At 37.8% G+C, this 72,089-nt stretch overlaps 1 protein-coding gene across 1 annotated transcript; it reads left to right on the top strand.

The window, feature by feature from the left end:
* The first annotated feature begins 18,810 nt into the window (after window positions 1-18,810).
* Window positions 18,811-52,155, top strand: CTTNBP2NL (CTTNBP2 N-terminal like). Its single transcript, XM_063297429.1, has 5 exons — window positions 18,811-18,948; window positions 27,634-27,741; window positions 45,727-45,957; window positions 47,290-47,397; window positions 48,002-52,155. The coding sequence occupies exons 2-5, from the start codon at window positions 27,643-27,645 to the stop codon at window positions 49,457-49,459; spliced, it is 1,896 nt and encodes a 631-aa protein (XP_063153499.1). The 5' UTR covers window positions 18,811-18,948; window positions 27,634-27,642; the 3' UTR covers window positions 49,460-52,155.
* Window positions 52,156-72,089: the final 19,934 nt, after the last annotated feature.

The raw sequence follows: 72,089 nt of genomic DNA, 5'->3' as shown, positions 1-72,089 counted from the left end.
CTTGCCACAATTTGTTATGGTCCACACAGTCAAAGGCTTTAGAATAGTCAATAAAACAGAAATAGATGTTTTTCTGAAACTCCCTGGCTTTTTCCATTATCCAGCAGATATTGGCAATTTGGTCCCTAGTTCCTCTACCTTTTCTAAACCCAGCTTGTACATCTGGCAATTCTTGCTCCATGAATTGCTGAAGTCTATTGCAGGATCTTGAGCATTACCTTACTGGCATGTGAAATGAGTGCCACTGTTCGATAGTTTGAACGTTCTTTAGTGTTTCCCTTTTTTTGATATGGGGATATAAATTGATTTTTTCCAATCTGATGGCCATTCTTGTGTTTTCCAAATTTGCTGGCATATAGCATGCATTACCTTGACAGCATCATCTTGCAAGATTTTGAACAGTTCAGCTGGGATGCCGTCATCTCCTGCTGCCTTGTTATTAGCAATGCTTCTTAAGGCCCATTCAACTTCACTCTTCAGGATGTCTGGCTCTAGCTCACTGACCGCACTGTCAAAGCTATCCCCAATATTGTTATCCTTTCTATACAGGTCTTCCGTATATTCTTGCCACCTTTTCTTGATCTCTTCTTCTTCTGTTAGGTCCTTGCCATCTTTGTTTTTGATCATACCCATTTTTGCCTGGAATTTTCCTCCGATGTTTCTAATTTTCTGGAAGAGGTCTCTTGTCCTTCCTATTCTATTGTCTTCTTCCACTTCCGCGCATTGCTTGTTTAAAAATAATTCCTTATCTCTTCTGGCTAACCTCTGGAATTTTGCCTTTAATTGGGCATATCTCCCCCTATCACTGTTGCCTTTTGCTTTCCTTCTTTCTTGGGCTACTTCTAGCATCTCGGTTCACAGCCATTTTGCCTTCTTGGTTTTCTCTTTCTTTGGGATGTATTTTGTTGCCCCCTCCTGAACAATGTTGTGAACTTCTGTCCATAGTTCTTCCGGGACCCTATCTACTCAGTTCAGTCCCTTAAATCGATTCTTCACCTCCACTGCATATTCCTTAGGAATATTAGTGAACTCATATCTAGCTGATCTGTGGGTCTTCCCTAATCTTTTGAGTCTGATCCTAAATTGTGCAATAAGAAGTTCGTGATCGGAACTACAGTCAGCTCCAGGTCTTGTTTTTACCGACTGTATAGATGTCTGCCACCTTTGGCTGCAAAGGATGTAGTCAATCTGATTTCGGTGTTGTCCATCTGGTGAAGTCCATATATAAAGCCATCTCTTAGGCTGTTGGAAGAGAGTGTTTGTTATGCAGAGTGAGTTGTCTTGGCAAAATTCTATCAGCCTATGTCCTGCTTCATTTTGTTCTCTCAGGCCATGCTTACCTGTAATTCCAGGTGTCATTTGACGGCCCACCTTAGCATTCCAGTCTCCCGTGATGAAAATAACATCTCTTGTAGGCATGTTGTCCAGTAGGTGCTGCAGATCCTCATAGAACTGCTCTACTTCAGCTTCTTCAGCATCTGTGGTTGGGGCATATATTTGGATCACTGTGATGTTAGATGGCTTGCCCTGAATTCAAATTGAGATCATTCTATCGTTTTTTGGATTGTATCCAAGTACTGCTTTAGCCACTTTGCTATTAATTATGAAGGCTACTCCATTTCTTCTGTGGTCCTCTTGTCCACAGTAGTAGATCTGGTGGTCATTTGATGTGATGTGGCCCATTCCAGTCCATTTCAGTTCACTGACGCCCAAAATGTCTATCTTGAATCTTGACATCTCATCAATAACCACATCCAATTTGCCCTGGCTCATAGATCTTACATTCCAGGTTCCAATGGTGTGTTGATCCTTAGAACATCGGATTCGCCGTTCACCACCAGCACCGTCAGCCGGTAGCTGTCCTTTCAGCTTTGAGCTAGCTGCGTCATCTCGTCTGGGGCTAGTTGAACTCATCCTCTGTTCCTCCCCAGTAGCATTTTGACCATCTTCCGACCTGGGGGTCTCATCTTCCCATGGTATACCGACATATCTCTGGTTGTACTGATCCTTTGAGTTTTCACGGCAAGAATACTGGGGTGGGTTGCCGTTACCTTCCCCAGGGATCGCGTTTAGTCTGACCTCTCTGTCATGACCTTCCCGCCTTGGGTGGCCCTTCACGGTTTAGCTCATGGCATCATTGAGGTGCTCAAGCTCCAGCACCACGACAAGGTAATGATCCCTTGCTGAAGAAATAGAAGTAATACTATAATCTTAACTTTAATTGGAAATGGATTCTTTTGTTTTAAAAGAAAAACAGGCACAAGAGTATCCGCAGTCTAGATAGGGATCCTATACCCATGGCCTACCAAACAACCACAATCACTGTTATTTGCCTAACAAAGAACTATTTACTACAAACAAGCCTGAAGGAAACATGTGGCAGCAAGGAAAGAGATCCAAACTGGGAGCAAATCAAAGCATCTTGTACTACTTTTTTTTCCCCTCATAAAAGCTAATATGTCCAGATTACCCATGCTTTTTGTGCAATTGTGCCTTCATCTTGTTAGAAAGAAATACAGGGAGGCTATAATCTGGATCAAGAACAAAGGACATTAGTTTCCTCTTCCCAAAACAGACTATTTTTTAATAGCCCACCATTATCTATATCAGTGTTTCTCAACCTTAGCAACTTTCAGAAGTGTGGACTTCAACTCCCAGAATTGAAGCACGCTGGCTGGGGATTCTAGGAGTTGAAGTCCCCACTTCTTAAAGTTGCTAAGGTTGAGAAGCACTGACCTATACATTGATAGGTAGTGGCTGCCAGTAATTAAAAGCAATTTAATTGCTCAGGATGTAGTGTTAGGGTTGATGACAAGGGCTGATAAATTAAAAAGGGGAGCAAAGAAGCTGCTTCAGTCTGGTGCCTTCCAGAACCCAGGCTTATCAGGATTATTATATGGATCTTTTATGTTTAAAGACAAACGACTATCATCTTTTAGGTGGCAATGCTTACGTTAAGATACACTACCATATTTCTTTTTGGATAAACATAATTAACCTTGATTTAGGATTTCCTTGACACACTCTCGGAATGAAAGAAAAGAGAAGTATTGTTGGGCACTTGCCACTAGTGTCCTTGTCTCTACTGGTGGCAACCTCAACATTTTACTCATTGAATATAAGGCCCTAAGGGAAATTTTGGGTTGAATGAACATTGAATCCTGCCAGGAATTGAGGACTTAGCACCTAGACTGATAGGCAAAGATTCTTCCTGGAGACTTTCCAAGTTCATGCAGGAAGGTCTAAAGCCACACCTTCATGAAGACAAGGATCCTGGAGGTGGAGCTAGCTTCTGGTCCAGTGCCTTTTTCCACACATCAATGGAGAATGCTTGAACAGAACTCCTGAAACTGGCATAACCATTCCAATTCCCTTCCCCTCTCCCAACTCCCTTACATTTTGGTACCATTTTATTACTCCTTTTTTCAACCTTGGGTACTGCTAGGAAGCAGCCATGGGAGAAATCTATTTCTTTCATCACTGCTTGTGACTTAGGTGGAAACATCATGTTGGTCTCTATGGAAAACAGAAGAGTCAAATAAATGAACTTTAGGTGTGAGCCATCAGATCTCTTACATTCAAAAAATGGGTATTTTATGAGTTCATTGCACTATACAAAGCTCAGCAAATTATGCAATCTTTCATATAAGCTCATGACTTCAGTGCCTGGAAAAATTGTCAGAGAAAGTACTTTTTATATAGTGCACAAAGCAACTAAGTTCTTTTGTTTTGTTTTGACTATTGAATGCGCTCTTTGTAATCATAATGATTTTAAGGTTGTCTAACTGAAAAAAGTAAGTTTATGTTTTCCCATTCTAATTCCCTTTCCATTCACACCTTTGCTGCTGAAGCAGACATCCAGGCAACCCTAGAGTGAGAGTGAATAGAATCCATTTAGCCTAATATACACAACAGGGTTTTTATTTCCATAGGCACAGATGGCACAGGTCTGTGATGCAGTACAAGGTTTTAGACACAGGGTGGAGATACATATTCACATAAACAATTCCACATTCTTTCTTCTACCTTTTTTTAACAAGGTCTGCAGCTTGTAGCTGTCCACAGACATGAGCAGAACTATCATAACAGCCAGATCAGTTCAAATCAATATTTGTATTGGCATTTCTTTGGAAGTAACTAATTATTTTGTTTAAACATGTGGGCACAGGTGGGGAATCTCCACTTAACCGTATATGTATATGTATATGTATCTTTATTAAGATTTCCAAGTACAGTTAAAATACAAAGTACAGAAAAGCTTGAATATAGAATTGAAAGAAAAAAGAAAAACTAAAAAGTGCAAGAATAGCAAGACAAATAGAAAGAAGGTGATTTCTGACCTTCAACAGAGATATAAATCCGTATTATAGTAGTTTAATCTCTTATTCTTAATTAAACCTTAATTAACATTATTTCTATAGAAAAATAACAATTTAATTGTCAAAACCCAAAATCAAAACTTCATTTTTTTCAGGGAATCTCCATTTAATCTTAAGAACAAAAGAATGTTCTCTTTTGTCATACATAATAATTTGTTGGAAAAGATCAGTACAAACCTTTGAAACACTCAACAACCTTGAGAATTATGCTTTCTTTCATCATTTGGTTCAAGAAATGATGCTCTCTGGGGCCATTCACATATACAGTACATATGTGGATTAAGGACAAGGCCCCATTTGTAACACATCCCATAAATGCTTGGTTCCATACTCCAGTAGAACTTGCTGGTCAGGATCCCTTCCAGGTGTCAGAAGGGACAGAAGCCAAATGCAATAAACATGATTCTATTCCAGCCAGTTTAAATATAGATATAGCTTTGCTGGATCAAAGAAACATTAAATTCCATATTTTTGTTCCAATGAGGACTAAATTGATGCTCCTGGAGGAAATCCACTGGAAGACAAGGAGGCAGTATGATCTTCCATATTGTTTGCCTCTAGCATCAGGATTTCAGATTCAATTTCATTATTTCATCCTGAACATACAATTTTCACGTCCATATACTGACCAATGCGGGGGAGGGGGGATCCAAATATATTCCCAACTAAACCAAACGTATCTGGAAACTTCCAGATTGGTGAAGGGTGATCTATGTACTTATCTATAAACTTCAACAGGAGTTTCCAAATCATGGGAAATAATATTTCCACTTTATTCTACATTGATCAGACTCTACCTCAAATATTATGTCCAGTTCTAGGCACCATACTTTATGGAGATAAAAGAAATGCTGGAAGAAATTGAGAGAAAGGCGACAAGGATCATCAAGGAATAGTAGCTATGCCCTATAAATAGAAAATGAAAGAACTGGAAAAATTCAGCCTTGAGAGGAAAAGACTCAGGGGATTCTCTAAATACCTGAAAAAATGTCACATAGAACATGCAAGATATGGATGTAAGTTACAGGCAGACAAGTTCCGCTTGAATGTTAAAAAGTACTTAATAGTAAGAATGTTTCCATGCTAGAACAAACTCTAGAGAAGTGGTTAGCTCTCCTTCAGAGGAGGAGGATGGTGATGATTAACATTTGTAGGCCACTGAAACAGCAGTTTGCATGATACATACGAAAGAAACAATATGCAATGAACAAAGGGATAGAAAAGGATATGTTCAGAATCTGGACAGTCATTTGCTTTAATTTATATTAATTAATTAATTAATTAATTAAATTGATATTTCTGCACTGAGCTGGTTATTGGGTTTGGTGGCCTAAATGGCTTGTTCCCAATCTATGATTCTATAAATTAATAACAGTGAACAAAAACTTATAACTAAGTAATTTGAAGCTGATTTTCTGCTGCTGCCCCTATTTCTGGGATGGCTTAATGAATAATTTAATATTTTATTAATGTTTGCTATCTGGAGCTCAGAACCCCATCTGAGTGTTCTCTCTGTCATACACATTCCCACAAACCCCACCACGGGTATGATAGATTTATACAATACTGGCTATCTTCAGAATCAGAGTTGAAGCATTACATTGGAACTATGAAGGTACTGCTTCCTCTCCTCAATCACATTTAGGGTTTACCAGGTGCACGTGGATAAATCAGTACTTCTGTATCTCTCAGCATTGTTGCATTTGAAGGGATCCATGCATGCTGCCTTGAGATTCATGGGAATAAAGGCAAATCAGTAAGATCATTAATTCATGCTTTTTGGCTGTTCTAATTATATACAACATCTTAAAAACTAGTTCATACTAGCTGGCATTCATTTTTAACAAAATAAGTTGAGATAAGAGCAAATTAGCAATGTCAAAAATAATTTTAGCCAGTACAGCTAAAAGACTTTGCAATTAAGAGGTAAAACAGCTTATTCATAAGAGTCGTCCACCTCCAGGTCTGGTTCCTACTTGACACCAGGAGGTGTGGCCATGGAGACACCCAAAAAATACATGAGTCACAGATTATTATCAATGGTTGGCTTGAGCAACATTAGACAAATGTATCTAGCAACAGGCAAACATTCAATAAGTACAGTAGAAGGAAGTTCAAAACTTCCCAACCACTTTTCAGTCTTTGGTGGGATGTTGAATGAGAAAAGAATCAGCTAAATCTTTACGTAATGAGCTTCTCTTACTGAAATCCTATTGGTGCAACCAGTGATAGGTTAGATACTTTTAGTGCTCTGGACTTCTGCTATAAATCTTACCTTTTTTGGGGGGGGGAGTAAAAGCCCTATTTGTAGTAAATAGCACTTTCAGCAAAAACAGCTTGTGGATGATTCAAAGGGGAAATGGTGATGGGAGTAAAGGATTAAATCCCTCCCTGTATGCTTCTATTTCAATTTGTGGCTTCCTCATTTAAAGAAAAAAGCTGAGTACACTTAAAAATGGGTGCTGAAAATAATATATGATACTGCCAGAAGAGTTCTCATAGGTCTCAGGGCACAAGGTTTGAATGCTTTGCATCATTCACTGTAGTTGCTGAAAAAGTATCAACTCCATGTCCTGCTTTAATCAGCCAAGACTATTTAGGAGTCCACTTATACAAAAAACAGTAAATGCAACCACATGCTCCAGCAATACTTACAGGAAAGCAGTCTTACCTGAGCAAAATTAGCCCAAAGCCAAACCAGCACACAAGTAGAATAGTCCAGAAACAATCTAGGGTTCATACGTCAGAGAAAGATAGTCAGCCAGTCTGGGGTCAAAGAGCCAAGGTTCAAGAAGTGCACAGGTATCATGGACATGAGAATAATTGTTCCTAACCAAGGAACCAGCCATGGATAGTTGCTCTCATGTACTGTAGAGCAGCATGTTTATGGCTCAGTTAAGATCATTGCCACTTTTGTTTCTCAAGGAGCCCAGCGGAGCATCTCTGCTCAGCCCTTCAGAGTTCTCAGTGCATCCTTGGACTGGGCTGTCATTCTGAATTGGTGTCCTGTTCAGACCATGCACCAAACCAGTTCTCAATAAAACTCTTTATTAAGAACTATTTGCAATCAATAAGTCCTTAGAATAAGAAGACTGGAGTAATCAAGATTAAGCAATGTAGCAAGGCCACTCTAGGTATTAACTAGAAAGAAGGCTGGAACCAATTGGAACACGAGTATTAGAGACAGCAGTTCTCGAACAGGAATCAGTCTGGAACAACACGACACCAGAAGGCTGGCTCAAGGGATCTGGAGGCAAGGCTACAATCAACAAACAGGAATACACTGAATCTCGAGCATGAAATTCAAACTCCAAACAAGGCTGGACTCAGCTGGAATCACCAGACTAGACTGGATCTCTGCAGAAGATGAACTGGAGCAAGGCTTGGAACTTGGTACTGGGCTGGACTCAGCTGGAAGCCCCAGACTTGACTGGATTCACTGGACAGGAGACCTGGAACAAGGCTTGGAACTCTGAATTTGACTTGACTTGGCTGGAAGCCCCAGACGGGACTGGATTTGCTGGGCAAGAGATTGGGAACAAGGCTTGGAACTCGGAATACTGCTTGACTTGGCTGGAAGCTCTGGACTAGTCTGGATTCGCTGGGTGGGAGGCTTGGAACGAGGCTGGGAATTCGAAACTCGGCTGGACTCGGCTGGAGGCACTCTGTGTGCCACGAACTCAGATCCTGAGCAAGGCAAATGCCAACCCCCGAAATTTGCAGGAGTTTGTGAAGAGCGGTTACATTAAGCTGCTGACGGTGGTGGAAAAAACCCTTGGCTCGGTTGCACTGCTGAGAGAAACGGGAGCTCTCAATGCTGGATGCTAGGCACTGACTGCTGGGCTCAGGTGATGCCAATTCCTCAAATGCAGTAGGTGCGAAGATCCCTCTCTCAGAAGGCAAGCTGGGTGCCTCTTCCTCTTCGAACTCAGACACCGCTTCTGAGGCTGGTAAGGAGTCTTCTTCTGACGCTGCAGGTCCTGAGGAGCGGTTGTCTCCAGCAGCACGCTGTCCACACTCCTGCCTTTTATCCTGTTCCTTGGTATGCTTGGAGTCTCCTGCAGCCAATCAGGCTGCCTTCTCCTTTGCACGCTTTTCAGCACATCTCTGGTACGTGCTGATTGGCGTATTCAAATCTCCCTCCAGATCTCGCCCAATCAGCATCGTGGAGTCTTCCCGCTCTGCTGGGTCATGCTGGAGTTTCGTTTCTCCAATCCAGCATGATAATTCCTCCTCTGATTCGGAAAGTGAAACCGAATCCGAGTCAGAGGCAGGCCTGGTCCTGACAATTGGGACCTTTGTCATCTGACTCATCCTATATCTGCTCTGGATTATTGCTAGTGGAGTCAGCCTCAGGTGGCTGTTTTCTTCCACAGATCCTGAGGGTGATATTCTGCCAATACAATCTCCTCCTCTTCAAAGTCCTCTGAGATAGATAGACAGAGATGATAGATAGAGATGATAGAGATAGAGATGATAGACAGCACATACACACATGCACACACACACATGCACACACACTAACTAAATAACTAACTCCAGCTTAAGGTTGGAAAGGGGAGGAAGGTGATGAAAAGAATCTCATTTGATTAGCAGGACAGGGAGACCACCACCCCCATCTCCTGGCACAAATATTACTTATGAGGCATTACATTCCATAGCTTTCTAACTGACATAATTGCTTCCAATGATTTTAGAGTTCTATTATATTTAGATCCTAATACTCTCCATCCTTTCTGTGTATTTTTTTTTTCCCTTTTTCTGTCATTATTTTAAAACCCAATAAAAATAAATAATAAAAAAACAAAGATTACTTATGAGCAAGAGGTGAAGGAAAGAAGACATGAGATGTTGTACAAGGAATTCCAGAGCAATGATTGGCAGCTGAGTCAAAGTGATGTGAAGAGCTACGTGGAGATCTGACCCAAGGGTGTACATTGAACATTTGAAGGTTCAAATGTTCTGGCTTTGCAGTTTCAAAACTGTTGCAGCTCTTTTTTTCCATAGCTGGGGTAGGAGATGATGGGATTTCTAATACTCTCAGGAATAGGCAGCCAAGGAGTTTCAGCTATTCCACAAACATTTCTTATCAGAGTGCTTTGGAGAAATGCTGCTCTGCTAGTTGCATCTTACTCTTCTGCTATAATTTGGAAGGAGAATGAGAGAGAGAGAGATGTTGCTGTTCTTTTTAAAAACTGCTTTGCTTTTTTTGTTTGTTTCAAAAATAAAAGCAAAATCTTCAGTCTGAGCTTGACTTCTGGTAACTTCATAGATATATCAGTTTGGTGTAGTGGTTAAGGTGCTGGCCCAGAAAGCAGGAGACTGAGTTCTAAGCCTTCCTTGGACATGAAAGCCATCTGGATGACTTTGGACCAGTCACTTTCTTTCAGCCCAACCCATTTCACAGGGTTTGAAGAAATATAACCTTTTTTATTTAGTAAGTTTCTTATATTCTTATATTCTCTTCTAAGAGACAGCATGTTAGCTTGTATACATAAAGAAGGATACTTCTGTGCTAATCTCATAGCTGCCTTCAACTTCCTTTTCATCAAATGACATTTGTTGTCAAACCAAGAAAATATATCTGTAGAAAAATTATTAGAGGATTTAGTTATTGGGTGTTTCCTCAACATTTAACAAAAATTTGTGAATGCGTTGTACACTGACTGCCAATCAACTGTGGGTGATAGAACTGTAAAAGCCCAGCTGATAGCATTCTCTGATTTGAGGCTACTCAGTATTGCCTTGGTGTCTACTCCAGACGTATTAGCTTTCTCTTCTGATTCACCTCTGAGTTAGATGTAACCCACCTGTCAGCCATGATATAAACTTACATCTGAATGGCCTAAGAATTTCACACTCATTGGCTGATGATAGCTTTCTCCTCTCAGATATGTAAAGACCACAAAGAAGAGATCAGCTTTATTTTTCAATAAATAAATAAGGTGTAACACACTACTTGAGTGGTCTGAGCAAAAGGTAAATGGGTATAAATACTTATTATCGCAAAATGTGGAGATCACTTTTAAAATCAGCAGTATTACTTTTAGTATCTCTTGATACCAATGAGGTGGATTATCAAAAAAATTGTCTGGGAATCTACCAGATCAGGCAAATTCATGAAGAGAGTAGACTAATTTAGCATTAAAATCACCAAGTTAAATAATTATGGCTTGGATATGTGAGGTATTTATCTCTTGCAACATCACTTCAAAACATATGCAATAATCAGAATTATAAGAAGAAGATAATTTGGTTGAACATAAACATTTACCAACACAAGCTCAAATTTTTGATATCTGAATTGCACAACCAATATATAAGACAAATTATTGTCATTATGTAATTGCTCACCCTGCCATTACAGTTCATCCTTAATAAGAATACATAAGACCCTCCTCCCCCTGATTTGCCTTTTACATCTTAATTTTTGGGCAAAGGAATACCAAAGTTGAAAACCTGGAAGTTGTACTGGGTCATCCTCCCCTCTAACCAGATTTCTTGTAAAGGTATTATCTCAAATCTGGAATGGAATCTCACCAAATCATTATGGACAGCTTCTTTCCAGCCTGCTATTGTATGTTTCAAGTTACAACTGCAACAGATAGATTGACATAATCAGTAGAATGGAACAATTGAGTGAAAGAAGGAGATTCAGCCAGTTTATTTCTGGTGTTGGAACAATTTTGTTAATACTTCCTGTAAGTTCACAGTTATGAAATTCCTGAGGGATCAGCAGCTACTGATACTGGCAATGAACTCAAACTGTCCCATTCATTTTCTAATTGCTGGACTTGAGGGGAAATAGGATCAGATTAAGGGTTGAGGTCAGGTAGCTGCCCCAACTCAGGGCTTCTGTAAAGGAGCTGACTTGCTATAATGAATGACAGGGTATGGGTGGAGCATCCACTGAAAAAGGATCAGGACCTATACAGGCAACAACTGATAAAAACAAATCTGTAGATAATTCAGGAATCAGTTGTAAAAAAATTATCAGCGATATTATCTTCCAAATAATAATGTGAGATTTGTTACATTACCCAACAGAATGTGCTTTTCTTTTATATTAATGCCTTCTTTTGAACTGGAATGCCTTTTTTATTTATTGGGGATTTTATCATTGGATAGTCTATATGTAATTATGATAATACGCACCTCTCAGACTAACCTTTTTTTAATTGCCAAGCAGTACATAATAAATAATCATTCCCAAAATAGTCTAACCTTGCCAGTAAGGTTCTTAATGGTTTAGATGCTTCTCCCCTATGAGATGTTGATGAAGGTGAAATAGACACAGGTATTGCCTGCCAGTTAGGAACTCAGAGGCAACTGAGTTGGAGCATCTCAGGATACACATTGTGACCTTGCAAGATTTCCTATGAGTTCAGTTGCCTTTGAGAATGCACCTACCCTAACCTACCCCACACACAATCTGTGTATTCATGACTGACTACAAATATTGTAAAATACCAATAAGCTTTCATTGACCTCCTTTCAAATGAAAGAAAAACTGGAGTAACTGCAGCACTCATGCATATCTTCACCATTTGAGGAACTGAGCTGCTTTAACAATATACTATTATGCACCCTCAGAGTTCCAAGTTTGGGCACAAATTGCATTAAAAAAACAGTTTGTGATAGAGATGCTACAATTTCCATCACAGAGCAGAAATTATTAATATACTGTACTGTTTAGCCCTTCTGTAGATTATTGCAGAAATACAGATTAACAGCTTCATAACCATGCACACTGAATCAGCTGAAAATTCTAGCTGATTTTTTTCTTTTTCTTTTCTTTTCATGAGCGCTATATACACTGGTGACATTGTCAAGTTCTTTTTTTTTTACTATTATTACTGCTCTGGAGTCAATTATGTAAAAATTGTCTGCTCATCAAATAACAACAAGGTTGTATTTTCCTGACATTTGAGAAGAAAGGTAGATCATTCAAACTACAATCTTGTTTGTCAGCTTGATGGCATATGTTACCGCAAATGCTTTTGAAACTGGCAGGCTTGAGAATTTCATTTAATAAAAAGAAACAGAGCTCATAACATGTACCTCAGTTCAGCACGTGCTACGAAATCAGCCACTATAATTGTCATGCTATTTACTCCTACCAATATACTTATACCAAGAGTAGAAATCCCCATCTAGAAATTAGAGGAATTTACCTCCAGTAAACATGCTGAAAATTGTGCTACATATACTGTATGACCGTCTGTGATTTAAGTGCCTCACTTCAGGCTTCCTGGACCTGAAGTAGAGCCCTTTGCATCTTGAACATGCTTCTTAAAGAATATATTCCACATTGTAGCATAATGGCAATCATACTGTACTTTTAAATATAAAGCTCATGTCTGATAATTCCAAATGCATGTCTTTTAACGTACGCTTTTTCAGGTAAGACAAGGTTACTGATTGCATGATTGAACTGAATGATTCCAAAAACCTGAATGCCCATGGTTTTCTAATCTCATCTATACAGCCGCATTTCAAGTCTATCATCAGAAAGATGTAATTGTAAAGAAGGATAATCCACTGAAAAGAGAGTTTGGCATCCAGGGAACATGCCCTATTAAATTATTAGTAAAATCATTTAAATGGTGAACAACATGCTCATTCTGTAGCAAGTTGCACTTTTTGGTTTAGTGGCTGTTCCAGTGAGTTAGTAAGGCACTTTGAAAGTAGCATTTATATCTCGCATAAAACTAGCAACACTTTAAACTTAATCCTTAAAGGAGAGCTTAATCAACCCAAAGTATTTGCATTGTCCCTATTAACGCCCCTCTCCAACACACACACAAACTTATCCAGTAGACTTTATAATCAGAATACCCCAATTGTATTAAGCCAAAAATGGTCATTTGGGGAATCAAATTCAAAGCTGTAAATTCAAGTTGGACTTGATTGGCCTGGGATGAATGTTTATCTTGAATGACATCCAGGCATCATTCCCCATTCTGCTAAAGAGAAATGCAGAAACTCAGATGTGTTTGCTTTTGTAGGAAAGGTAAAAAGTAGTATTTTAATAAATATATGAATACACACCTCTTGTTTCTAAAAAACAAACAAAAAACAAAGCTGCAACCAGCTTTTCTCAGCAGCAGACTTTTTATTATAGTTGCTTAGTGTTACTGATCCTGCTAACTTCCTTTATTTCTACTGGATTTTAATAGTGAAACTACTTGGGAAGCAGAACATTCTCCAAAGTGTAATACTGTTTTGGAGTGGTCTGTCTCTGTGACAGTTTTGATTTGAATGTAATCTCTCAATCTCCCCTCTCTCACTTCACACATTATCAATAAGAACAAAAAAAAAGGGGGGGAATACAATTATAACAAAAACACCACCAAGTGCTTCTCTCAAAACTTGGCACTGGGGAAAAAAATAACTTTGTTTATAATTTCTGTGCTGTAAAAAAACCTTCTGTATAACTCCTAGTGTACCTTATGGCCTGTGGTAATTATAGCCTAACATATTGAGCACACCAGATTGTGGATGGCTGCTGTAGAATATGGAAGAAGTTGTTTAACTTGTACAGTACATACTATCTATAGGATATCTACATGCAAAAATCACTCTCAACATCCACCTTTCTTCTATGGGAAAGAATATTGAGACCCCTGCTTCACATAACTGCATGTTCAGCTGTTCTTCCACTTTAAATTCTTCCAACCTCCCCCTTTTCCTATTTTCCTGCCTGCCACAAATACATCCTTTCTCTACATTCTCAGCTGCCCACAAAGCCTGCCCTCCACAAGTCCCTACTACCACCACATTTGGAGTGAATGAAATTTGGATATTTTCCCGTCACTCCCACTAATTTTCAACAGTCAAGTAACTTGAAGGTAACGTCATTCATTTACTCGGACATTAACATTTTAAGAAATAAGCCTTAAGCAGATCTCTCGTGGTTTATCACAAGATGATCGCTGTTGTCCTGGAGAAGTATCATTGTAAATGGAATACAGTATTGTTAATGAACAAGTGCTGTTCTAATAAACATGAAAATCTGACATGCATTGAAGTTTATACACCAAATGTTTGGGTTAGGAAATAAAGTAATCTTGTTTCGGTTAGGAAATGTGTTCTCCTAAGTTGTAAACAGCGTTTGGGTTGCCTAAAACTGCACTGAAGACAGAAAATTAATTGTGCCCATGTGCAAATAAAGACCCAAACATACTGCAGTATAAATTGTTCTGCACTGCATACTTATTTATCCTCATTAGTAAATATAATAAATGGGCTCATCTATATATTCAGCAGAATGAGGTGTAGAGTTCTGAAATGTGAGGAAGGTGGGACCTCTGCCTTATGGTGGAATCTTTTAGTGGCAAGTAATAGCTTTTGTGACCAAAGACAACCCTTTATTAATGGGGGTGGGGGGTGAGGGTAGGATGGAGAACCAAAATTTTCTGCCCTTTTTTCAATGTTTGCGGTTTGGAAAAAAAATATTTTTAACAACAGATGTATAAATCCTTTCAAAGGGTTAATGCAACTATTGATTCAGTGGGAGATGAGGGCACCAAATTACAGCAGCCCAATCCTGTGGGATTCCATGGACTATAAAAGAGACTAGTTCCATAACTGAAAGAAGTCATTGCCTCTTCATTAAGAGTGAATAGGATGGCTGCACTCAGTTCCAACAAGGCCTTTCATGCCACAGAAACAACATGATTTGTCTTATTAAGGGATTGAGGTGACACAATTTGCCTTGTTGAGATGCTTTGCATTTCTTCCTGGATCCAGAAGTTCATTGGATCCAGAAGTTCCAAAAACTGCAAGAGGTTTCTGTTTTGGTACTTATAGTAGCTAACTGTAATGCACAGAAGCTTTCTCCACCTACTGAACCTGCAGATGAGGCTCTGAAACACAGTAACACAATCACTTTCCTATCAGAAGTATGGTGTGTGACTATGTTTATATGCATTGCTTCACAAAGTAAATGTTCCCTTCGAAGCTTCACACAGTACAGTTGTTCATTCCAGTTTCACTTTAAAAATTAAGAAAAGATTAAGAAGGGAGAGTGGCATAGACTTTGAAGTTGCCTATCAATCTTTAGCACTTGGACAGCAGACAGAGTAGATACACAGATCATCTGCTGACAGTCCTCATATGGTGAAATGAATTTCAGTATAAATTGCACTAATATGTTTATTTACACAAACTGTATGCAAGGCTGTGTTATTTTTGTTCCTTTTATGGACATTGCATTTTCTATTTTGTGATAGTATTAAGAATATTTTATTTCTAAGTAAGTTTGTATAGGATTTCACTCTTCATTTGGATACAACTCAGTTCCATTTAGAAAACTGTAGTAGTTCTGTAGAAACACACACATTTTTTCAAACTTTGACATCTCCAGGTCAGATTGGGAAAAACTCATGTCATAAAATCTGAACAGTCACTGGCTGTCTGCATACAGTACTAATGAACAAAGAGTCTGACATAGAATAAGACAACTTCTTATGCATGATGACTATAAATGTTGGGTATATTTTAAGACTGAACTTTTTTGAAAAAAATCATGCACTATTCAGAGAATGTTATTTCTTCTGGACACATTTCTAATCCATGACTAAAATGCCTTGGAACTGTTTTTAGCTCAAACCCAAACCAGTATCTTTATAGAAATCAAGGTTCTCCAAACTTTATTAAGAACATAATACTTATATTCACTCCAATGACATATTTGCTTTTGAACTAGTTTTCATCATTTGAAAGAAATTAAGTCAAAGGGCCATAGAAGTAATACATTGCTAGCAATCATGAAGCCACATATTCATATGTAATAATTTTAAGAAAATGAAATATTGTTTCATTTCTATAATTTGATAGCAGTAGTGACTTCAGAATACAAAGTCATACTTCTACACATTCTGGAAGGTTTCTAATTTCAGACCCTCCACTTGCTGTGGGTGAAGGAGTAAGTGCTATCATAGCTAAATGCTAAACATCCAACCTTTCTCTCTCAGCCACATGGGTGGTAATATTGTTAACTGCATTCTGCTAACAAGTTTGTTTTCTCAAAAGCCTTAACAAGAATATAAATCAGATTACACAGCTTTGTACAGCCCATGGCCAGATATTACATTCTAAATACTGCTGACTAATCAAATATAAGTATTGGTCTTGCAGAATGCTATCTCCACCCACAATTCAATATTCAAGAGGGCAGGGGAATGATAAAATCATACAAGCAAGCCTGAAATAGGAACACTGTGTGCTGTCCAACAGGATACACCAGTCACACTGTTGTGCAAGGGCCTGGGTGTCACAAACTAGGAAGCTCCTGACAGCTCCAGGTGTGCCTGAAAAAGACCTCACTTCAACTATCCTCCTGCACTCTTAGCAAACCATATTGTTATAGATATCCACAGGATGAGGAAGCAGTGGCAAGTGACAAAACATCTCTGATAATGCAAAAACTGTGACTTATATCAGGTATCAGGACACAAATACTTAAAGGTGGAGTTTGTGTCATGATATCACTATGACATCACTGTGTTTTCGTTCTGATGCAATCACTGCAGACATGTATGCTTCTGGATCGCAAAGATATTTGAAACCTGTCACCCTGTTATATATGAGTAGATTCATACTCCATGCTAAGTTATGGTTTCTTTTAACCACAGCTTCTTGAATAAACACTATACATGGATTCTCTCTCTCTCTCTCTCTCTATATATATATATATGACTTTGGGCAGCTTACAATTAAAACAAATCTAAAAACAACAAAAAAGAACAGGGCAGCAATTTAAAAACGAAAGAAACAATATAAAAGCATATAAATATCATAAAATACATAAAACTCAGAGCCTAGGTAATTCCATTCATCAAAACAATCAATATAGCCACTGAACCCAGCTCCACCACATTCCTGGGTCCCCAGTCTGTTGGCAAAACCATGTCTTCAGGGCCCTGCAAAAAGCCTGGCCGGGTTGGGGCCAATCTGATCTCCTGGGGGATGAGGTTCTCAGAGCACATGCCACAGCAGAAAAGGCTCTCTTCCTGGGTCTCACCAGATGACACTCCCTGGCTGATGGGACTGCAACATGCTCCTTGTGCTGGACCTGAAGGGATGGGTAGATGTACTTGGGGAGAGGTGGTCCATCAAGTAACCCAGTCCCATGCCATAACAAGAGTTTACCTATAATAATAGTAATATTATGTATACATTATTTAAAATGTATTTATAATAATACTAAGCCATAAACCATGGTTTACAAGTGGCAATAGCTAGCTTTACAGAACATGCTAAGCAAAAGCAAAGAAGCCGCTTTATGATTTAATGGGAATGTATGAATATAGTCAACCCAGGTTCTGTCCAAAACACAGAAGTCCTGACAATCATCCATATGATCTGCACCCCACATAAATACATTTTTTCTAGCGTTGTTCAGTAAAAAGCAATGCCATTTCACCCAATAGCACAGATCTAACTTTAACAGGTATGAAACCCTCAAAAGATGATCTGGACTACAATTCATTCTATACAAGATTATGATTTACCATTTAAACCAGCTTGAAAAGGTATTCCATCTGTGCAACAGGTGTGCATAGATTCTACCTATGTCAAAGGGGAGCCCATAGGAGCAGATTCCCATTCATCATCGTGAATTAAAAGGAAACATACTGGCATAAGCACCATGGACAACTGGTGCTCTGGAGGTCACACTGGAAAGACACCATTGTTTGCTCCTGTGCTTTTATGCTTGCTTTCTGACAGTGAACCATCCCCACGAGTGCACACTGAAGAGGGGAGTACTCTAGTCTATAAAAGTACTGTTATCTTCTGCTAACATGTATTTTTAACGTCACTTCCAAATATTTTTTTCCTCAGCTACGAGCATCCTTTATAGGCTATGAAGTAGGTATACTGAAATACACACACACACACGCACACACACGAGAAAGAACTGATTTTTTTTAAAATCCACCTTTTAAACAACTTGCTCAAAAATATGCTGGAACCACTTTTATTAGGACACCCGCTCGACAAGCAGCCATCCCCCGAGAAGCCCAGAACTCTTTTAACAAAAGGGATAAAACTTGCAATACTCTGAAGTACGGCAACATCCCGCTTCATTAACCTATTTATGTCGACGGGCAAAATTTCAAAAACCACTAAAGCTAACGACCGTCCGAACGTCTGAAAACACTCTAAACCCGCTTCGCTTAATTTGCCAGCGCGAAAATCCTTCTCCGGAAGTGACGTCTCAATCAGAACTCCTCTCTATCTACTTCACCACCGCGAACAAAAGGGATTTTCAAGCCCGCTCGAGACCCACGTACACACCCACCGCAGCAACCACCGGCCTCGGCTTCTGATTGGCTAGAAGGAACGTCGATGGGCCTGGCTATTTTGTCGCCCCGGCCTATTCATGCGCCCATTGGCCAAGTGCCTGGGCTCAGATGGACGTCGGTTGGTGGTGGAGGACGTCAATCTTGGGCTGCTTGAGAAGGCTGGATGGAGAGTGGGGCCGAGCGGGGACGTTGGCGTTGGCTGCGAAGAAGGCGGTGGCAGCGAGGACGACGGCTACGGGCGTTCGGCTGAGCTCCTGGTAGGTCGGCGCGAGATCAGAGGTGATCTGGCGGCGCTTGGCCCGTTGCGGGGAATGGTGTGCGGAGGCATCCCCGCGCGTGTGCCGTTGGGAACCGGCAAGCGGGAGAGGCGGGAGCAACCAGGAGGCCCGCCGGGTGGCGACGTGGGGGGGCGTCTGCCTGTGGGACGTGGGGAAGGGACAGCCGATGTGCTCCAGACCGCGGGGCCATTGTCGCGGTGGCCGCCGTCGCGGCTCTGAGAGCTGGAGTTTCGTCAGGAAGGCTGGTGTGTCGCGGGTGGATGCGATGGGGCCCTGGGCGGGTGGAAAGAGCGTCAGGGATTTGTCGGAGGAGACGACTAAGGGGGTTCAAAGGAGGCTGGACCCGGGACCCGGGCGCGGGTTAAGGTTCGCGCACGCCGGCAAGTGAAATCGGTTCATGTAATTGGAAAAAATGGTTTGCACGCGCACCGCTGTCGTATAGATACGGGGCTACGAGATGTTAACGCTAGAATAAGCATCCGAGCCCTTAACGTCCCGGGAGGTAGATTGATATCCAGCTGTATAAGATGTAAAGTGGCCGTGTGAATCTAATACTTGGGAGATAAGGGCGAGGATTGAGTAGATTAATTTCTTAGGCTTGGCTGCTTTCACATTTCATTCTGGAACGTAAATAGGGAAATGCTGCCAAACCTGTTTACTCCTGGTACTCTCACTGTAAGACCTGGGGATGCTGCATTGCAAAATTCTTTGCCCTTCATGAGGAGGTATTATTCTGTGGCTGGGCAAGTTTTTAAGATGCCTCTTGAAATGGAGAAGTATATTTATTTATTAAGGGTAACGTATGATGGTATGGTAACAATGAAAAAGTGGAGGACGGATAGATAAAAGTGAAAAACAAGATGGATTAGAGGGATTCATAGGTAGGAGACAAGTATTATTTATACAACTATTGTTAGGTCTTGTTCTGGAAAACAGAATCTGGACCTAGGAGATACCTTTTTTTTAAATTGCATTTTTACTATTTTATGAGAGGACTGCTTTGGATTTCCATGCTCTTTGCACTGTATGACCAGTGTCTGTTCATGATTTGAGAAATGCTGTTGTTGTTTCTTTAATAGGCTTATGCTGTTATGCTGTTTTTATAGGATACTAAAACATATTTAATCCTTTGTGCAAATAGCCATGTACCATCATAGTGGTATGTAAATGGATGCATTATGTGTTTTCTTTAGAGAAAGAAATGTGTTTGCTTAAAAATATTCCTGTGGTTACAGTAAAGCAAATTTTCAGTCATATATTAAAAACAAAAATGCTATTTGCAGTCATTAAACCATTCTGATTAACTTTGTCAGTTTGTCATCACTGAGTCCAGTATTTTTGCATGTACTGATATATATCACCTTAGTAGTTGTTGAAAGTGTGCTGAGTAGCCAGAGAAGCACAGAAAATAAAAATCAGAAAATTAATGTGTTTTTTCTAAATGCCTGTAAATCAAGTTGTTACTGCAATAAAGTGGGCTTCCAGTGGGGAATGATGGACTGAATGGCTGTGCCCACGAGCTCAGCAGGCGGAGCTGACAAAGTGGCAATTTTTTGTGGGGGTTCAGGCAGGTTCTCCTGAAGCCCCAAAATATTCTCCAGATAAAGGAGAACACCTGGAATCACCCCATCTGTCCTCCAGACAGCTGCTTGCAGCCAGAAGATTGCAAACAGTGTTTGCGTTCGACTGGTAAGAGCTAGCCGGGAGATGGGGACATCATCACTTTCCAAGCTGCACTGTAGCCTTAAAGGGACACTAAGACCAGCCACCCCATTTCTAAATCACCAGTTTGTATTTTTTTTAAGTATATGTACCCCAAGAGAGGCTTTCTACAGCAAGGAGAAGCTGGCTGTCTTGGTGCTTATTGTTATTTTTGGGATTACTTTTTAATTCTTTTTTAAATTTTGGATTCCATTTTCCTTCCAAATATAAAGGAGGATTGAGAGTAAACAATTGTCTTCCTGTTATTATTTTTGTATTAAATGTGAAGATATTAGCATTTTCCTATGCATTGAATTGGCTGATTTGAACCTTCAGATTTCTGTTTTCACTTTCCCTTGGGAACTGTCTGCCTATCTCACTTTCACTTTGTGTAAACATACTTGGGAACTTTTCCATAGCTTTGTCTTTCACTGGTTAAGCTCCTAGGGGGCACCATAATCTACTGCCTGAAACATGGAGGGTTTCAAACAGATTCTTTCTGACTTCCAGGATTTTAAACAGATTTCTTCTGACTTCAGTCAAGCTTTTATGCAAGATATTCAGGACAATGTGGAAAATATGAGATCTAAAATGTGCCATCAGGTTGGGGATGTGGTGGATGAAACTGAGGAATTTAACAGCAGTAGAAATGTTCCTTTTAAGAGTGAAATTGGGATTTTTATTGAGATGCTGGATGAAGACTGGATAGTGGGGTTGGAGGAATATGAGGGAGAGAGTGATCTGCAAGCCACAAGTGAAATTGACTTTCTGGTGGAATGCCATGAAAAGAACCTGGAATCTTTGAGGGGGGCAGTTGGGCTCTTAGGTTCTTTTAAGAGAAAAGCTCTGTGCACATTGTGGGGATATGTAAGTGCTTTGGTTTATTTTGAAGTGGGCTAAGTGTTAAAGAATGTTTATCTGGTTTGCTGTAAGGATTCGATGGAAGTTACTTGCTTTTAAAGATTTGGATTTATTGCTTCGAACTGTCTGTTTTCTTTGGGTCAAGATTAAGATTATTAAAAATGCTGTATTAAAGAATGTTTATCTGGTTTGCTTTAAGAATTTGATTGATGTTATTTGCTTTTAAAGATTTGATTTTACTGTTTTGAATTGTTTTTGTTTTTTGGGTTTATTAAGATTAAGATTACTAATACTGTTGTATTATCAAGGATAATAGCAGACAACCTATGTGCTTTTTAGTTTGATTCTTATTATAGTAGATGGAAATGTACAGAATAGAGGTAGGAAGGGAATAATTAAATAGGTGTTATCTTTTGCAGGGGAGAAAGAAGTTTAGGAGGTTTATATGAATTTTTTTCTTTATTTTAATATAAGGGGGAGGAGTAACTGTACTGAGTGACTTTTATTATGTGCTAAAGTGGAATGATTTATAGAAATAATTTGGTGTTCTGATTTAATATACAGTAAGAGATTGATTATGGGAATTTTTGTATATCCTTGCTGTTAAAATAGGAAGCCAGATCTTTTTGTAAATCTGAAAAAAAAATTGCTCTTGTGTTTTCACACTTTTTTCGTTCTTTTTTCTTTCTTTGTTGTTGTTGTTTTGTAGTTTTTATTCTCTTGAAACTTAATAAAATTTATTAACAAAAATATGTTACTGCAATAAAGTATAATATATTGAATGTTTTTAATTTGAAGTAATAAAATTAAATGCTGGTAAGGAAGTGCAGTATTTGGCTAGATTACAAAATATATATTTTAAACATGTAGTCCATGTTCTAATAAAGTGTTTAATAGTGTTGATACAGTCTTGTATGTCTGAAATCCATCTCACCCAATAATTTATTTAATCGTACATTTTGTAAGAGGGGGGTTTCCTCTCTAGTGTCTGATCTTTAGCACTGGCAAATAATTTCTGAAATATTAAATGAACCGACGATTATTCACCTGCATTTATAGATATGTGCAGGGACTTCAAGTAGATATAGTGATTTATGCAAGACATATTTCATGGGAATCTTTAATTCAAGAATCTATTTAGTGAAACCTTAATAGAATAGTATGATTTTTAATATCTTAAGATCATCACTAAATAATAATGAATATTTGTCATTTCTTCATGCCTTTTCCAGTTTTTGTTGTTGTTTCCATGTGGCTTGCCTCACACTGGCTATGAAGGGGATTTCCAAAAGGAGCAACTTAGTTTATGTCAGATGGAGATTTAGTTACAGTTTTTCAGACATAATGTTAAAGGGTGTGTATGTACAATGTATATACAATTACTGTATATTCTTCTGTTTCTAGATGTTCTACCTAGCCTGTTAGAAACAAATCATATTTCCATAATAAAGAAAATTGAGTGAACACAAGATACCTTTTTCTATTACCAAAGGTATATTTCTATGTGGAGAATAAGGAGATTCTCCTTCCTCAAACACCAGTACAGATACCAAAGCAGATTCATATGCAACCCAAGAATATATGTTCAGAGTTGGATACTAAAAGCCCTTGAAAGGCAAGCTTGATTCTCAAAATAAAAGGTTTTGAATCTAAATTGAAATAATGTCTAGTTAGAATTCTTAATTCTTAATACAATATGAACCTTAAAAAAGGTCTCAAGGTTTCTGATTTGGAGGGATGGCTTATAGGAGGTGAAATTAATCTTCAGATTGAAAGGAATGATTAAACTAGCATTATTTATGACAATACATTATATAGGTTTATATACAGTTGGTATCCACTCATATGTAGTAAACTAGGGTGATAAGATTTTCCATAAAGATACTGTGTTAGCCATTAGATGGGAAGCAACTTACCAAAGCTTACTTCTGCTTATTAAAGCTTGAAAAAATTGTATCTTGTTGCTGCCATGAAATGCATGGAACTTCTGTGAAGAAGAAGGGTAAGTCAGCAACAAATAGCACAGATTTCTAAGGAATGTATATTAACTAGATGCTATTTGGAGATACAATAAAAAACAGAGTTTAATAGTTCATTCCACCAAATCACTGCAGTTTCATTCAATTTATGTGCATCTTTTTGGCACATAAAAAGCACTCATTAAAAATGAATCTCTAATTTCATTAATATCTGAAACTCAGGCTTGTATTTAATAACAGGTCCTATCCTGTACTAACATACTACTTCATGTGGTATTATGTTTAAATCTAACAAACAGTTCAGTATCCTTAGGTTCTTCTAATTCTTTTCTGTCCAGCTTCCATAGTTAATATAAACAGATAAAAATAAAATAATCAGAACCAGGACTGGTTGGTCAGAAAATTCAAGCAGTTCTTCATTTCAGCATTAACTTGCTATTTGGGGAAAGTTTAGGTATTTCTAAATTGCAACATTTAGCCTGTGTTCAGGGTATTTATGAATTAGTGTTTGGTTTCTTTGAGAACAGCCACTAATTCAAAGGCTCTATCGGTGTGCAATCTCTGGCTTAGGTTTATCTCTTGGCATCACTGCTAGCTAATTCTCAAAACAGAGCTAAAAATTCACAGAAGGGAAAAAAATGCCAGAGAATGAGTGACAGAAGAAAGGAAAGACCAGAAGTTTATCTATTTGTGGCTAGAATATTTATCAAGCACCTAACCTAGTTTTAGAGTTCTTAATTATAAACATAATTGATGAGAAACAGAAAATACTGTCTTTGAAAGTTTCAGGAAAAACTTCAAATAGTATTTTTTTTAATCTGTGTCCTGTTCTCAGAGACTGCCTGGACTAGTCCTGCAGTTTTCATGGCAAGATTTTTCAGAAGTGCTTTGCCATTGTCTTCTTCATAGGGTTGAGAGAAAGTGACTGGCCCAAGGTCACCCAGCGGGCTTTGTGCCTAAGGCAGGGCTAGAACTCACAGTCTCCAGGTTTCTAGCCTGATGTCTTAACCACTGCACCAGACTGGCTCTCTCAAGTAATATAAAAGCTATTAAATAGCTTTAGCAAATCAAGAAATACAAAAAAATATATCTATAAACAAAACATGTATATGTGTTGGGGGCCCTGGCCTTGGCTGATCTCTTAACAACTTTAGCCCAACTTCATCGTTTTTGAGACCACCAAGAAGCCTCAAGACTGTAAATTAGACTGAGAAGTTTTTTTTAAAAAAAGTAATCCCAGAGGAAGGTAGTGTCAACTCACTTCCATATTGTATCCAAGAAGACAACATTGTCATATCCATGCAACCACCAGGAGCTGAGCTCAGTTCAGAGGAGACTTTATCTATGATTTTGTGTTAACAATTGTTAAATGCTACTGCTTCCTGTGTGTTTAACAATTCTCTACATGAACCTGAGGAAATATAAATGTCTATGCAAATGTATATTTATAATTCTTCATCTGAAGAATGTGAATTCTGTCAGAATTGTCAGAAATGTGAAAAAATGATGGAAAACTCAAAGACTACCTAGTCTAATTTGTTTAGCATGAGAATACGGTAAATACTTGTAGATAAGCTGAGAATTTGAAGTTCCAAAATGCACCCAAAAATCAGCTTATCCACAAGTATATACACTAATACATTTTTAAAGTAGCTGTATTTCCTATATATACTCATGGATAAGCCCACCCACCCACAGATAAGCAGACCCTCAAATTTTTAACCAAACTACCATGAAAAATGCAGGTTGACTTATCCACGGGTGATGCATATTTCATGGCATTTTGGTTAAAAATTTGAGAATCGGCTTATCCACAGATGGTCTTACCCATGAGTATATAGTTCCTTGTATGGAAATTATGGGAGAATTGTAAATAAATTGAAATATGAATTCAGTGGGACTATGTCTTAGGTAAATTGATACTGGATTGCATCCTAAACAAACAGTTTAAAATGCAGTTTGATACCAAGTAATCCATTTAATTCAATAGGACTGTCTTTGAGATGATTGTGCTAATTACAATGTTATTACAAATAGAAATTAATTCTAAATGAATGAGACTACTAGCATCAAAGTAAATACAATCAGTATTTTAAGTCTTCAGGTTGCAAAGCTTATTTCTAAAGTATTTCATTAGACTGGGGGACCTTTCATTAGAATGAAAGGAGTTACATCTGTAAACTTACAGAGATGTTGTTATGACCTATATATTCAGTATCACATGAATGTCATAGCATACAAGCAAGTTTTTGTCATACTGAAAATTTCACTGTTATTTAGATACAATGAATATTAGCAGAGTTTGTGTAGAGAGCAGCCTTGTTTCATTAACAGGACAGATCAAGTTAAATTCCAGTTGGGTATTTATTCCCAGCAAATGTGTCCAGTTGTACATAGAAAGATTGTAGTTACTGAGTCTTGTATTAGCTATTTGTGACTTCTATGGCTTGTTAACACTTATATCTCTTAGTTTAAAAATTTGTCCTGTAATGTTTATGTAATGTTTAATGCACAAATTGTTAATATTATTTATTTTAATTTTCTGAAGCATCACTTAAGAATTTTCAAATATGTCCTTGGGTTGATAGTTCATCTTTCTAACATCCATTTAGAATTGGATTTTTTTTTACTGTTCTGATACAGAATTTGTATTTTTGTACTTCCTGCATAAAAAAGACATTTTGTTTTGCGGTGTGTGTGGAACCTGTTATCTGCAAGACCCAGTACTAATATAGTTCCAGCACAAGATGCAAATCCTACCATTTTGAAAAAAAATCACCCAGTATTTTGAGATTGTTGAATATTTACTATTTCTAAGAGTTTTTCCCAAAATGAAACTATCTGTAAAAATACATCGATTTCTAGATTTAAATTACTTGGCAGTTTACTGCTGTGAGCAAAATAAGGTGGATTCTTATTTTTAACTGTTTTCTGTTAATTTCCAAAACTTTCTGTAACAGTACTCTTAAAACAAACAAACAAAAAAAGTCATATCCTCTTTTTTTTTTAAAGAATTCTAAAAATCCTGGAACATAGTTTGTGAAAACTCAAAAGTTCTCTTTTGCTCTTCAGCAGTAAAACTGTTATAATTTTTTTTTTTTTAATTAGGTACAGTTTGTATTGCTATTTACATTATAGAGAAATTATTTCATTGTTGCATCTGTTTGAACCATAGTAACAACTTTAGAAAAATGTCTATTAACAAAGGGTTTCATAGAGGAGTTGATTTTTCCAACTATCCCTAGGCAATCAATTTGTTTATTAACTTATTTGGTATGATGACTCTTGAAATGTGCTGTTACAGTGGATTTTACATAGGAACAATAGTGAAAAGAATCATAGTTACGCTTCATTTGAAGAAGAATCTCTGATGACTCTGATGAAACCATCAATATCTATTCTCTTACTCTCCCTGCCTTTCAGAGTTTGAAGTCTGAATTAAGATTTTAATATTTTACTACAACTTCTGGTATGGCAATCCAATTAATTCAGTGGACAATCAATAAAACCATAGTTTTAATCTTCTTATATACTCAGTGCTTTTAAACATATTTTGCAACTAGAAAACTATTGTGCCTCAAGCAAACACAACTGTGCCTTCATTTTTTCAGGGTCTGTGTGGAACAATACAAATATTTGCAAAAAGGTGATGGTGACTTGGAGCAGTTTGAATGCAATAAACTCTTTCTGAGATAATGTGTCCCAGCAAAGACTGTTTTTCTAACACACAAAATAAATATTTTAGAAACCCTGAGGTGGTATGTGAATTGGTTGTTCTGTCTAGCAATTGCTTACATCCCTTTAAATATTTTAAATTATTCATGTAAATATGGATTCCCAATCCACTGTGGTATAGATCTTAAAAATCGATGTTCTCTAACATGAACATGTTCATGTGTTCTATCCAGACCATCTTGATATACATCTCTTTATGAGCACATGGAAAAAGGAGAATGATACATTTTTTCCAAGTAGTTATTGTGACCATGAAAAAGGAGCAGTACTTGGAAAACATTAAAACTTCATTGTTGCAATTATGGGTATTTTGTTGCATTCTTAAAACAGGCTTGACTAGGGACTGTTCAAAAAGGTATCTAGCTAAACTTCTAATATTTTTTTCCAGGTATTCAAGATGAATCTCGAAAAACTCAACAAAGCTGAACTACTGACACTTTTTAGTATCCTTGAAGGTGAACTAGAAGCCAGAGATCTTGTCATAGAAGCTTTAAAGGTAACCTGTAGATATTAGGAGAGATGGAATATTAGGAGAGATGAAATAAAACAGTGCTGTTATACATGCTGTCTTCATTTTTTGCCCAAAGATTGATTGTAATGATTAACAGTTCAGGTACTGTTGAAAATATTAGGTAACAAATCCTGTGGTAATAGTCTGTACCTGGCATTTGATTGACAGCAAAAGCAAATAGTATAATGGATGAGCACCTTGATGATTATGAAAATTAAGGACATTATATTTTAATTAAAGATATTCTCCCTTCATCATACTAGAATAGTGAGACTTGGAACTTCTTGTTCTCAGTGCCGTGTATCAACATGTTTCTGTTACAGAGACGATTTGGTAAAAACCAACAGTGTAGTCTCAACAGGCAGGAATAATAATATAGATTCCTGTTCTACTTCCATTAAAACAATGGTTTCTATTTATCTTCCTTTAAGAATACCTCTGCGATTCAGTTGATGAGTTTAATGCCAAATATTGAAATATATGGCTAGTCTACATAATGGCATGATTTGGCTTTTGCTAGACTCTATTATTTAAATTTTAATTGTTTGCTTTAAAGATGGATGAATATCCATGTTTAATAGATATTCATCCAGCTTGTGTGTGTGCACACATTCATATCCCCCCCCCCCACTCTGTCTTTCATGTTACTGTGATGAAGACTTTACAGATTGCTGACTGCATTTTGTCAGTGCTGTTTACTCTGTTTTAGGACTACTAGATCTGGGTTGCAGCAAACTGGACAATCTCTTGGTGGCAACTGAGACGTACAGAATATCTTAGCTGTCACCTAGTAATCAAGAATTTTTGCAGCTCAGATCTGGTAGCTGTGTTCTATTATATCAATTTCCTCATTTTTTTATGTTTCCTTTTTTTAAAAAAAAATGTCTGCACTGAATTTCCTTTGCCATTTTACATTTACATGTGGTTGATTGGAAAATGTGACTGTGGAATCAGTAGAAGGGTTTTTCTTGTGTTTAGTTCTGTGATCAGATGTCTGATAGCATAGTGTTAATGGTATAATACAATTCATGGATTTATCCAGACGAAAATGGTAATTTGAAGTCTCCTATAACTTTTATGCTTCTTCTTTAGATGTTTTCCTAATTTCATTTTTTCTGTTAAATCAGCCATAGCATTTTAGAGCCTGTAACACACTTCTAGTGCTTTTATTGGGTTTGTGGACTGGTATTTATCACTACTGTGTCTCTCAAAAGCTGCTCCTTTTAAGATTTCTGGTTTCTGGTTTTTTTTAATGCTGCGCACTTTTTGACTTGCAGAGGAACAACATCCTGAGGCAGTTTAACTATAAAGTTTCTATCATAGGTGTTGAGGAGATTATGTTTTCTTTCCTGGTCCCTCTTGCCTGGCATTTTCATCTGTAATCCTCTGTCTTTTCAAATGCCTGTTTTCCTGTTCGTTCGTTTGTTTTTTAATTGTTCTTGTCCTGTTCCCTTTTGGGTGATTAACATCATTTTCCTGCTCATTCTGCTTGAATGATTCATCCTTAATATTCCCCAGTGCATGCTGGCTTTTTCCTAGGGTCATTTTAACATGAATTGGAAATATTAAGATAAGTTGATCGTCTCAAAATGTTTCTGTATGTTATTCCTGGAACTGTGGATAACTGTTAGAAGTCTAAACAAAGCAAGAATTCTGAATCTTGTCCCAAGCTACAGAATTAAAGATAAGTTACCTTTCACAACCTTTAAGGATATAATTGTAATGTTTTCTTGTTGGCTTTTTACAATGAATATATCTATGTATGGACAACTTTCACTTGAGAGAAGAAAATAAATATTTGTATATGATAGTGATAAAATTTTTGATAGAAATGAATGCCATGCTGTGGTTTTTAAAGACTGAGCATTTGGATTGCCTTTCTGTATCCTATGGTGAGAAGTCAAAATAGACATGTGACTGTATCTACTTGCTGGAAGACACATTCTAGGTATAGCTAAGATGTTAATCTGTTTAGGATGCCCATAATAAGTGGAAGAGGTATCCAGTACTCAAAACTAAGGGTATCCAAACTTGGGATCTAGGCTAATAATAATATGGTCAGCCATTTTAGATAATAAGAAATTTCCCATTATTTCCTACAAGAAGCTATTAAAATCTGGGTTTTCAGATGGCCTTGGATATAAATATGTTATGAATTTTATTTCCATTTCAGATTGGGATTCTATTTAAATGGAGTTCATAAATTTTGTTCCTGGAAGTTTGAAACTATTTTTTCCACTATCAAAAGTTCAATTTATTATAAAGTTTCATTATATGAAGGTGGTAAGATGCTCTGCCAGTTCTTGCCTATAATATTGCTAAATCAGGTTTTATTCAGATTGATACATGGTTAGCCAGATACATTTTTAGATATCTTTGTTTTCTTTTAAAATATCAGTGATTTCTTTTTTTTTTTCTTTTTCTAATACAGATCATTATTTGGATCTCGATTATCTTTGGTCCAGATATAAATGGTTCAGTTCTTGGTTTTTTTAATTAATCTAACCAGCCAGTAAGCAAACTTTTGTTTTCTCACTACCCTCTTGTTATGACCACAGCCTGTATTTATTTTCAATCGTCTGTCTCTAGGGAAAACTAGGAATAAGGAAGTTGATGATTACACAGCAAGCTATTTAAAGGAGATTCTGTGTCCTAGAAGAGGAACTTATCTACAAAATTGCTTGAGAACATAGAATATAATAGCTTTGAAACCCACATTAGCTTGTTTATTTAAAGTCAGATTGGGAAAATAAACATAATAGCTGTAGAACCCTACTTTGCTACATACTCAAGATTTTATTTTTCAACTGATGTAGGAGATGCATTGTGTATTAAAAGGATTTGTTGTAAACCACCTAGAGTCCCTCCTTCTGGGGGGACATGGGTGGTGTTAAAAATTTGATAAATATATAAAATAAAAATAAATAAACATTCCTTTAACTCTTTTTTTATCTCAGGAGGGAGGGTAAAGGAGGAACTCTATTATTTCTTCAAAGCACAGAATAGTTTGCTTTATGAACTAAACATTTCTTCATTTCACATTTGCTTTAATCTTTAGTATCCATGTTCTGTTTTGATGCCCATTATCATCTTCAAGCTGATCACAGATTTTGTCAAAATAATTTGATGAAAACTATCTAGGAGGCCACCTTATGGTTCACCTATAACTCTAGCTGTTTTTTAAACAAATGTAAAAGCACCAATCTTAATATAATTTGGCGGAACCTTGCATTGCTATCATTGTGAAAGCTACGCCATTATTTTTTTTTAATCAGTTTGTAAACCATAAAAAGATCTGAATTCTTATCTTTTGGTTACCAAAATAAACAGTTGTTTTGCAAAAGTGTAATTCAAAAACGACATAATTTCTATTTTACATATATAATAAAATGGAAAAATTAGCTCCGTTTTAAAGTACTTTAGGAATAAGCAACATTTTGCTATAGGTTTTACACTGATTCGGAATTCTCCTCTTTTGTATCAAGTTCAACAGAACTAGATCAACAAAATATCCCTAACAGCAGTGATTAGAGAAAGGGAAAAAAAATTGAAACACAGAAGTATGGCACATCAAATAAAAATGGAAAGGCATTAGGAGAACTGAAAAGCAGAACTTTCGATGCCTGCTTTCAAAAAAGGAAAATTTTGAATAGCAATAGCATGGTAGACAGATTTTTAGAGAGGTTTCTGGAGAAAGGAGAAATGAAATAAAACACTTGTTTCTGAGTTGATTTCATTTTCTTATATGTAATCCACAACTGGAAAATGACAGTAGGGCAGGATATCTTGTGTTTGCTAGCTATTGGTCATGTTGCGTCATAATCACCACAGGTCTTATTCGCTTTTAATACCCCTTAAAATTTCCCTTCTGGTCAGTAATCAAGTCTCCTTGATGCCTATTAGGTGTCCTGCTTCTGTTAGGTGTATCTATTGGTAGTTACACATTGGCTGTAATGATGCTAGTGATAGAGACTTCAAATTATTTTTTGCATCACTTATTTCTGTTAGCATTTCTTTTTCCAAAGTATATGCATTTTCAGGTGGTTTCCTTGACCTATCTGGACAAGCAGTCACACCAGGGTTACTATACTCAGTGTGATCATATAACTTAACTAAATTGTCCAAGACTTATATTTTTCCCTTTAAAGTCCGACATTTGTTGCTGCCATCTTTTACTTCAGAAAAACAAATGTACAAATTGAAGTCAACCATCTTGGCATGTTAACCCCTTAGACTTGATTGATTTTTTTTTATCTTGGACTATGGTATACATTCTTACAGCATGTCTATTATTACAGTTTCAAATAACTTCTAAGGATTGTGCAAACCCTGGGGTCTCTATTTTTTTTCTGTACTAGCAAAGCTTCCTTTTACTACCAACAATTCTGTCTGTCTGTCTAATTTATACACTGCCCATCTCACTATAAAAGGGATTCTGGGTGGCTTACAAATAAAAAGTCATTAAAAGCCATTATAAAAATACAAAAGATAGAAAAAGAGAAAAGAGAAAAACTAAAAAGTAGAGAGAGTGTCTTCAAACCACCAACCACCCCCAGGGCTGCCTATCACTCTTGGATCCATCCCCAAGATAGTCGGCAGAGCCAGGTCCTGACATTCTTCCTAAAGGCATATTTGATGTAATGTTAACTGCATTTATTTATTTATTTGTTTAAATTTATATAGCTGCCTATCTCACATACATGACTCTGGGTGGCTCACTAGTTAAAACAACAAAAACAAACTCATATAAATAAAATTAAAAACAATTTAAACAATTTAAACAATTAACCAGAAACATAAAAAGCACAGGAGACTGCCAACCTACAGGTCTCAAATAATACAATATAATCCCCAGGCCTGATGACACAGCCATGTCTTCAGGAACTTCCTAAAGACCAACAGGTTCGGGGCCAATCTAACCTCAGGGGGAACAATGTTCCAGAGGTGCCACAGCAGAAAAGGCTCTCCTCCTGGGCCCTGTCAGATGGAACTCCTTTGTAGATGGGACCCACAACATGTGTCAGGCCCAACTCAATAACAACAAGGAATCAGTCCAGCCAAACTTCAGTTCTTTATTTGATCACACCGTATAGACAGAATCTTGGGAGACTAAAGCTACTCTACTCGAACTTAAGGGAAATAACCTGGGAGGCTCCAGGGTGGGGCTACTCTGAATTTCTTTGTCTTCCCACATTCTGTCTCCAGGCTGTGTTGTCCTGTCCTCCTCCTTGGAATGTGCTGTCTCCCTGAGAACCAGCTGCATTACTGTAGTCCATTACAACATGCTCCTTATGACAGATCTGATGGAACGGGTAGATTTATATCTGGATATCTGCTCCAAAACTAGTAATAGATTAATTTTTATATACTGCATAAAGAGTTAATGATTTTGTGCTAACTTAAACAATGGTAATTGATTCACATTGCTCCCCTCTTCAAAACAATGTGAAGAAAGTATATTAGAAATGGGGGGGCTTTTTTCAAATGAAGCCAGAATGCCCATAAATTTAATATACTGGTTTTTGTTGTTTATTCGTTCAGTCGCTTTCAACTCTTCGTGACTTCATGGACCAGCCCACGCCAGAGCTTCCTGTCGGCCGTCAACACCCCCAGGTGCCCCAGGGACGTCTGTCACCTCTAGAATATCATCTATCCATCTTGCCCTTGGTCGGCCCCTCTTCCTTTTGCCTTCCACTCTCCCTAGCATCAGCACCTTCTCAAGGGTGTCCTGTCTTCTCATTGAGGATGGACTGGTTTGATCTTCTTGCAGTCCAAGGCACTCTCAGAATTTTCCTCCAACACCACAGTTCCAAAGCATCGATCTTCTTTCTCTCAGCCTTCCTTATGGTCCAGCTCTCACAGCCATATGTTACTACTGGGAATACCATTGCTTTGACTATGCGGACCTTTGTTGTCAGTATGATGTCTCTGCTCTTAACTATTTTATCGAGATTTGTCATTGCTCTTCTCCCAAGGATTAAACGTCTTCTGATTTCCTGACTGCAGTCAGCATCTGCAGTAATCTTTGCACCTGGAAATACAAAGTCTTTCACTGTGTCTATGTTTTCTCCCTCTATTTGCCAGTTATCAATCAAGCTGGTTGCCATAATCTTGGTTTTTTTGAGGTTTAGCTGCAAGCCAGCTTTTGCACTTTCTTCTTTCACCTTCATCATAAGGCTCCTCAGTTCCTCTTCGCTTTCAGCCATCAAAGTGGTATCATCTGCATATTTGAGATTGTTAATGTTTCTTCCAGCAATTTTGACCCCAGCCTTGGATTCCTCAAGCCCAGCATGTTGCATGATGTGTTTTGCGTACAAGTTGAATAGGTAGGGTGAGAGTATACAGCCCTGCCATACTCCTTTCCAAATCTTAAACCAGTCTGTTGTTCTGTGGTCTGTTCTTACCATTGCTACTTGGTCGTTATACAGATTCTTCAAGAGGCAGACAAGATGACTTGGTATCCCCATACCACTAAGAACTTGACACAATTTGTTATGGTCCACACAGTCAAAGGCTTTAGAATAGTCAATAAAACAGAAATAGATGTTTTTCTGAAACTCCCTGGCTTTTTCCATGATCCAGCGGATATTGGCAATTTGGTCCCTAGTTCCTCTGCCTTTTCTAAACCCAGCTTGTACATCTGGCAATTCTCACTCCATGAATTGCAGAAGTCTACCTTGCAGGATCTTGAGCATTAACTTACTGGCATGTGAAATAAGTGCCACTGTTAGATAGTTTGAACATTCTTTGGTGTTTCCCTTTTTTGGTATGGGGATATAAATTGATATTGGTTTTACTGAGTGGTTATGTTAGTTGTTTTACAGTTCTGACTCATAAAATGAAACAATTCAAAAATAGAAACAATAAAGAGAAGTTGCATGTTACTAGTAAATTAATAGTAAAGACAGAATTAAATCAACTTCTTTATTTAAGAAAATGAAACTATAGAAAATAAAAAAGAAATAGGTTTTCTTTAATATGCATTAAATCAAGCTGATGTGCAGAATGTAAGTAACCTAAGTTCTAGAAGTTATCCATAATATGTTACCAGAATTAGCAGCACTGAGCTTTTGGCTTCTACATTTCTTTTCCATCTTCTAGCCCAATTGGAAGTAGAGGATTTCAATTCAATTTTGGATTAATCACAGCTTCCTTTGTCACACAAATTAAGTAAAACTTAATTTATCACTGGATATTAAAATATCAGCTTTATACTACAATAGCAGATCTTTTCTTTTTTTAAGATAACTCATTATTGATCACTTTTCTGTTCTGAATAAATAAATTTATTTATATTTCGAATTTAGTCACCGCCCATCTCACAGAGCGACTCTAGGTAGTTTACAATAAATATCTTAGTATATTGCATGTACTTCTGAGGTTGTGGGATATTGATAACAGTATGTCAGTGTGCAAGGTATTCTCTATTTTAGACAGCCTAGTTTGCTCAGAATAATGTTAGTGTGCTTGGAAAAAACGTGGGTCTGGGTCATCCTTATGGCATTTTGGTTAGCATATGCGAGAACTAACCAACATAGTCTGCTTTTGTTAATAGGGAGCATTGCTTGTGGCAATGAGTACAACTAAGGCTGATGATCTACACTAGTCTTTCCTTGTCTTATTAAAAGTAATTATTTATTTATTTTATTATTTAAATTTATATCACCACCCATCTCCCCTCAACAGGGGACTCTGGGTGGTTTACAACAAAAATTATTATTGTAATAACTTTTGTAAAAATTATGTGAAAGCCTCAATTGACCAAAGCCATGATTAGGTCCAATATCTGTGGAGCATCTAGTGATAACTGGGCCACATGCAATAGTAGGAACTCACACGTTGGTAATAGTTGCATGTTAGGTTCCAGTGATTGTTGATACTGAAATAAGCAGAGATGAATTATGGGAAAAAAATGTATTACTTTCTGAATGACCATGATACAAGATATTTTTTTATCGGTTACATGAATGGGAAGGTGGGAACAAGACAAAGGAGCACAAAAAATGGGATCAGGCCATTTGGGGACCCAAGAATGTTTGGTTATGAGCCTTTGGTTAGAGAAAGTGTTGTTTGTTTGTGGACTTGGAACCTCTTCAGATAAAAAGAGGATGGGAGATTGCCCACATGGTCCTCATGAGACCTCAGGACAGCGGTTTTCCTCAGGTTTCAGCACCAAGAAACAGCAGGATTAGCCATCTTGCTCGCAACCACGGCAGAGACTTTTAAAGGACACTAAGTTCACAAACCTCATTTTCTAGTCACTTTTGGAAATTGCTCATTAACTATTTCTAAGCTATTAGATACTTTCAGAATGACAAGTTTGAAAATACTGGGTCACTTCCAGTGGTAACATGAACTGAACAACTGTGCCTGCGGGCTCAGTGGGCAAAACTGACAACGCGGCAGTTTTTTTGGGCTCAGGCAGGTTTTTCCTGAAGCCCAGGAGTGTTTTTCTGGAAAAAGGAAAACACCTGGAATCACCCCATCCGCCCTCCGGATGGCTGCTTGCAGCCAGAAGATCGCAAACAGTGTTTGCATTCAACTGGTGAGAGCTAGCTAGGAGGCTGGGACGTCACCATTTCCAAGCTGCACTGTAGCCTTAAAGGGACACGGCCACCCCATTTCTAAATCATCCAATTTATCTGCTACCTCACTTTCACATGTGTAAACACATTTCAGAATTCTTTCATATCTTTGACTTTCGTTGGTTAAGTTCCTTTTATAATATGTCAGTGGAATGATTTATAGAAATAATGTGATTTTGGTTTAATATAGAGTAAGGGATTGATTATGAAAAAATTTTGTATATCCTTGCTGTTAAAAGTCAGAAGTCACCTCTTTTTGTAATTTTGAAAAATTTTCTCTTGTGTTTCTACACTTTTTTAGTTTTTTTTTTCTTTGTAGTTTTTTGTTTTTCTGTAGCTTATCTTTGCTTGAAACTTAATAAAATTCTTATAAAAATACACGTTGAATCTGCTGTTTTGAACTCTGTTTTCTGCTTCTACTTTCCCTGGGGAACCCTAAGAGAAGCTCAGTGAGTCTGCCTTTAATCCTGATTGAAAGAAATTTTTAATTAGAAGCTTAAGAATTTAAAGAATCTGAAATAAACAGCAAAAAGGTAAATTAAGATTTTGATCCTAGAAAGTTATAAATGGACTAAGTGTCCAGATAAAATTGGAATATTGAAACTTTTACAATAAAATTTTGGAATTAATTATAAAGTACAGCTTCTTTTGGGAAGTAGATCCTGTTTTAGTTTTTACATGACATAACATAGATAAAAAAATTCATGATTTCGAAAACTGAAAGACACTAGAGGAGACTAGAGGTTGTGAACAGCACTTTGAATCGCACTGAGAAGCAAACTGGCAACCAGTGCAGCTTGCAAAACAGAGGAGTTGCATGGGCATACAAAGGCATGCCCATCACTGCCCACACCATTGCATTCTGGACCAGCTGAAGCTTCCTGGTAGTCTTCAGGGGCAGCCCCATGTAGAATGTCTTGCAGGAGTCAAGCCATGAGGTGACCACAGTATGAGTGGCCATCTGAAGGGCCCCCCAATCTAGGAAAGGGTGCAACTGGCACACCAGATAAAGTTGGGCAAAAGCTTTCCTGGCCACAACTGCCACCTGCTCATTGAGGTGTACACATTATCATTGGCTTGTGTTGATTGGTGAATTGACGCCTAATGTAAATTGATGTCTAGACCATCTGAAAAGTACTAGATTAGAAGTACAGTTAATTTTGCTCTGTTTCCTGCTTTCTATTCTCATCATTCTAAATGCAAAAAATGAATTAAATACATCTAGTCCTTCTTCCCCTACTCACTGATAAGAATTTCTATTCTATGTGTGCAGAAGGAGAATGGCTCTTCACAAAACCCATTTTTGTGGCTTAGTGACACAGATTGCTTCAAAGACTTGAATGAAAGCATATATGCTCCTTTTGGTCTACTTTGGAAGATACATTCTTCGTTTTATTATAAGAATATTGCTACCTTTGAATCACTTTGGCAAAGAGTGACTCATTCTGCAGTACCTCCCAGCTCCTGCTTTTTTTAGCAAGTGAAATAATTCCAGGAACAATGCATTACAGATTGTACTGAGGATGTTATTTCCTTCTATAACACAAATCATTAGCTTGCTTTTCCTGTAGTTTTGACAGCTGTATGTTGTTTAACAGGATCACTCGAACTAGTGCTTTATAGAGCTACTGTTTAAAATTAAAGGTTTTATTGATGCTGAAAGGCCCACTGTAAAACTTAAACATGTGTTTGTGTTCATAAAGTTTCCCAGATGTGAACCACACATGCAAGCAAGCAAGCAAGCAAGCAGTTAATACAATTATATTGCTAATCTTGCAGGAGACAAGATTGCTCTATCAGAATAACTCATAATAATTCCTATAAACCCCCAAACATTGCAATGCATGAATAGTTTTTGTTTAAAGGAGGTGCTCTTGCTATCAAATAGGATGAAAGGACTTATCTTCTGTTTCTATTTCCTTCTCTAGAGATAATATGACAAAATTAAAAACTATTTTGGTTTTTGTGAATGTCTGCCTAGAAAGGATAAAAAACAAGTATTCATTCTTAGGAAAGGCAGGTATTATTCATCTGGAATGCTAATCACATGAGTGTTATGGAAACCCCCACCAACATTGCTTTGTAATGTCAGCTTCCCATCAGAAGTGCTTGCACATTCAGTGTGAATATGTGCAGGAGAGAAGCTGTGATAGCTAGTGAAAGCTAATGTGCTATGGCTCTCTTCCTGCAGACACTTGTGTTGAATATGCAGATGTTGTTTGGAAGCCAGTGTTGTTTGAGTCATGTCTAAGGGTAGAGCTAACTAGAATGTTGGCAAAGTGAGCACTTCAGTTTAAATAACACTTGAATATTTTAGGGTTCATAAATATCAGGATTCTATATATTTGCCCTTCATACTTGCATTATAGAAACAAAATAAATGATAAAATCCCTGGTGCTTTTCAGCCTGAGCTCTTTTTTCTAAGCTAAGTTATTCTCTGGTTGTCTTAGTATATGCAAGTTTAAGTGTCTGTATATATTGGTGCATTGCTTACTAGTCTTTTTCCAGTTTCCATTTGATTGATTGTAATTGTATTATGCAAAAGGAAAAATATAAACATTTCCAAAAATGTATTTCTTTGCCTAGATCCTCTATCTTCTTTGTACCAAATACTGTTTATATACAGATTCTTCCTTACTGTCTCCATGCTTAGGGGCACATGAGAGAGTAATAGCTAAGGCTAGATGCATTGTGTGAATGGAAATACGATAACATAATGTTGGCTATAACTCTGTGTGCATGTTTATCAGTTATAAAGATTACTATTCATTATGTTTTATGGCAGTCAGAGGACTTCAGTAATGAACAAAAGTTTGCTATGACCATAAATTTTGATTTAACTAGCAAAACAGACTTTCCGAATTCTTTCTATTTGTTTAACTTTTTTATGCTGCCCACTCATAGTTTCCAGAGTAATTTATCAATATGACATGCAGCCAGTAGTCCCTCTACACTTAGTATATCTGAAGCTTCATGGATACATATTATCTCTGAAGAACTTACAATTGTAATCGAAATTATTCAACCCCCATTGCAAATCAGGTTGATTGTCAAAATGTACAGACTTTCAGCTGTTTGCAATGAACAAAGCAAACAAAAGCAATTGAAACAGCTCAACACAATGAATGCTTCAAGTGGTATCCCCAAATTCAACTGAAAATGCAACTTTTAATGACTTCTCCAGTCTCAAAAGTATTCAACCCCTTCATGGCAAGCATCTTCAGTACTTAGTAGAGCATCCTTTTGCTGTTATGACCTGCTGCAAACGAGATGCATAGCCAGACACCAGCTTCTGGCAGCATTCCTGAGGAATCTTAGCCCATTCCTCATGAACAATGGCCTCCGGTTCAGTAATAGTCTTGGGTTTGCGTGCTGCAACCACCTTCTTGAAATCCCACCAGAGATTTTCTATGGGGTTCAAGTCAGGTGACTGTGATGGCCACTGTAGAATCTTCCAGGAATTCTTCTGCATCCAAGCCTTAGTGGGATGTGAGGTATGCTTGGGATCATTGTCCTGTTGGAAGGTCCAGTGATGCCCAAGCCTCAGCTTCCTTACAGATGGCATAACGTTTTCTCCTAGGATTTCCTGATACTTCAATGAATCTATCTTACCGTCCACACGCTGCAGGTTTCCAGTGCCAGAGGATGCAAAGCAGCCCCAGAGCATCACCAAGCCACTGTCATGCTTAACTGTAGGCAGAGTGTTCTTTTCAGCATATGCTTCATTCTTCTTCCTCCAGACATACTGCTGATCCATCAGGCTGAAAAGTTCCAGTTTCGTTTCATCGCTCCACAGAACAGATTCCCAAAACTTGTGTGGCTTATTTATATGATTTTGAGCATATTGGAGCCTACTTTTCTTGTGCTTTTGGGTCAGTAGTGGTGTATGTCTTGGAGTTCTAGCATGGAAACCTTCTGTGTTTAGTACGCGCCTTACTGTGCTCACTGAAACCTCAGTGCCTGTTGCCACCAAGTCTTGCTGCAGGTCTTTTGCAGTCACTTGAGGGTTTCTCTCCACCTGCCTTCTCAGAAATCTGGTTGCAGCCATTGACAGCTTCCTTTTTCTGCCCTGTCCAGGTAGTGTAACCACTGTTCCTTTAACTTTGAACTTGTGAACTATGCTTCCAACGGCGTCTCTAGGAACATTCAGTGCCTTCGCTATCTTTTTGTATCCTGTTTCTTGTTTGTGAAGGGCGATGATCTCTTCTCTTACCTTTTTGGACCATTCTTTTGACTTAGCCATACTGTACTTCTAACATGCAGTCAGACGTGACACTCAACAAATCCCTAGCCAGTTCGGGTATTTCATGTGTTCCAGCTCAAGCACACCTGGTGCAACTAATGAAGCCCTTGATTAGTTGCATCAGGTGTGCTTGAGACAACACCTGTTTTGCATACTGTATGTACGCTGTTGTGACGGATTCTGTTCAGGGGATTGAATAATTTTGAGACTGGAGAAGTCATAAGTTGCGTTTTCAGTTGACTTTGGGGACACCACTTTGAAGCATTCATTGTGTTGAGCTATTTCAATTGCTTTTGTTTGATTTGTTCATTGCAAACAGCTGAAAGTCTATATATTTTGACAATCAACCTGATTTGCAATGGGGGTTGAATAATTTCAATTACAACTGTAGTTACTGCAGTCTTCAGAAGCACCTGACCACCTTTTTGAAAACCAATATGTGTTTTTCTTCTGTTTTGAATGGGAAATATACAAAAATAAATAGGCTAAAACCCCAAAATTTCCAAATCCTTCTCTTGTTCAACTGGGGGGAGGGGCAGGGAGAGAGGAAGGTTCCTCAGCTTTATCATGAATGTGAGACAGTCCCAATACCTTTGTATCGTCAACCTTTCTAATGCAGCCCTTGTCCTCTCAGAAAACGTTACTTGGGGCTCCGAGCCACCAAAAGATTGCCAGTCCTGATGTAGCTGAAGCTGAAGTGGATGGGACTATATCACATATGGGCAGAGCAGGATTTCAAGAGAGGAGGTTGGAGTTTTCCATATTTTCTAATTGATTTGTTTGTTTTAAGCCTTATAGTATATTTTTCATGTGTTGTCCATCTAACAAGGCAGAAAATTACACCACTGTTTTCAGCAATCTTAAGCAGAAAGTAAACTTAGGCTACACAAAGCATTTGGGTGCCAGATTGCCTTCTCCTGGCTTAATTGATAACTGCATTGTGAAGGGGGGAGACCTCAGTAAGGTATCTGTTCCCTTTTAAATATTTCTGTTGAGTGGCGAAGAGAGAATGAAACCATTGCCAGTAGAGATTTTTGTTGCCAATATCTTCATGTTTTTTCCTGACAGGCGTTTCAGCATGATCTCTTTGATGTTTTGAGACTATGGGCAACATATTGGGGACCCCAGCATTATGGAATTGCTGGTTATAACAGCTTAGTAGGACAGAAACATTAGTACCAGAGAATTGGTATGGGAGAAAGATCACCACCACCACATAACACTGAAACTCAATTACAATTTGTACCTTGAAAGGAGAATTATAATTAAGGATCCCCAGTTCAAAGGAGATCTTATAATATGGTCTAGTTTTATTAAACTCTGGGCAGCCTTAGAAATCTAAATTACAAATTATTTAGAATTATTTAGAATTTTGATTTATCACCCTAGGTGCTTGTAGTTCCCTCTTCGGCATTTTTGCAGCAATTAAGGCTAGAAATGGGTTTTCCATCTACAATAGAGTAGAGATATGTTGGCTGTTTAGGTGTTTGGCTACATTTCCCATCATTCCTCAATTTTAGTCAAGATATCTAATATTGGTGGAATTATAGATCATAGCTTTTGAAACTTGACCTAAAACATTACATAGATAAGACCCAGTAAATGTGTAACATGTATACCTCAAAATTATAAGTTGCAGTTGCTTGAAGTGTCTTTTAATGTCTTCTTGGTGACTGGAGCTGTGAACAAAGGCCCTTTTTTTATTGATTGATTTCAGAAATTCACCATGAGTTTACTTATGGCTGTTTTTTCTGAATTAGTAGCTTTTACTTTATCATGTTTAGAATAAAGAATACCTCAAATGAAGCTTCACTCCTGATGAGAAAATGGGCATGTCTAAGTTTTCTTGACAATTGTACGCAAGTGGCTTGCCAATGTCTTTCTAGCTGTTCCCCCACCCCACAACTTTCAGTCTGGCCTACAGCCCTGAAATTTCCCAGTGGTCTCCCAACCAAGTCCTAATCTGCTTTGACTTGATTTAACTTTTGGGGTGCTGCCAGCTATTGTAATGAATGTATTGTAAGCAAGCCTAATCAAGTCAGGTATATTTGAAACTTTATTTTATTTTATTTATTTATGTGGCACATTTTTCCACTGCCCATCTCAAACACGACTCTGGGCAGTTATAACTTCAGCTGGGTGGAAACTACTACTATTGGATCAACCCTGTTCTTCAGCTAGTAAGGAATGGGTTTTGAAAAAAACAAACATTAACATGAGATAATTATTCTGCTTTTATGAAAACTAATCAGAGAACCTCTGTACAGGATTAATGTTCCTATACATAGGAACATAGTGCATCAGGGATCTCAATAACCAGATCAGGATTAAATTACTGAATAGTAGTTCACTGCTTTTTCATTTTAATATTTGTGTGGATTAAGATTGAACAAGCACCATTCCACTTCTTCAATTTCCTGGGGTATTTTTCCTCTACAAGTACAGAGAAATTGTTTTTCGGTTGCCATTCATAAACTGCCTTATTCAGTACTGAATAATTCTGAATGGGAATCAGTGTTCTCATCCTAGAATGGGAAACGGTTGCCTGTAATTCAAAACATGTGATTCCACTGATAAATTGACTCTTGTTTAGTATGTATGTAAGAGCCTTTGTAGGACCGGTATGGTGAAAATTTCCAAAATAGATTCACAAAGCAAAGAATTTCCAGGAGCTTCTGGTTTCAGTGGTACTTCAATTACTGTTTAGCAAAAATATTGTAGACTAAATATCACAGGAATACCAGAAGTAAAACTATTTGCAACATGTATTCAGTATGCAATTTTTGAAGAACCCCTAATCTTAGACAGTGCTAGTGGCTTAGACTAAAGAAATACATTATTAATATCATCTGATACTTATTTTGAATTTTGAATAAAGAATAAATAAATAAATAAAATATTCAGCTGTCAGATATGTCTTGAAGTTAAGGCTATTTTGTTTAAAAAGTCAATTTCTGTAATTGCACTGAGCTGTTAATGGATATCAGTAGCAGGATTGGGTATACCATACTTTCATGTTATACTATGGTTAGCCATAAATTGGTGTTTTCACCACCATTTAGGACACTATTATTGTGTTGTATTATATGTTGTAGTTGCAAGGTTCAGGGACAAAGAGGTGTCAAAGCAGTCTTAAAAGTATGGGTAGCAAACACTCAAGATACCAGAGTCACCACCAATTTTGTAGCATTTTCTGGAAGGGGGGTACATTATTTAGTACAGTAGTCTGAAACATAACCAGAGGGGTTTGATTTTTTTGAGTACCATTTCTTGGTAGTTTAACACACACAACAAACACATTTTAAATACCCAGAAGTATTTGGCAATTTATGGGAAGGAATTTAATTCACTGTGATAAATTTTGCAACCACAGGATTATCTTCTCCAGCAGTCCCTGTATTCCTTCAAAATTTGCTCCAGATTAGGGAACTAAGAGAGGAAACTACTTCCCTTTCCTTCTATAAACAGAAATTGCTTTAACTGAAAGAAGTATATTGCTAGCTTAATTTTTTTTTTAATACCAGTTTAAAAAAAAAACCTAAGGTAAAATCCTTTATCTCAGAAGCTGTTTGTATTAATCCTTCCAAGGCTCAATCATTTTCATCGTCGTACAGTGGTCAGGATTTAGATAGTTCTGTTGTTTTTCATATACTGTGACAATCAGCCAGAAATGTATGTCTGCTACTCCTGTGCAGAGGTTCTTCCACCTTCCTTCTTGTTTTTCCTTACTTCCAGTATGTTGCCCACCCAGGTAACCTAACTGCTTCCTGACATTCTTAAGAGTGATTTGTGAGTAACAGGGTACAGAAGGGACCCTCCAGAGGAATGCCTATGACTATTCATCAAATTGTTAAAATCCTTCACTTGTCAGATATATGTATTTTTTTTCTCTTAAAAAAATACCATATAGAATAGGAGCAATAAAATTAAGCCCTTTGAGGTTCAAAAAGCTAGTAAATTACTGTGTCAAAAAAAAAATATTTGCTTTAATTTATACTCATTTTAACTGATCCATTTCCTGAGTATGCACTGAGAAAACTCTTCTTCAGTCCCACAGATCAAGTAATACTTGTCCAAATTTGTATATTAGATTAAAGCAAATTGTAGGATCATTTATGATATAATCCATCTGTCTTACTATATTGTATTTTTATGTAGGCGTGTGTGTGTCCGCATGATGCACAGGTATGTGCCCATGTGTTTGTGTATTAGGTATCTGTAGACCAGTCTGGGAGACAGTGGAAAAGGAAGCAGACTGAGAACCTCCACTTTCTAACCTTAATGTATTCCTCAATCCTCATAACCAGGCATAAGGATTACAAAGGTAGAGATGCCCTTTAGTTTTGAGTTTCTTCTATGTTGATCTGGGAGTTCCTTCTTTAATGACCCTTAAAATATCACACAGCTCTGCATTTTGAACCTGGACTTCCCTTTCCTGCATATGGTTTCCTGTTGAGAAAAATGAGGACACAAATTGAAAGCTGCAGATAATGATTTTGGAGATCATGGTGTGAGAAAAAATATTTGTTCAGATGCCGTATATCCCTAAATATGTTGTTTCTGCTGAAATATACCTAGCTATCCCAGGAATTTCACAGCAAGTAAATGTCTGGTGTTAAATAAAACCCCATTTTATTTAATTGGCAAGTAGTGGAAATGCATGTGAGATCACAATTATAAAGAGTGGCTATAGGGCTAAGTTCTGCTTTCCTTCCCTACACCTGCCCACATTCCTATTTTCCTTTTTTATTGTGCCTTTCTTCAGTGCCTTCCATTGAAGTTACCAATACATGTTTAAGCTCTGCTTTTTTCTTAGTGTTTCTCTGCTTAGTAATTTTTTTTTATCTTGACTTCTTCCTCTCTTCCCTTTGGCTCTGTTCAGTCAGTTCCTATAGAAACATTAATGTTTTTTTAAAGCCCCAGATAAACAAATATCTTCTTGTTGTTAAATTGAGGCTGTTCCCAATCTCTCAATTATTCCATAGGGCTGTAGAAAAACTATGTTTTCTGCTATCCATGTATTTAGGCAGCAGCTGCACTGGGGTTTGCTCACCTGTTCAGTCTTTCAGTGAAGTGACAAGATTTTAACTTGACTTCTTTTTCTTTGGTTGTTGCTAATAAGAAATGCTTCATAATTTCAGGCCCAACACAGAGATACTTTTATTGAAGAACGTTATGGAAAATACAACATTAGTGATCCGTTGATGGCTCTTCAGAGAGATTTTGAAGCACTGAAAGAAGATAATTATGGTGAAAAGCAACCTGTTTGTGCCAATCCTTTATCCATCCTGAAGGTAGTGATGAAACATTGCAAGAATATGCAGGAAAAAATGTTGTCTCAACTGGCTGCTGCAGAGAGTAGGCACAGAAAGGTGGGTCTTCGGGTCCTTGGAAGCTTCATAAAAGCAATAATTGCTCTTATTTAGGAATTCATATCATAGAACACAACAGTATTATCTAGTTAGCTATTTTTAAATTTTATTTATTATTTAAATATGCACAACTATATAATTTTTTCAGCCTTCAAAGAATTGTTTTGGCTAATTAAAACTGTGTGATCATTTTTGTAAATAACTGCAAAATTTAAGCATTTAACATTTTTCTAAGGCAAAACAAAAATATTAAAATTGAAATACAGTAAATTAAAAATACTGTCATTTTAAATTTGTATAGATAATGACAACCACATGTATATCTTTTCTCTATTCAGTTACCTAGTATTTATTAATGCTTAAGAATCTTTAGTATATTTTGTTCATAAGTTCAAAGTCATTTCATGACTTTCTTATATGTTGCCACTTGAAACTTAATGGTAGAAATAAGATAGTATAAAGTACGTATTGCATACATGTACTACATAAGTATTTTTCTAATAGCAGTATTTAAATTTTTGTTTTTGCTTTGCTGTCATATGATTATATGATACTGTTTCACTCCATTAGGTAACATTTAAGTTTAAAGTTACATCACAGTCCTCTTTATTATAGTTTAATTTAAAGAAATTAAAACTTAAAGAAATAGAATTAATTTTTTTCTTTAAAACAGTATAGAATGTAAAAGAGCTCTTTGGATGGATCCTCATCCAAGTAGTTGCTTAACTGTTATTTCACTCTTAAGTAAATTACTCTTACGTGTAACATGTTTCTAGTTTCCTGTTGTTAAGAAATCCTGGTTAACTTATTTTTATTGTTCCTTTAAACATTAAATATATTTCTGAAAATAAACATCTATACATATCAAATACCATTTACACAATGAATATTCAGAATTGCCTACAGTAGTTACCCATATCCTTCAAAATTTATCCCCAAATGTTGAGATGCTGCTGACCTCAGAAATCATATAACCAAGAGATAAGGTGTTTAAAGTTGTATCACAGACTATATCAATGAAGAGCCTCCTGTGTTCTTGGGGCAAGGGGGGGTCTGCTTGGTATCTCTCCCTTTTTTCTCCATTACAAAATAATGAGGATAAACTTTGAAGAATATTAAAAGGTATGTTGGGAGTGGCAGATGTCTTTTTTAACATTGCACTGGATCCTTTCAAAAAGATCTTTTCATAAGAAAAAGTTAAGGCGTATCTGTGTCTGAATATTTTGCTTAAAATTTTGCTTTGGGCAGAAAAGAATCTACTTTCTTTACGTTTGGATACACTAGTAATTATTTCTCTAAAGGGGATTGATAATGTTCCTTTCGGGTTGAAAGGTAATTTTGGATCTTGAAGAAGAAAGGCAGCGACACGCCCAAGATACTGCTGAAGGCGATGATGTCACTTACATGCTGGAAAAAGAACGAGAACGGCTCACACAACAGGTATGTCTTCTTCCCAAGTAGCACTCAGAGGGAAATGATTAATTAACGTTTAACACAGAGAACATGCCTTCTATGGGTGGGGGAGCTTATGTTGGTCTCTGAATTCTGAGTGTTTACTCTTTCCCTCAAGAAGAAAATTAGACTTCTAAGAGGGGATATTGTTCAAATCTACACATTCCATTTAGCAGACAATAGAATTCAGTCTTTGTAAATATATGTCGGCTGGGTTGATGAAAGAAACATCAGATCTCTGAGACCCTAAAGTAACAAAATGTTTCAAAATGTAGTGGACACACCTTGTGACCTTTAGCAGTGTACATGTTAACAGTAAGAAAATACCTTACCTCCCTTGTGTAGACGTTACAAGCAACAGGGATTACTCATGTCATTCATGTTCTATTTACTTTATAATTTATTATTGTTCGTGTATTCTGTAACCTTTCACTTATTTGGATGCAAATACAAGCTATTAAAAACTTCAAGTTTTTCTCTCTGATAATCTTTATATCCATTCTCTCATACATTCATTTACTCTCATTTATTGATTTTTTTTTATGTGTTTGGATGTTAAAGCTTTAACTCTTTTTAAAAACTTTTGTTTTAGTTGGAATTTGAAAAATCTCAGGTGAAGAAGTTTGAGAGAGAGCAGAAAAAGTTGTCTAACCAACTGGAGGAGGAGCGTGCACACCACAAGCAACTTTCTTCCATGCTTGTGTTGGAATGTAAGAAAGCCACAGCTAAAGCTACAGAGGAAGGGCAAAAGCTTGGGGAGTTAAATATGAAGTTGGAAAAGGAAAGAAGCAAAGTAAACCAGCTGGAGGAGGAGCTAGCAGCCAAGAAGAAAAGAGGCTTGCAAATGGAGGCACAGGTAGAAAAGCAGTTATCTGAGTTTGACATTGAACGAGAGCAGTTGAAAGCCAAACTTAACCGGGAAGAGAACCGCACCAAAGTCCTGAAAGAAGAAGTAGAGGATCTGAAGAAAATATTAAAAGAGCTAGAAGCTTCTTTGAAAGCTGGCAGCCACAAAGTTGAGAGCTCACCCTCAAACGTCTCAATGGTGTCCACAGCAACTATTACAGAAGTCTCCTTAGGTAGGTCAGTGGCTTGTCAGACTAGTAATCACTTGACAGAAAACATGAATCAGGAACCTGCTGTCAAATTGGCACACACATTGCCACTGGCCACAGCTCTCCATCCTTATGCCAAGGCAAATGGACATTGTGATGCTGATACACTAACGGGTGTTGAGCCAGCTCAATCTGCAGTAGAGAATCTACCGAAGGGCAAGTCTGTTGGGCCAGCTGCTGAGAATGCTGTAGAGAATAGCATCTCCCCAGTAAGAACAGAATCTCTTTCTGCTTCAGTTCCACCACTCCCTTCCAATGGGATTTCCTTGTCTCCCAGCAACACAGCTTCTTCTTCTCTGACATCTTCACCATGCTCCTCCCCAGTCATGACTAAGCGTCTGCTTGGAGCATCAACCAGCAACCCTAGCTACCAATCTTCCTACCAAGTGGGAATCAATCAGCGCTTCCATGCTGCTCGCCACAAATTCCAGTCTCAGGCTGATCAAGATCATCAATCAAGTGGCCTCCAAAGTCCTCCATCCAGAGATTTGTCACCTACTTTTGCTGATAATTCTGCAGCAAAACAGCTTGCCCGTAATACAGTCACTCAGGTTCTCTCCAGATTCACCAGTCAGCAGGGTCCTATCAAACCAGTCTCCCCTAACAGTTCACCTTTTGGCACAGACTACCGAAATCTCGCCAATGCCATGAGCCCCAAAAATGAAACTAGCCCAGGTAAGGTCTCTAGCCCTTTAAGTCCCCTTTCACCTGGAATTAAATCACCTACCATACCCAGAGCAGAAAGAGGAAATCCTCCACCAATTCCTCCAAAGAAACCTGGTCTGGCTCCTTCTCCAGCAGCTACCACACCACCAGTGAAAACTTCAAATCAAGCATCCCTTGGTTCTCCTATGGACATGGCAACTAGTTGTTCAAGCAATGCGGTTGTAGCCAATGGGAAAGAAATTGAGTTTTTATTGCCAACCAATAGCTAGTCTTAAAAAGAGTAACATTCCAAGTGTTTGCAACTCCTAAAGCTGAAACACGGTCTTATCCACTCCATGTTATTTATTTGAGTAGTAACAGAATCTTCTTGTATAACACATTTGTTCCTTTGTTTTATATAATGTAGAAAATAATACAACTTGTACAATTTTTGGAACACTCAGCGCCTCAAGGTATCTCATGGCAGCAGGGAAATCAAACAAAATGGAAGCAGTTGTTCTGTTCTGGGAGATGACCTATGGACTATGACAACAGAATACTCACTTTAAATTATGCAGAAAGACACTCCATGCAAACTCCTATTCCTTTTCTAAGAAGTGCCTGAGCTAAAGCCTGCAGATATGAATGTGATTCTCCGTAATACCAGAAGGCATCATCCAACTGTAGAAAATAATAATTTCTGAATCATGAATGTTTGGAATCGACATGGTTCTTAATCCTTTCCAATGTTTTTATCAATAATGTGCTATGAATAGGAAATATCCCAAAGGTGAACACTAGACTGGTTTTCTCTGCTATGAACAAAAAGTTAATGTAGCTGTTGTCAGGTGCACTTTGGCCCTATTGCAGAATTTTATGCAACCCAATCTTTTCCTATGATACGAACTGAAAAGAGTTGTTAGCTTTAAGCAACCAGGTTGCCAGTCTTTACAAAATATTGTCCATTCCTTACAAGTTTCTCTCCATAGAGCAAAATAAGTAAAATATAAAATTTTAATGAGCATTCTACTGTTGTGTATAGAACTTCTGAGAATAAACCTTTGCTCTTCCTTGAGAAAGATTTAAATGCTACTTGAAATCAGAAATGACTAATCAGGATTTTCAGATTTTTGCATTAAAAGGGTAGGATCAGTACTAGAAGATCCAAAGCAATAACTAAAGAATTGCTTAATATGTAATAATGCTATAAGTCAAGCAGGTATAGGTCTTGCTAAATAAGTTGTATTGTCTTAGAGAAGAGAACTGCCCACTTGGCAACACTATGGAAACCAAATTGTTAAGCTTTCAAAGATGCAGCTTACATGTAGAGATGTATACATACCTAGACACAATACTTTACAGTGATCACATTAACATTATTTATACCTCAAAGCACTTATACAATTCCTTTTAAGGCTTTATGTATTTGAGAAAACCCATTTTCCTAAGAATAATAGTAAGCTGGGACCTATGTAAGGCTCAACTAAAGCAGTTTCCTTTGTAATGAAACTTCCAATAATGCAAACTTTAGGGCAAAAATGTATGCCTTGATCATATCAATGGGGCCAATATGATGCTATATTTATATAGCTGTTCATGTCTGAAATTGTTTCAGGAGTACCTGATACTACTGGAGTAATCAAGATCAAGGTAATGATAAACTGGGTGTCTCTAATTTGGCCTTGAGTAAAACATGTGAATGCCTCACCAAATTCCGTCTGCACAAATAATAAGAATCATAGCATGATTCTTATTTTGAAGTTATAACAATTTGCTGCTTTGACATTCAGTGACCAGGGTTAGGAAACCCTTGGGTTTTGGGTGGTGGTGTGGTCCTGGACTCCCCAAAATTTCATTGTGAAATTTAGAGGCAAATACCTGGGTTTAGATGGCAGTTTTTTTCAGTGTTTTTAAAGCAAATAAGGGCTGAAATTGGTGCATACTTCTTTGCTAGTTATTGTTATATATATTTTGCCTTTAAAAAACAAAAATAAGCCAAAAAAATAATCTTGCCTCATTCCAGCAATATCAGTGCCACACATCCAGTTGCCACCACAAAAAAATGCCCATTCCTGCATTAGACCAAAGTTCTTTAATACAGTTACAAATATTTTTTAAAAAGCATTGCTTCAGGATTCCACTATATATTGTCTAGCCATTGGTCTCCCCCCACCCCCACCTTTTTTTTTTTTTTTTTTGGTATGGAATTGCTAGATGATTTTTTAACAAAGTGACAGGTATTTCTGAGGTTGCATTATATTCCGCAATATATTGACATAGGAAATCATACAATCCTAATGCTATTCTTCTCAGATTTTGGTCTATATAAAGTTTTTCCTAGTGATTGGATATAGATGCATAGGAAACAACCCTGATAAGTACATAAACCAGTTTTACAGAGCAACCATCATTGCAAATGCTGTATAACTGAACTTGAGTAAATGTTTTGATGGTATTGTGTCTTACCTTAAAAGAGAGGTTATTGTAGCAGCCCTTAAAATATTTCCATATGTTGACACTAACCTGTATCCTTTCTTTATAACATGACACTATAGAGATTTATACACAGCAATGAATTTCATTAGGAAATGCACTGAGTACTATATTCAACATGAACGATGGGGAGAATGTAGAAGGAAATGTATTTTGTTGCTAATAGCCAATATTCTGAGATTAAGCACAACTATGTAAGTGATTCCAGCTAATCCCCTAAGATTTCTAGGGTTAGTATTTCAGTTTTCTGTAGAGTTGAAATGTGGAAACGAAATGTTTAATTTTCTTTTGATTGTGAATTGAGAGGTGTCATGGACTAACTAGATTTTAATGATGTTCAAACTGTATAACCTAGTATTAATTGTTCATTAACATCTGTATATTTGTAAAGTCAAATGTATGAAACAGAAGTCTTTTTATCATTTTTATAGATTGCAGCATTAAACATGTTAAATGTTCGTACTATCAATAAAGGGTTTTATTTTTATGTGGATTGTTATGTGCTAGAATATATTTTGAAAGTCAAGGGGGCTGTGTTGACTAGTAGTATGTAAATATTTCACTGACTTTAGTGGTTGTGCATAAAATTACTAACGCAGGAAAATACAGAAATGCATCCATACATTGGCATTATAAAGGCAATGCTTTTAAAAGCAAAATAGGAACTAAAATGTTAGTGGTGCTGATGCTGTAGTGATACTGAGAATATTCACCATTTTAAAAAGTATTTTTAAGGGGCTTTATTGATGGTCAGCTGTCCTAGGGCTGAATGGCCTACACGTGTTTCAGTCTTTTATTACAGAACATAACATTATGGCATCTGTTACTGTGACACTTCTCTTGACACTTTTGGACTGAGATCACAATCATTCATTTGTGCTTCCTTTTCTGATTGCTATTAGCTTGCCTCATACAACATAAGTAGTTTCCTTCTGTGCTGGTTATTTTCTTGGATGGGAAATATTTATTCATTAGTAGGGGTGTGTTTCTTAGGTGTGTCTTTAGTCAGTGCAATTTGTCTTCAACTTGAATATTTCTGGGAGAGCAATAAACGAAACCAAACATGGTATGCAACTCCACTACATATACCAAGTTATAGGCATAGTAAATTTAAATGATGGACATTTGGCCATCTCTTATGCATCATGGTTCTGTAGTTCACCTGGTTTATTGTTTTTTCCCCCTTTGCTGGAACATGGAAATAGACGTCTGTTATGCAAAGCCCTCTCCCTAGTCTGGAATGCTGCAAAATGTACTTAACAACGTCAAAGGCCTATTGAAATTCCACCCACTACTTTCTACATCCTGTGCTCAAGTCAGAGAAGATAAATCTCAATGGCACCAGTCTGGTCAGTCTACTCCTTTTCTAGGGCTCTGATTCATGATAGCCCAGATAATAGTTTTGAAATCTGGTTTACATCTTCAGAAAGATAAGCAGATAAATAGTTGTGTCAAAAAGCTCCATTGATACACTGTATTTTACTTACTTGATTGAGTTCTTATCCATCACAATTGCAATTTCCCATTCCAAGAATGTAGAAAATAACTAGTGCCATCTTGTGTTCGAAGTTACACTTCTGTGACTTGTCTTTTAAAAAGAAAGTATAAAAAGTGTCCTTGCATTGAAGCTATGGTATTTGAACTTCCTTCTTCATATACCATCTACACAGTTGTAGTTGTGTTTCGCTTTTTAATTAGAATTTTCACTCGGGGCCAACCCTTTCCCTTTTCTCCAATGAAAATCCATTAGTGTAGGAGCCACTGTACAATTCCTGCAATTAGTGATTTTGCTCAGCAAGAGGTAACCAAAATGGAGATCAGTTGCATTCTTATTGTTGAATGAAGGCAATAGACACAAGGACCAAGGGGTAAATATCAAGAGTAATACGGTGATTTTCAAAAGCAGCTAAAAGTACAGAGACACATGGCCGCACTTCTTCTATTCTCAATAGCTGGAGGTAGGCAACAAAATACCAAACATGCTTTAAAATAAAATAAAATAAATACCTCTTCTTGGTATTAATATTATGAGAATAATATAGAATTTGGACTGACTCAAAAGCACTATCATAGTGCAAGCTATAAATTTAGTCCTTTCCCCATAAGCCCTCTCTTATAGCAGCAAGTCCCTTCCCTTCCCACCCTTGACAACAGTGATTAAATCCATGCCTTGTGCTGTCTTTTTCCTGTGATTCTTCTTAAAGGAAGAAAAAAAGATGTAATGTTCTAGAATGGGTGGATAAGCTTTTAAGCATCAAGGGCCAGATAATGCTGGCTGGGGAGCTGCACATGTGGTCATACACAAAAAGCCTTGTTTGCTTCCTCTAGCAATGTCAGTACACTGAGAAGGGTGAAAAGGGAAGACTAAAGCCTATCCCTTCTTCCTCCCAGGCCTGACCCCTCATTCCTTAACCAGTTACATCTGATGTCTGTTTGTCTAAAGTGCCATGGACTATAGAGTATTCTCTGAATTTGAGACAGGGATGGCAATTTAAATGTCAGAAAATGCACTTCTTAAAACAAAAGCTTAAATATAACAGGCCAATTCATTATTGCTTTAAAGGTCACTGTATAGGAAGCATGATGCTGATAATTACTTTTCAAACTATCAGATTCATGGCCAGTTGAGGAAGGATGTTACCAACTATAGTTTTGTCAATGTAGATTATCAAAGTATGTTGCTTTTTGGCAAGTAAAGGGTTAAACTGAGAGCTAGTTTGGTGGAGTTAAGGCACCAGGCTGGAAACCAGGGACCATGAGTTTTAGTCCCACCTTAGGCATGAAGCCAGCTGGGTGATCTTGAGACAGTCACGCTGTCTCACCCCTAGGAACAAGGCAATGGCAAACCACTTCCGAAAATGTTGCCAAGAAAACTTCAGGGACTAATCCACGTAGTCACCAGGAGTCAAGAATGACTTGAAGGCATTATTAAACAAAAAAGGTTAAGCTACCCTTTCTCAACCTCATGATCATCAGATATATTTGGACTGGAATTCACAGACTAACCACCATACTTCAGGCACAGGAAATTCCAGGATTCCACTATTGAAAGAATGCACATTAGGAAAGGTTGGTCTAGGACTTGTCAACCATGCCTGCATCATGAGCTGCTGAGGGTCCTTAAGCAATTCAACTCAAAAAGTGGACTAGAATTAAGCAATTATGGAAGCCTTTCAATGCATGCCAGAACAGAGGCTTTGCCTTTCCACACTTGAATTCACATGAAGGGGTGGGGGGGACAAATGTGAGAAGAAAACATTAGAACACTTTTAGCATATACTCCGTGGAATGCCTACAGGATATGCATAAGGAAGTTTAGTCTACACCGAGAATAAGCAATCCATCATTAATGGAATGCAGGTAGCTCCATGAATCATGTTCTTAATTTTTGCAGTTGAGAAACAGATGCTTTTCTACCATTTTTAGCGAGGGGAAAATATAGGGAATTTCCCCCCGCTTTTTTTTTTAGGCTGAACAAACTGGCTAACAAAAGCTTAAGAAACCCCTTACCAATAAAATATGCTGTAAGAATTCTGACCCTGCTCAGTGGTAATACCACCATGTCACAGTCTTTCCACCAGATCCATTTCCTTCATTCCTTGTTATAAAAGTGCAGAAATGGTTGCCTGCCTCTGATATACTAGAAGTTTTGGTTCAGAGTGGAGACCCAGTTAAGGAGTTAGAATCAGGCCAGGAATGAACAGAAACTGCTGGACAGCAGAACTTAGAAAGGTGACAAGGGAAAAGTGAAGATATAGAGAGCTAAGAACCTTGTGCCATTGAGATAGATAACACTCTTGAATGGATTAGGAACCTATTAACCAAATTTTGTACTCATTTTGTCTGCATATTGTAAACCAGAATCAGTCACAACAGGTGGCAGCAGCAAATGACCATTTTTTCTGATCTCAAATCTACACTGGTTTGGATCGGATTAATACTTGTCTTGGAGACTATCAGGAAATTCTAGAGCTATAAGCTTGGCTGTAAAGCATCCAGAATTAGGCAATGACCAACCACTTCCATGTTTCTATTGCCAGGAAAACCACATAGATTGTTTATGTAACCACCAGGAATTGAGTTTGACTTGAAGGAATTATTTATCTTTAAACCAAAATTTTAAAAAATGTTATTTCTTGGAAGCCCTGCCATTCTCATCTCCCTCCTGGAGATTTCATGGGCCATTGTGACCTAGATCACCTTATCAATATATTAACAGAGATATAAGACTAGAACAGGAAGTATTACAAATTAGCTCTCCAATGTTTTTTTTTTTTTTTCTGGTAACATTTGCACAGTATATCCACTAGGGAGCAACCTATCCATAAATTTTATTTACTTCTATGATCTAGCAGTGCTTTTTGGGTAAGTGTCTTCCAGATGTGCCAGGCTTCGATTTTCATAATCCATATCCAGCATGACCAAAGCCTGTATGGATTAGGATATTATGGATTTCGGGCTCTAAGTTTCATTCAGGGGTTACATTACCCCTAAGGCTGGATAAATACTTAATGCAGGACTCCCCAGTCTCTGTGGGGTCAGTGGACTTGTTAGGAATTTTCAAAGCATGTTACAGTCATTCTCCCAAAGTAGCTGCTAGATCTGATGTAGCCAGACACAAAGCACCCCTTTACTAGAAGGCAAATGGTACAGTAGCTCTCCACAAGCATCTGTCTTCCAGGATGAACTTTACCAGCTATCATGATCTAAATTCTAGATTAGACCAATCATCTTTTCTCTTGAACTTGGTACTCTCGTGGGAATTCAAGAAAGGGAATCTGCAGAGGGGGGCAAAAACCCCAAGATGGCAGGTCCAGCAGTGCCCACCATGTTGGATTTTTGCCCTCACCTCTGAATTCAAGACTTCAAGTTGATTCCATTTTTTTTTTTTGCAGATACCAGCAATCTTAATAAGACAAACAGCAGCTTCTGACATGCTAAAGATCTGGTGCTATGTATATGTATGCCCCAAAGTTTAAATGTTGAATTCCTTTATCCTGCCCCTTTGTAATGGATTCACTCTCACATCACCTAAGCTTATCTCTGTCTTTTCTGGAACGTGGGCACCCTTCCAAAGAAAGTCTCAGGCTCTTGTCTCACATTATTTTATTTTCTAAGAATGCCAAGATGATATATATAAGACCATAAACATTCAAGTAAATACCAAGAATATTCTAGGAGAAACAAAGCTGTCATGCTAGCTCACTGTTTTTTGTTTGTTTAATTAAAACTTTTTTTAAAATAAAATCATGAGTCATGGTATTTCCAGAAATAATTTGGGTTCACACAACCACCTACAATAAACATTCTTACAAAAATAAAACCAAAAAAAGTGCTTTAATTTGATCAATGACCATCTGCCTAAAAAAATAGACAAAGATTAGGATTACCAGATCTGGCTGCAAAATATAGATGTACCTATCTATGTGGTTGCTAGGAGTTGAAAATGACTTGATGGCACATAATCAGTGCCTGTCTAGATTTTCCCCAGTCCAGATCTGGTAGCCCTAACAAAGTTAAGCATATGGTGCTGGGTAGAGGATGGTGACAGGGAGCAAGTTTGCCTTCTGCCAAATTCCAGATGTTCCCTCAGTCTAAAAGGTTTTCAGCCCAACTTCTCAGCTATGTTCTCACAGCACATAAACCCCAAAGCTGAATTTAACATTACCTGATTTTTTTTTATTATGTGTCATCAAGTTGCTTTCGACTCCTAGCAACCACATAGATAGGTTCTTTCCATGATGATCTGTCCCTAACGTGGACTTTCAGGTCTTCCAATAGTGTACCCATTGTCACTGTAACAGTCCACCCACTTTGCTGCTGGCCGTCCTCTTTCCTTGCACTTTTCCCAGCGGTAGAGCCTTCTCCAGAGAGCTAAATCTTCCCATAATGTGTATGAAAAAACATACAAATCTTATGATGGCATAATGTAATGGTTGAATTCATACCACATGTTGAGCCACAAATTACCCAACCCCATGTTAGCCTTATTCTAGCCTGTTATTAATCCAGCTCTCTTGTTTCAGATGCAGTTCTAGATGCCCCATTCTTCCTGATATAAAGGTATAGCTGCCTAAAACTTATAGTGACCAGAAGATGGCAGGCTTGTCAGTTGTATGTTGTTAATTTTTTTCCTCAGCAAGAGGAAGTACAGTGCAGAATTCTATTCCCAAATCTGAGCAGAGAAACAAAATGATGGTTATGATCTTTCTCTTTAATTTTAAATCTCTAACTGATGAGAGCACAAGCTTATGGTTCTCAGGGTTACAGCTGAAAACCTTATCATTCACCAAAAATATTTGTACAGAAATGTATCCATATAGTGATTTATTTATGTATGTATAGGTTGCCCAACTCAAAAATTACTCTGGACAGCTTACAGCTAAGAACTGACAGTTATATACAGTAAAAGCATTTAAAAGATACAACAGACCAGAAGAACAAAGTATGCAAAACAAGACAAAACAAATCATAGCAAAATTAAACAAAACAGGGAAAAGGGAGAAAGGAGAGCCCATAGCCACTCTGTCCCCAAGGCCAGGGAGAAGAGGCAGGTCTTCAACAGTTTCCTAAACGACATAAGGATGGGACCACACAAATCTATGGGAAGAGACCATTCCAGAGGGCAGGAATTGCAAGACGGTAGGTGTACTACGTGGGTCCCACATTCTGTAATTAACAAGACCGACAGTGCACCCACCCTGCTGGACTATACTGCACGGGCAGAGACAACTGATGTTAAGATGGTAACTGCTCCAAGTCATAATGCCCAGTGCATTATATATCAATAAGCAGTGGGCTGTGGTGGAGTTCTTCACCCCACTGTGTAATGTTGTAGAAATACATATTCTTCAAATAAGGGCCAGTAACTAACCCCCACACCTGAGTAAAGGTGTGACAGTAAGCAACTTGAGGTGGGGTGGGGGGGGGACAGCTGATTATAGGAGGATGGGCATAGATGGTTTCAAATCCACTTTATTTTAGAAATGAGAGCCTCATTGTATTATCTGCTATATGCCTGTCAGTTCCCTATGAACTTGTCAAATTACTCCCACACCCAACTTTAAAAGATTCTTTTAATTAAAAATAATAATAATAAGCAGGAAATTGGCATGCTGTAAAACCAAATGTGGCCCTCCAGTATTGCTTTTATTTCAAATAATGCTGTTAGCCCTATAGGAATTCATAGGAAATAAAAACAGTGGAAAGCTGAAGCCCATTGTTTTCTTGTAAAACATGCCCAGAAAAAAGTCAAGTAAGTTGGGGCTAGTAAAGAGTATTTGCATATGACTAGAGGGGATTCTGTGGAGCAACTGTATTTATCTTGTGGTAAAAGTAAATTTTATGATTGGCCGTACCTGTTAGGGCATCCGTTTTATCAGTCAACAGCCCTCTTTCCCCATGGCCATGGGAATCTGCCTGGGAGAGTGATATCATGTGCATCATGACAACATCACACAGATGACACAAATTATATAATAAACATTGTTTGTATCATGATGCAACTAAAACCAATTTCATAATTCCCATAATTTGTGCAATGATATCATAACATATATCATGTCATTGTGACTTCTACCGAATGCCAAGGTCCATGGCAGGTGTTTTTGGCCAGTGTGATCATTGTTCCAAAAACATTACATTAAAATAATTATTGGTATAGGAAAAGATAAGAAGCATTTTTATTTAACTACCCAGAAATTGCATCCCCTGCAAAGTACAGTATGGATATATTTTATTTGTTCAGGCCAAGGATAAAAATGTCCAGCTGGTTTTTATACCTCTCATCTTCAGTGTTATCATGAACAATGAGTGTTAAAGATGGTAGAAAAGCAACATGGGGGGGCGGCAGGATATTTTTTCCCCAAGTGGAGCTTTCCAATAGTCTTTGATGTGCTGGCAGTACAGATGCTTCAAGCTGAAGTTTGGAAGAAGAGCAGGAGGTCTGGAGTATTGCCAAGAGGGAATTAATTCTGGCCTAAAATTCTCTCTACTCTGCATCCTGAATAAATCTCATTAACATTTGTGACACTGATTCGTTCTGTTCTAAAATATAAGCACAAATTGGAGTATCGGGGGGAGGGGGGTGAGAAAAGTCAGTGATAAAGATGCATAAGCCATGGAGTACCATTGTGACAGAAAGTAACTGAGTGGTAAGAATTAGTCTGGAATCAAGTTTCCCACAATGTCCCAAAGATAGGTAGGTTTTGTGCATCTCAGGCTGTTTTCTTAAACATACTTGTTTGCAGAGCTGGCCCTCTTGTTTGGTAGATGCTGAGTGGTAACCATTGCATTTGGATGAAACACTAAGGAGCAAAGTCTTGGAAGAGGATGGTTGTCTTCCATCTACTGTACTAAAATGCCCTCCTGCCCTCAAGATGTCCTATTGCCAGGTTGGAAGTAGCAGCCAGTCCACTCAGCAGCTGTACTTAGAACTGGAGGGAATGAAAATTGCCCTTTGCTTAGAAAGCTCAATTTTGGGGGGTGGGGGGAAGGGGGGAGAGGTGGCTTTGCCTGCTTAGAAGTAAGCTCCACCAAAGACGTGCACTGCACTTAGGATGAAAAGTTGAAGTGAACTAGAAAACCTGCGCAGTTGGTTGTCACTGATTTTTAAGAGCAAAGTGAGAATGTTTTTAGAGTTGTTTAGACTCAGGTCTCAGCTGCCTGAGTTTATAAATCCCAGCAATTCTGACATAACTAAAGCCTACCCTCTCCCTCCCCTCTGCCCACATTGCATGACCTAGGTCCTATGCTGCCAGCCATTCCCTCCTTGGCCCCCACAATCTTATTCAGTGGCACCAGTGTGCCTCCTAGTCAATTGCTCTGAAATAATACCTTATGGGATATTAATAATGTTAGCTGCCAAGTGCTAACCACAGTTGTATGGTTATTCATAGGGGATGCTCCAATACTCACAGATAAGACCACAGAGAGCATGCTCTGGCCCAAGCACATCCCACAAGTGACTGCAATAACACCAGTTGGAATCCTCAGCACTGGCCACTCGCCTCCTGCGAACTGCCTCCTCTGCTGCACTTTGAACCCCCAAGCCTGGCCCTCCTGTAGGGTAGTTCATGTGGCAGAAGATGGAATGAATGCAAAGAATGCTACACCTTTTAGTTTCCTATCTAGATTTTGCTGTTGGTTTAAATGATACCTGCTTGGAGAGCCCTTAAAAGTGGAACAGAAATGTGATCGATTATCATTTCCCAGGTATGTTTCTTGTAGTCTCCAAGAGTCCTTTGACCATGAGTGCTGAAAAGTGGTGAAGTAATTGTCTGCTACTTCAAAGCAGGAAGCAAGAAAACAGTAGTGTGAGCCCTACAATAGGCTTAAAAGCAAAGCAAGGGAAACCTCAAAGACCTCCTCTAAACTCAGGAAAAATAGAACCAAACGCCTGGCTCTGTACTTTTCCATCATCACCTCGCCCACTGCAGCTGCAATTCTGTTGTGGGGCAGGGGCTATATTTGGCCTTAGATGTGTCAGGAAACATCATAGCCAAAACAAATTTTAGTTTAGTTAAATAAAATGATGCATTTAATAACTGTTTTCCCTTCTGTTGCATAACAAATCATAGGTTGGCAGAAACTTTTGGAGACACTGGGGGGAGCTGCACCAAAGATTTGGGGGTCTTATGTGGTACTGGAGGTGCCAGTTACTCCTCCCTGCTGTAATGATTTAATTGCATCATACAAAAGTAAGTTATGTAATTTCACTGATTTAGGCCCTACTCTGAAACACCGTTATCCAGTTAGGTTTTCAAACATGGATTTATATTTTTCAAAGGTTTCATCCGGTGAATTGATACAAGATCAATGATCTTTTCCATTACTCTCTTTTTCCTTCCTTTCCCCATTAAGTTATTTTGGGATTCTCCCACAACCTGTTATTTTAACATCCCAATTAAAAAACAGAATTTTTACCCAAAGTTATCTTATGAGTTGATGGGTCCAATAGGACCAGAATTAAAAGTACGTGGATTCCGTCAGTTTTTTCTTCTTTCTCAGAAATAATTTGCAACTGAGGGTATTGGAAATAATTCTGTAAATGGATTGTGAAAATTAAGCCAATGAATCTAATTACAGCACGATTTTCCATAGTTCAGTTTTTGCTGATCTGGGGAAAAAACCCAAATCCATGCAAAGTTTTGAACCTGTAAATAGTGGACAAAACCATGAGCCCCATATTTTGAAGGGCTTAATGTCCATTGCCAGCACTTGCCAACCTTACTGTTTCCAGTAAGGACAAGAAAAATAGGTGAATGGGTTTTTACTGCCTTGGCAAAGAACATTCAAGTAGGATTTGTGAAGGGAAAGTCCCTGCTTTACTGCATTACAATTCTTCTTGTTCTCTCTCTTCTACAAGCTCTTCCCAGGTCAGCTCTTTTGCCTCAGCAGACCAAGTTCTCCTCTACACAGCTGTCTCTTGTCCACCTCACAGGCCGTGTGTGTGCGTGTGCGTTACCAGATGATTAATCTCTCGCACTTAAATAATTGGCTAAGGCAGCAATTAATAAACCCCCAACCTAGACACTACCGCCTGGTAAACATTTCCCTTTTTTACTAACTGTGACTGGGGATAGTCCGACTGTCAGATGCACAGAGCAGCACAAATGTTATGGTAAAGGCCGCCAGGCTCAGGGCCACTGAGGCAGGCAGAGTGTGAGCATCCAGGGTCAGATGTGCTTGGCAGGGAAGGGTCACCATGGCGGGAGGTTTGTTTGTGGAGGGGCTGCTATATAAGGGAGGGGGGTTGCCAGGGGAATGTCTGCTGTCACCAGGAGGCTGAAGAGAAAGCAGCCAGCCTGGGGATAAAATGCTTGACAAGTTTGGACTGGAAGGCGAGTTGATGAGCTGAGAGATGAAAATTCACAGCTCAGCACATAGGCCTGTTACTGAAGAGGTGTTTATTTCAGGGAGAAACAGAGAGATATACCAACCAACCTACGCACACACACACACACACACACACGTACGCACGTGCACACATGTAGAGCTGCAATTACAGACAATGTAAACCCAAAGGGTAAATACAACCATGCAATGTACAGAGCTGCCACATGGAATTAAAAGTATTACATAGACCGACAAAAGCTTGGAACATTCTGAAACTCACAGTAAGAATATCTTTTAAATCCATAATCTTAAAATCTGTATGTGAAAAAAATTAATGTACAGCTCCAATGGAAAATAAATATGTAACATTCAAATGATATTCCCTAACTATGTCTGTTATTTGATATTCAGTTGCCATTAGTTCCTATAGAGCAGTGTTTTTCAGACTTGGCAACTTTAAGATGTGTGGACTTCAACTCCCAGAATTCTGGGAGTTGAAGTCCACACATCTTAGAGTTGCCAAGTCTGAAAAACACTGCTCTAGAGAAATGAAGTTTTGCATCCTCTGTTTTTAACGATACATCTAGTTTATCTGTACTTTGAAATGGTGTGTAAGGCTGAATATACATGCAGTTTGCAGGAAGCACAAAATTGCTTCCAAAGAACAAGATTCTAATCCTTGTAATGTGAAAAGCATGCCCAACTGTATATGGATAATACCTGCTGAAATTTCAGAAACTTGACTGGTGGTAGATGATATTTTCGGTCACTAGTAATTGAACTTTATATATTTAATTTACTCTCCTCTATACTTCCTAATGAAAAAAACAAGAAGAAAGCCTACCAGTTTCCATTCTGTTATGTTAACCATATACCCAACATTTTTAAGGAGAACATCAGAAATTACTTTGAAGTCCTGAACCTCATTGACAGGGAACTAGAGGAACTGTGGAATTAAATCAAAGAAGCTGCTAAGGATGAATGTGATAAGAGATTGCCAAAAACCAAGAAACATAAGAAAGCAAGCTGGTTGTCAAAACAAATGGTGGAAATGGCCAAAAAGAGAAGATAAGCCAAAGCCACGAAAACAAAGATCTCAGGAAAGAATTTAATGTAGAATTCAGAGAGCTGTTGGAAGAGACAAGAAGCAGTATTATAACAACATCTGTAAAGGCACTGAATATGGAAACAGACATGAAAAGAACAAGGAAAATCTTCCAAAACACCTTCAAACCCAGGACATTCCAATCTCAAGTTGGTATGCTAAAGGATGCCAATGGACAGAGAATAAGTGATTCAAAGAAGATCAAACAAAGATGAATGGAGCATACTGAAATGTTATACAGTAGAGATGACAACATCCAAGATACCTAAGACAATATTTCCTACTTACAAGAACCTCTAGTACTAGAAGATGAAGTTAGATCAGAACTCTGGTCATTATCAAGTCAGAAGGCTGTAGGAATTGAGGGAATATATTCAGTAATATGGTATGCAACAGAAGAAGAATCAGTAAAGGTTTGAACCACACTATGCCGGCAGATCTGGAGAATTATACAGTGGCCAATTGTTTGGAAGCGGTCCAATCTATATCAATACCAAAGAAAGGAGAGTGCTAACTATACTACAATTTCCTTAATTTCACATGCTAGCAAAATAATGCTTAGGATTATCCAACGCAGGTTAGAACCTTACATGGAAAGGGGGATACCTTACAGTATGTGCAAGCTGGCTTTGGAAAAGACCAAGGAAAAGAGACATTATTTGCTGATGTACCCTGGATAGTTGAGAAAACCAGAGCATACCAAAAAGAAGTCACTATGTGATTTCATTGATTATAGAAAGATCTTTGGCTATATTGATCATATCAATCTGTGGAATGTACTTCAAAAAAATGGGAATCCTAGAACATCTCATTGTTCGCATGCAAAACCTATATACAGGTCAGGAAGTCACAGTACGGACAGAACATGAATAAAAAGACTGGCTCCAGGTTGGCAAAGAAAACAAGGTTGTATATTCTCTCCTTATTTATTCAACCTACTGTATATTTACTGAGGGAGATTGGATTGGAAGAAGATGAGCATGGTTTTAATATTGGAGAAAGAAATATCAATAACCTCCACTATGCTGATGACACTACTGTCATAGCTAAAAATACAAATGATCTGCAAGCTCTGTTAATGAAAGTTAAGGAGCACAGTGAAAAAATGGGACTCCTTGTGACTTCATGGACAGGTCCATATAGTTTTCTTGACAACAATATGGAAATGGTCTGCCATTGCCTTCGTCCATGTTTGGTTTGGTTTGATTTGGTTTTAACTCTCTAGTTTAGCTTATAGTCCATACTTAGCTTTGTGAGATCAGCCAAAATCAGCTAGGTGTTACTATCTGCTGTAGGTGTGGTAGTTAACAATAGTTTAAGTCTCCTTAAAGATTTGAATAATGAAACATTTTCCTAATGCTACCTGTTGCTATTGTTGTTAGTTAGTCATTCAGTTGACTCTGACTCTTCATGGCCCAATGGATATCATTTCACCAGGATTGTTTGTCACTAACTGCTTTTTTTAGCATTGGCAAGCTCATTCATTCATTCATTCATTTAATTTATATAGCCACTCATCCCGACAAGTGACTCTGGGAGGTGAAAAATATATTTTTTAAAAATTACAGTTACAATTGCAAAAATTAAAATTCACAGCGGCCAAGAGAAATACAATAATCATATTATTATACTTCAATCATCAGCAATAATATCTTGCCACCTTGTCTTCTGCTGGTGTCTCTTTGATTTGCTTTTTCCTAGCATCAGGGTCTTCTTCAGTGATTCTTGTCTTTCCATTATGTGCAAAAAATATCTAAGCCTTCACTAATTATTAGTGCTTTTATTAGTGAGCAGTCTGATTTTGTCTGTTACAACTGGGAAAACTGACCTTAACAATACATACCTTTGTTGTCAATGTGAAATCCTGGCACTTTAATATTTTATCTATCACAATCTTTCTCCCAAATAATGCACATCTCTTTATTTCATAGCTACAGTCATCCTATTAAAGTAAATATAAAGAGCTATGCTACATAGTAGGAAAGACTAATGATGGGACTGGGGGGAATTACTACGGGTTGTTGAATCAAATCTGTTAGCAAATCTTCTATAATCATACAGATTAGATCCAACAGATAAATGCATGCAGTTGAAGGCAGTATTAATTGACACAATATGTCATATAATTGCCTTGTAAAGAAGCTAATGATTTAGCTCATGGAATGTTTTGATGCTATCTAAGCGGCAAGAGAATACACTAATGGCTTCACTTAAATTTGTGGAATGAAATTAATTTTGTCTCATGGATGGGGTTTTTAATGAAGTGGACTATAGGATCTAAAATGCTTTTGAGTTAAATTTATGGTTCTACTTACAAAAACAAAGTATGCTGCACCATTATAGAATGGGAAAGATACTTTCCCTGGCCTCAAAGCCCAGGCAACCTAGGCTTTTACTATGAAGAAAAAATGAAGCTACATTGCAGATTATGTTTGATGATGTTTGTGCAAAGCATCTGTATACTGTATTAAAAAAATATTTATGTCTCTGATGGCTTGACTGTATGGAAAAATTGATAATGAAGTCCAGCTCCTAGAGACTTTTCCCACATGCATGATGAATATGTAATTAATGCAGGCTATAAATACATATAGATCAGCACCTTAGAAGGTTATTTGCTTGCACAAAGAACCCTATCAAAATTAGTACTCCGGTATACCAAAAACATTTTCGTGTTTGGAAAACTTGTGGGTGGTGATAATGGTTTGAATCAACTATATTATGAGATTTAAACCCACCACCACCACTATCTAAGTGCTGGAGGAGGTACATTCCACTGCAAGAATGGACAACATTTTCCCTGATCATGGTCATCACAGTATTACGCCTCTCTGAAAATCCTGTTTCATGCAGGAACTGCTAAGTGGAATTTGGTGGCTAGAGAGAAGCAAACCGTCAATATATATTAGTTTGATTGTCTCTTCTCACCATTATCTCAGTATCTCTATATAAATGCTCATACTTTGAATACATTAACTCGGCCATAAAAGGAAGATACGCTGCATCTCTCATGTGGGTAGCCCCTGAGAAGCTAGCTGCACAGAAGTTATTGGATATGTGATTGGAAAACATTTTAGCAATATCTGCATCACTGAAGTTAAACAGATAAGAATATAAAATGCAAAACATTATGAGCATTTTATAATTTTCAGCTCTGAATATATATTGGAAAATTGAAAGAGCTTTGTTTAAAGAAAAAACCTGCATATTTTTCCACAAGATGGTGTATTAACTAAATACTATGACAATTTATTTTCATGTTTTGGGGTATGTAAAGAAATATCTGTGCAGTGACAAAGCCATTCCATATTTTCAGTCCATGATAGAAGCTCATAGTATATTTAATGGATGTTGACTGCACTGTTAAACCTGGTCCAAAGCCTTCTTTAAATTCATATGCACATATGAAGACCATGTAAGGGCTAATTTATTCATTTGAATGGAAGAAGCAATGTCAGTGTGAATGTAAGAATTCACACACCAATCAACTTGCTTAGCTAAGGTTTCCTAGCATGGACACTATGAAATACAGTCAGCTATCTGGGGAAATCTATAATACTGTGATTACCTCCTACGTAAAACATGGAGAGCCAGTTTGTCTAGTCGTTAAGGCACCAGGCTAGGAACCAGGAGACTGAGAGTTCTAGTCCCACCTTGGGCCTGAAAGCTCGCTGGGTGACCTTGGGCCAGCCCCTCTCTCTTACCCCAACTCACCTCACAGGGTTATTGTGGTGGGGCAAATAGGAGGAGGAAGGAGCATGAGGTATGTTCCTTGCCTTGAGTTATTTATAAAAATAATAAAGGCAGGATAGAAAATAAATACAATAAACACTTACTGGAGATACTTTCTTCCCCTCTAGTATGGCTGCTAGGAAGACATTATAAACTTCCACTTCTGTTTTAGATAAACTCAATTTAGTGCAGAAGTGGAGAATCCATATCCCCTTAACATGGATCCTGATAGTTGACATTGCTCAATATGTAATTCAATGCCATCTGGACAGCCACAGATTCTTCACATCTTAGTTAGTGTGTCATCTAAAGCCTCAAATATGATTAATCTTAATTACAGTCAGTGAAAACAAGTCAGTTTAATTAGCTGTAATTTGAATTTGACTTTCTCTCTCTAACCACAATGCTGAAATGGGGCATGGGAGATAACTTGCTTTCAGTTATCTTGTTTAGGCTACTCTACCTTTGAATCTGAACCATTATAATTAAGCAAACATAATAAAGTGCAGGTAAGCAATTGGCGGATTCACCCATCTTCTTTTCCTCCCCCACCAGACATTATCTGCCAGCAGGAAAGCCAGCACCTGTCATGGAATGAGGAGGTATTGGACAAGTATAGGCAGGGGCATAGAATGGCATGTTTATCCACTTGTCAAATTGCCTAATATGTCACTGGCACAGAGGCGCTTCACACCTATGACTTATCAGTTGGGTATTTCTGAACACAGGACTACTGCTCTTCTGAAACAGTACTAGACCTATGTCCAAAATTAGTCTGGCTGACAGGCTGCAGTGCAGAGGAGGGGGTCAGGGTGATCTCGTGGGGAGCAATCAATAACAAGCAAGCCCTGTCCTCAATAATTCCTACAGTGAAATAGCAGTGGTAGCAATGAGTTTGCTTCAGTCCCATGAGCAGCAGCAACTGGAATTAGCCCCCCCTCACTGCTCACCCCAGAAATAAAAATAGTAAAATATTCAGCCATGCAAAATATCTTGGCAGAAACAGTGGAAAACCTGTAATACACCCAGTGGTGACAGGACCAGCCACTTGCAGCCAGCCAAATCTAGTTCTCATTCCTAAATGACATGCAGCGCAAGACTAGCACCCTCTTTAGCTTTCATAAGAACACTAAACCCGTGTTTAAAAAATAAGCCTAACAGTCTTTCTAAAGCATGCTAAACTCATCCTTACAATGATATGTAAGACCTGACAAGCACTGTGGAAGAAGCAGTCAGGCATTAAGTGCTCAGTTGCCTCTGAGGAAGCCAAATGATGATGAGGATGATTTAGCCATAGCATCCTAACATGGCCAACATTGCTGGGTAGATCATACCTCAGACCTCTCAGCAACTACATTATCAATAAGGTGGTCTAGATCATGCCCATGGCAAAATTGTTTTAGGAAAAAAATGGAAAATGTTACTTTCAAACAGGAACCCTACAGATGACTTTAAGCTGCCTCAGTGGTGGGCTGGGATCAAGATTGGGCAACATGAATAAAAATCCAGTTCCAGGGGCATGTTAATGCCATAGTTAGAAGGATGTGAGATGAGCATTTAGAAACCCCTTTAGATATCCATGCTCAGCATGCAAAAACTGGTAAAAAAGCCTCCAGACCTTTAAACTTGCAGATGCCCCACTAACCCACCTTTGCTCAGGCAAATGTCTGATCAGGTTTAGGACCTATCATTGTCAATGCCTTTAAGCACTCCCCATATCCAGGTAAATAAACACTATATATTTCCATAACTGGGATTAATTAAGCATCAATTAAGAATATAATGGTTTGGCTTGGCTTGATTTGGTTTGGTTTGGAGGAGGGGATAAATGTAGATTATAGTCTTCTGGAAAACCTCATTTTCAAACTTCTCAGAGTTCCATTTTGGGGGAAATACACTGGGAATAATCTGAAATTAATACTTTGCTGACTTCTGAATAATAAAGCTAACTTTCATAACACCATCTTTTCCAATCCAATGCCTTCCAAATGTGCTGGATTTCAGCTCCCAGAATCTGTATCCAACATTGCCAGAAAACTGCTCTACCAACTGTTTTCATTATGTCAAATACACAAGGAAATGATGATAGATTATTCAGCAGGCACGATAAATGGATGGATTACTACAACACATTTCAACAAGTCAACTAATTACTTAGTAGATTCATTTGCACAAGTATCTGGGATGGGATGCCTTAGGTGGCTTACTGTGTTGGGTGACCCCAACCTATTCTAGTAAATTTATGATTCAATATATTGTGCAAATCCAGAAATGCTACATACCCAGCCTCTTGTGAGACCCAGTCAATGGGCCTCTAGCTTATCCTATCCCACCAGTGCTATCCATAGAGCAGAAAAAGCCCAGATGAAGACCACAATGGTGTAACTGAAGCTCCACCCATTTTTTATGTGTGCCTCGAGCAACCCACATTAAAAAAAACTGGTGGAGTTTTGATTGCACCATTGTAGCCACCACCTTGACTTTTTTGACCACAACCTGTGGCCAACCCTGTACCCCACAGAAGTTTAGTAGAAGCAATATTGGTGCCAGTATTATTAGCATGGTTAGTTAGAATTATTAGAATGACTACTATTGTTAGCATTCGAATATCTACAGGCCAGAAAAGAACATTTGCATGTTTTTATTACCTTTTTAAGCAACTTTACAGCAAAGCATCCAAACAGCATGCAGTTAGAAATGGTAATGCAACTCAGCATGACTATTTCATATTTCAGTATTACAAAATGCACATTTCCATTCCTGAAGTTAGTTTGGAGAGTATTCTAGAAAGGATTTCAAAATTTTGAATTCATGAATTCTGTTTCCTCTCTTCCAGGCAGGCTAGTTTTCTGTTTACCAGTCAAAAGGTCTTTTATTGTCAGCTCAATGCAGTCCCAAAAATACTTAGAGCTTGAGGTGTGACTTTTTTCAATATTTTTAATAATGCTTATATATCTATTCAAAAAATTCTTTGCTTTCTGTAGGATTTTTCACTAGAATATGGAGGAGGACATACCATATTTTTAAAATGCATTTTAGACTATGAAACCATTTATGTTCCCAGCTCACAAAAGTTTATTTGTTCTACAACCAGCTCAGTTTGACACTTGGTCCTTTGGACAGACATTGGTGAATTTCTGTGATCGTTGGTCCTCCTTGTTAACAAGTCAATGACATTTATACTTAGAGGCTAACCAGAACAGTTATGTGCGGGGGAATGGGTACTTTCAAATGATTCATTAACATTCATGAATATTTGTATGTATATCAATAAGAAACTGACTACAAAGACAAAAAAGATACACACACACACACACACACACACACACTTTTGACAAACTCCACTCTTGGGCTGCAAAGGTGTGTAAATTGATAATGTTCTCTGCCTGAGGATATCCTGTTTGAAGAGAAAATCGGTTAAAGTCTGGTTTTAAATTAATGATGAACCATATGAGAAATTATCCTGAAATTATCCATTGTCAGGTATTACCAGGACACAAGACATCCAGATCATATACTTCATTGACTATGGTGAGATCTATTACTGTCCCATTTAAGAAACAGGCACTATTTCTAAATTTGCAACTCTATCTAGAACATTTCATATGCGAGTATTATGTAATATGCATGGCTCCCACATGCATGTCAGTGTGTCCTTTTCACATTCACAAACCAAAGGTCTATGTCAAGAATCTATGTGATGAGAATTTTAACAAGATCCCCCTCCCCAAACAAGAAATTTATTCCCACTTTGACATAGGCCAGACTCTCCTAAAAAGACCTGCCTGCCAAGAAATAAAAAAGCACATGAGGAAATACATCTTAAAGACAGAAGAGACTTTGGAATCTGAAATAGTAAACACAGTTACAGAGTTCTACTGATGAGTTGTGCTCTGGAAAATGTAAAAGGTGTGTGTGTGTGTTTGTGTGTTAAGTACAGCTGTGAAATATATATATATATATATATATATATCTCCTTGCTTGACCAGATGCAGACATTTTTGGAGTACCTGACAGGAAAACATATGTGCAGGCCAGTTAAAGATGGTAAGTGTTTGTTAAGCTAAATGTTTCTTGCCATGTTCCAAAACTCTTTAGCGTATCATATCTGACAGCACACTGAAATGAGAACAGATTAAAATAAAGCTAAATATGACTTCTTTCAGCTTCCAACATACTCCCATCCTGTTACGTGCCTCAGTTATTCTGACAGACAGAACTCACCTTGCTTATTGTACATACTTACCCATACCTATGAATTTATGTATGACCTTTTAAACAATTAGCACCTAAGGTGGTCTGTCTCGGCCGTTACAACGATAGCCATTGTATGCTCTGTTATGTTTCTATCAGCCCAGCAGTTAAAATCAGGAAATGGAATTGAAACAATATGAACCCTGAGCTTAAAAGACCTGGAGGATAGGTCTGAAAAATGTGGGAAGATACATTTAGACAATTAATCCAGATGTTGTTGAACTGTAGGTCCCATCATCTCCAGCCAGTGTGGCCATGGGCACAGTTGTGAAAGAGGTGATTTTTTGTTTTTAATGTTCTGCTTGTGAGCTTCTTAGTTGTATCTGGCTGGTCAATGTGTGACATAGAATACAGGACTAGAAATGTTACTCTTATCTTGTCTGTATCAGCTATCTGATACAGAACTATCATTTTCCATTATTACCTACCCTGATAACACAAGCACTTTTTTTTTCTTTCTTCTTTGCTTGCGGTATAATTTTCATCATACCTTTAAGAAT

This window comes from Candoia aspera, chromosome 3 (genome assembly GCF_035149785.1).
Source record: "Candoia aspera isolate rCanAsp1 chromosome 3, rCanAsp1.hap2, whole genome shotgun sequence".
NCBI lineage: Eukaryota > Metazoa > Chordata > Lepidosauria > Squamata > Boidae > Candoia > Candoia aspera.
The sequence above is the reverse complement of the archived record's forward strand: the minus strand, read 5'-3'. Positions and strand labels throughout refer to the sequence as shown.

Coding starts and splice junctions, on each gene's coding strand:
- CTTNBP2NL (XM_063297429.1), top strand. CDS start 27,643: ATGAATCTCGAAAAACTCAACAAAGCTGAACTACTGACACTTTTTAGT. Junction 45,958..47,289: donor CAGAGAGTAGGCACAGAAAG/GTGGGTCTTCGG, acceptor TCGGGTTGAAAG/GTAATTTTGGATCTTGAAGA. Junction 47,398..48,001: donor GAGAACGGCTCACACAACAG/GTATGTCTTCTT, acceptor CTTTTGTTTTAG/TTGGAATTTGAAAAATCTCA.